This window comes from Mchenga conophoros, linkage group LG22 (genome assembly GCF_057382185.1).
Source record: "Mchenga conophoros isolate Kocher_MC1m ecotype Shallow Benthic linkage group LG22, M_conophoros_male_GT1.1, whole genome shotgun sequence".
NCBI classification, from domain to species: domain Eukaryota; kingdom Metazoa; phylum Chordata; class Actinopteri; order Cichliformes; family Cichlidae; genus Mchenga; species Mchenga conophoros.
The window spans coordinates 38,404,621-38,476,270 of record NC_140546.1 but is presented as its reverse complement, the minus strand read 5'-3'; the positions used below and the strand labels follow the sequence as shown (position 1 = coordinate 38,476,270).

Sequence of the window (71,650 nt, the reverse complement as noted above, 5' to 3'; positions counted from 1 at the left end):
CTTTATATTGAGTTTCATGGATGCTAATATGGAAGCTAACATTATGCTATGGCTAAAGCTAATGATGACAGTTCAAGGACACAACAGTGGTTGCCCTGGAGATCGATCAAGTGCATGATGGGAACCAGGAAGTCAGACCAGGCAGAGCACATGGAGCACAGGGAGCAGGTGGCAGACAGACCAGGGAGGAAACCTCATTCGAAGGACAAGGTGCAGGTATGTGAGAATACATGATAACAAATATAGGAAACGACTGAAGGAGAAGCATTTATGAGATGATATTAATACTCTAAACTTGCAGAAGCTAAAAGTCAATAATTATTAGTACTTTAAACCTGCAGAAGCTAAAAGCTAATAATTGTGAGTTGAGCAGGACATATGGATCATGCAATCAATCGGAGACCTCCGCGTCTCCGTGGCTGGGGTAGTCGCAGGCGGCCTTCGGGCACTGCCTTCGTCCCCCCAAGTGCAGACATGCAATCAATCGGAGACCTCCACGTCTCCGCGGCTGGGGCATTCGCAGGCGACCTTTGGACACTGCCTTCGTCCCCCCAAGCGCAGACCGCCCGGGGTGGCTCTTGAGTGAAATTCTCAAAGTCACGGACATACGTTAGATTGCCATGAACCCAAATAGGGCCTAATTAACTCTCTAAAAGGCGATTGAACCTGACAGGGCCCGATTGGCCTCTTGGAAACTTTAAAAATTAAAGCCCAGAAAGGCATTACTTAATTACTATTAGGAAACTTTAAAAATTAAAGCCCAGAAAGGCATTAATTAATGACTATTGTCTTATTTAATTGATGACACACTCCAAGGCGTGATCAACCTTGGCAGGGCCTTCCTTGGAGGAGGATGTCTAGTGATAATGGCCGAAACATCCAATGATTCCAGGGTCCACTACTGATGATGTGTCCTAAATATTACTTTAAAATCAAATTAATGAGACTATAAAAAGATAATACAATAAAAAGCCGTGGGGGACCTTGCCGCCTGGGACGGGAGCAGGCATGGCCAGTGCATTGGAGCCCGGCCCCCTTCGGGGACCGGACTCCCAACTTATTTCTCCCCTAACCCTAACCCCCTAACCCCTAACCCTAACCCTAACCCTAACCCTAACCCCCTAACCCCCTAACCCCTAACCCCTAACCCCCCTAACCCTAACCCTAACCCTAACCCTAATTTCCAATTTGACCCAACTCCGGATCCCAGTTCTTTGTCCAACCCTACTTGAAATGTGCCCTGGTCTGGTCCAAATTTCTATTATCCCATCCCCTTATCCCCAATCCGGATCCTTTTCCTAACCCTAACCACTCCCCCTCTTCCCCTTTACCTCCTATCCCCTCCCACTACCTTTCCCTAACCCCAACCCCTTCCCTTCCCCTAACCCTAACCCCACCCATGTTCCCTTTCCCTAACCCTAACCTTTCCCCTTCCCCTAATAACCCCAATTGGCTTTATGTCCAACCCTAATATCAGGTGGGAATATTTAAATATTTTAATCTTCTGAAAAGGGGTTGAATTAATGACAGTAAATTCATTATTGTACTGTCAAAGTATAAATATACAATTATACACTCAAATATTAAAAAGGCACTCACGCTAATAAATAAATAAATAAATAAGTTAATTTAAATAGTGTATAATTTCAATTCATGTTGTGTAATTCATTTTAGTGTAATGTCAAGCCCTAATTTTAAAAGGACACAGGGAAACTGGAAAAACATTTAAAACGAACGGTTTAAATCGTACAACAGACCAGAGGATATAAAAGGAGCGCAGGCAGGAGAGAGAGCTCATTCTGCTTTCGACGGCCAAACAGTGCACATCTCCAGCAGCCAGCCATTGTTTTGAGCGCTTGGATTTTTGTTGGTTTTATTTTCTTTCGTGCCTCACAGGCCTGAGGAAGACCTTTTAGGGTCGAAACGTTGCCTGAGGCACGTTTGATTTTTTTCAACCGGAACACACGGTTTTTTTGTTTTTAGGGATTTTCAAGCCCCGGTGCTCTCTTTTAGTTGTTTGCAGAATTTTTTATTTTTGTTTATACTAAACAACCGAATACACGGTTTTCTTTTAAGGGACTTTTAAGCCTTCGGGCTCTCTTTTCGTTGTTTGGGACCGAATTTACGGTATTTTAGTTTAAGGGATTTTTAAGCCTTTGGGCTCTCTTTTAGTTGTTTGGAACCGAATTTACGGTGTTTTATTTTAAGGGTTTTTGAAGCCTTTGGGCTTTCTTTTAGTTGTTTAAAAACAAGTTTGTTTTATTTCATTTATATTTACAATAGTAAATTAAGAAACAACTCGTCATGGCGGACGAGTGGCAAGTAGTCCGCTACGGAAGGCGACGCCAACGTCCCTTCCTTGAGAACCCAGACAGGGATCGGGGGTTCTCCCGTGGGATGGCCCGTGCACCTTCCTTCTACCCTCGTAGGAGGAATCAATTCCCCTACCCTAACCCTAACCCTAACCCTAACCCCTAACCCCTAACCCCTAACCCTAACCCCCTAACCCTTGGTGGCCTGTTTTCACCTAACCCCTAACTTTGCCCGTGCCTCGTGGGGGTGGGAGATGCCCCTGCCTGTCCCAAACCCTTACCCTAACCAGGGGGGGGTTTGAAATTCAACTTTGAACAAAAAACCTAAAAAGAGGGAAGAAAAAAACCTAAAAAAAGAAGGGAGAAGAAATAATAAAGTAAAAAAATACTTACCTGTCGCAGAACCTAAAAAAAGAAGAAAAAGTAAAGTTAAAATATACTTACCTGAAAAAACCTAAATAAAAGGAAGAGAAAGAACCTAAATAAAAAGAGTCATTATTACCGGGCCAGTCTGAAGAAGGCACAACTCAGCCGAAACGTCGCGACGGCCCCAAGACAGTTAACCCAAGATATGGGCAATTTTTGGAACACCCGGGCAGGGTCTCCACCTCCCGGCAAGAACCCTCGGCCCCCACGATGGTCAGTGCCTGCCAGGCCCTTGGTGGCCTGTTTTCACCTAACCCCTAACTTTGCCCGTGCCTCGTGGGGGTGGGAGATGCCCCTGCCTGTCCCAAACCCTTACCCTAACCAGGGGGGGGTTTGAAATTCAACTTTGAACAAAAAACCTAAAAAGAGGGAAGAAAAAAACCTAAAAAAAGAAGGGAGAAGAAATAATAAAGTAAAAAAATACTTACCTGTCGCAGAACCTAAAAAAAGAAGAAAAAGTAAAGTTAAAATATACTTACCTGAAAAAACCTAAATAAAAGGAAGAGAAAGAACCTAAATAAAAAGAGTCATTATTACCGGGCCAGTCTGAAGAAGGCACAACTCAGCCGAAACGTCGCGACGGCCCCAAGACAGTTAACCCAAGATATGGGCAATTTTTGGAACACCCGGGCAGGGTCTCCACCTCCCGGCAAGAACCCTCGGCCCCCACGATGGTCAGTGCCTGCCAGGCCCTTGGTGGCCTGTTTTCACCTAACCCCTAACTTTGCCCGTGCCTCGTGGGGGTGGGAGATGCCCCTGCCTGTCCCAAACCCTTACCCTAACCAGGGGGGGGTTTGAAATTCAACTTTGAACAAAAAACCTAAAAAGAGGGAAGAAAAAAACCTAAAAAAAGAAGGGAGAAGAAATAATAAAGTAAAAAAATACTTACCTGTCGCAGAACCTAAAAAAAGAAGAAAAAGTAAAGTTAAAATATACTTACCTGAAAAAACCTAAATAAAAGGAAGAGAAAGAACCTAAATAAAAAGAGTCATTATTACCGGGCCAGTCTGAAGAAGGCACAACTCAGCCGAAACGTCGCGACGGCCCCAAGACAGTTAACCCAAGATATGGGCAATTTTTGGAACACCCGGGCAGGGTCTCCACCTCCCGGCAAGAACCCTCGGCCCCCACGATGGTCAGTGCCTGCCAGGCCCTTGGTGGCCTGTTTTCACCTAACCCCTAACTTTGCCCGTGCCTCGTGGGGGTGGGAGATGCCCCTGCCTGTCCCAAACCCTTACCCTAACCAGGGGGGGGTTTGAAATTCAACTTTGAACAAAAAACCTAAAAAGAGGGAAGAAAAAAACCTAAAAAAAGAAGGGAGAAGAAATAATAAAGTAAAAAAATACTTACCTGTCGCAGAACCTAAAAAAAGAAGAAAAAGTAAAGTTAAAATATACTTACCTGAAAAAACCTAAATAAAAGGAAGAGAAAGAACCTAAATAAAAAGAGTCATTATTACCGGGCCAGTCTGAAGAAGGCACAACTCAGCCGAAACGTCGCGACGGCCCCAAGACAGTTAACCCAAGATATGGGCAATTTTTGGAACACCCGGGCAGGGTCTCCACCTCCCGGCAAGAACCCTCGGCCCCCACGATGGTCAGTGCCTGCCAGGCCCTTGGTGGCCTGTTTTCACCTAACCCCTAACTTTGCCCGTGCCTCGTGGGGGTGGGAGATGCCCCTGCCTGTCCCAAACCCTTACCCTAACCAGGGGGGGGTTTGAAATTCAACTTTGAACAAAAAACCTAAAAAGAGGGAAGAAAAAAACCTAAAAAAAGAAGGGAGAAGAAATAATAAAGTAAAAAAATACTTACCTGTCGCAGAACCTAAAAAAAGAAGAAAAAGTAAAGTTAAAATATACTTACCTGAAAAAACCTAAATAAAAGGAAGAGAAAGAACCTAAATAAAAAGAGTCATTATTACCGGGCCAGTCTGAAGAAGGCACAACTCAGCCGAAACGTCGCGACGGCCCCAAGACAGTTAACCCAAGATATGGGCAATTTTTGGAACACCCGGGCAGGGTCTCCACCTCCCGGCAAGAACCCTCGGCCCCCACGATGGTCAGTGCCTGCCAGGCCCTTGGTGGCCTGTTTTCACCTAACCCCTAACTTTGCCCGTGCCTCGTGGGGGTGGGAGATGCCCCTGCCTGTCCCAAACCCTTACCCTAACCAGGGGGGGGTTTGAAATTCAACTTTGAACAAAAAACCTAAAAAGAGGGAAGAAAAAAACCTAAAAAAAGAAGGGAGAAGAAATAATAAAGTAAAAAAATACTTACCTGTCGCAGAACCTAAAAAAAGAAGAAAAAGTAAAGTTAAAATATACTTACCTGAAAAAACCTAAATAAAAGGAAGAGAAAGAACCTAAATAAAAAGAGTCATTATTACCGGGCCAGTCTGAAGAAGGCACAACTCAGCCGAAACGTCGCGACGGCCCCAAGACAGTTAACCCAAGATATGGGCAATTTTTGGAACACCCGGGCAGGGTCTCCACCTCCCGGCAAGAACCCTCGGCCCCCACGATGGTCAGTGCCTGCCAGGCCCTTGGTGGCCTGTTTTCACCTAACCCCTAACTTTGCCCGTGCCTCGTGGGGGTGGGAGATGCCCCTGCCTGTCCCAAACCCTTACCCTAACCAGGGGGGGGTTTGAAATTCAACTTTGAACAAAAAACCTAAAAAGAGGGAAGAAAAAAACCTAAAAAAAGAAGGGAGAAGAAATAATAAAGTAAAAAAATACTTACCTGTCGCAGAACCTAAAAAAAGAAGAAAAAGTAAAGTTAAAATATACTTACCTGAAAAAACCTAAATAAAAGGAAGAGAAAGAACCTAAATAAAAAGAGTCATTATTACCGGGCCAGTCTGAAGAAGGCACAACTCAGCCGAAACGTCGCGACGGCCCCAAGACAGTTAACCCAAGATATGGGCAATTTTTGGAACACCCGGGCAGGGTCTCCACCTCCCGGCAAGAACCCTCGGCCCCCACGATGGTCAGTGCCTGCCAGGCCCTTGGTGGCCTGTTTTCACCTAACCCCTAACTTTGCCCGTGCCTCGTGGGGGTGGGAGATGCCCCTGCCTGTCCCAAACCCTTACCCTAACCAGGGGGGGGTTTGAAATTCAACTTTGAACAAAAAACCTAAAAAGAGGGAAGAAAAAAACCTAAAAAAAGAAGGGAGAAGAAATAATAAAGTAAAAAAATACTTACCTGTCGCAGAACCTAAAAAAAGAAGAAAAAGTAAAGTTAAAATATACTTACCTGAAAAAACCTAAATAAAAGGAAGAGAAAGAACCTAAATAAAAAGAGTCATTATTACCGGGCCAGTCTGAAGAAGGCACAACTCAGCCGAAACGTCGCGACGGCCCCAAGACAGTTAACCCAAGATATGGGCAATTTTTGGAACACCCGGGCAGGGTCTCCACCTCCCGGCAAGAACCCTCGGCCCCCACGATGGTCAGTGCCTGCCAGGCCCTTGGTGGCCTGTTTTCACCTAACCCCTAACTTTGCCCGTGCCTCGTGGGGGTGGGAGATGCCCCTGCCTGTCCCAAACCCTTACCCTAACCAGGGGGGGGTTTGAAATTCAACTTTGAACAAAAAACCTAAAAAGAGGGAAGAAAAAAACCTAAAAAAAGAAGGGAGAAGAAATAATAAAGTAAAAAAATACTTACCTGTCGCAGAACCTAAAAAAAGAAGAAAAAGTAAAGTTAAAATATACTTACCTGAAAAAACCTAAATAAAAGGAAGAGAAAGAACCTAAATAAAAAGAGTCATTATTACCGGGCCAGTCTGAAGAAGGCACAACTCAGCCGAAACGTCGCGACGGCCCCAAGACAGTTAACCCAAGATATGGGCAATTTTTGGAACACCCGGGCAGGGTCTCCACCTCCCGGCAAGAACCCTCGGCCCCCACGATGGTCAGTGCCTGCCAGGCCCTTGGTGGCCTGTTTTCACCTAACCCCTAACCCTAACCCTAACCCTAACCCTAACCCTAACCCTAACCCTAACCCTAACCCTAAAACCTAAAGAACAGGACAAATAAAACACAAATTCGGCAAAATTAAACATAATTTGGTACTTACCTGAACCTGAAAAAGAAAAGGACGGTACTTACCTCAATTCGGACCTGGGGACTGCCGGATACGGTAGATGGGGTGGCGACAACGTAACGGGTCTCGGGAAGGGTCATGGTGCGGAGCGTGCACCAACTCCTGCCCTCCTCGTGCAGGGAGGAGTTTCAATTTCCCCTAACCTTACCCGCCAGGTCCTACCATGGACCCGCTGGGTTTCCCAGATTGACTGGGGCCCGTTGCCGAAGCCATTTCCGTTCCTTATCTGGTTACCCCTCACCTCTATTTTGCATCTCGCTCAGGATGCCTAATTGAATTCCTCTGACCCCTAATTTGGACCCCAAATTTGATTCCCAATCCCAATGCCAATTCGGCCTGATCTATCCCCATCCCACATTCTTACCCTAACCTTAACCCTAGCCACATGACTAATGCCCTATCTCTAGTCCCATCCCCAGCCTAAGCCCTGACCTTAACCCCAACCCCAATGCTGACCCCTTTGTACAGGTACCCCAATTCCATCCCCAGTTGCGGATGATGATACCCCAAGAGAGGGAAAATTATAGATGGGCCACAAAGACAAAGAAATAAAGCCAAAGTAAAGACAAATAGAGGCCAGAAAACAGGGACTGTCAAAGGAAAGTCAATGGAGGGGAGAAGAGTAAGGAGGGACTTTAAGGCAAAAGGAAGGGATGCAGGGATTAGGAGACAAAAGGAAGAAGGCAAAGAAAAGGTAGGAAAGGAGAGAAGGAAAGAAGGGAAGCAAAGGATTAAGTAAAAGTAAGCAGCAAGAAAAAAGAAAAAGGAAAAACCAGAAAAAGAAAAAGAGAAAAACACAAAAAAAGAAAAAAAGCAAAGTGACGTACATCCGGTACTTTCAGCGGCTGCTGGAGGGAGGAGCCACAGCACATATAAAAGGAGGGGCAGAGAAGAGTCTCTTCATTTTGATTTGGCCAGCGACGCATGTGCACAGCCTGAAGAAGGCACAATCCAGCCGAAACGTAGCTACAGCCATGCGTCAGCACTAAAAAGTGGTTTTGTTTGTTGTTTTAGTTTGTTATTTTAGCTTGTTATTTTTGGGGGGGGATTTCTTTTGATGTTTTTTCATTTACATATTGATTTACTGGCCTAAAAAATTCAAAACCTAAAAAATTGACTATCATAAATCTACAACCTAAAAATTGGATAATTTATGGATAAAAACAGTTTAAAAGCCTAAAAATTGGAAACAAAAACGACACAGAGACTAAATTCATTGAGCACAGACAAATTTTATTAAAAAACAGTTAAAAAACCTAAAGAACAGGACAAATAAAACACAAATTCGGCAAAATTAAACATAATTTGGTACTTACCTGAACCTGAAAAAGAAAAGGACGGTACTTACCTCAATTCGGACCTGGGGACTGCCGGATACGGTAGATGGGGTGGCGACAACGTAACGGGTCTCGGGAAGGGTCATGGTGCGGAGCGTGCACCAACTCCTGCCCTCCTCGTGCAGGGAGGAGTTTCAATTTCCCCTAACCTAACCCCTAACCCCTAACCCTAACCCTGTTTCCTTACCCTAACCCTAACCACTTCCCACTCCTAGCCCTAACCCTAACCTATCGTCCTAACCCCTGTCCTATATCCTAACCCTAATCCCCTTCCCTATTCCTATTCCTATTCCTAACCCTAGTCCCATCCCCTTCCCCTTTCCCCCATCTCCCACTATTTTGTTAAATACTTGGTAGAACATCTGTACAACAATATGTAAAAAGTAAAAAACAAAAAAATAAAAAACAAAAAAATAAATAAATAAATAAATAAATACTTGTTATGGATGTGTAAATATTAAGTTTAAAACCTTTTCTGTAAATAGTAATTTTATTTTATGTATATACACACCATTTAGTTCATGTCAGTTCATATGGTGTAGTTTTAATTCATTTAAATGCTGTGGGTTAGGTTTAAAAACGTTTAAAATTCATTTGAGCTATGGGGTTTTCTTTTCCTTTTTCTTATTCTTTTTGTTGAAACTTTAGAAACCGTTGAGGCGGAGCCAGAGCTTATTTAAGGGGTGAGCCTGCAGGCCAGGCTCATTCTTTTGCTGCCCTTCGACGAAGACAGTCGCTTTTTCTGCAGCTGACTTATTTTAGTTTTGGGTGTGCCCAGGCCTGAAGAAGACCATGTTTGGTCGAAACGTCGCCACAGTGGCACACGCTTAGTTTTTTTTGAACCCTTTTCAGGGACCTTTTAGTTTTTTGAACCCTTTTCAGGGCATTTTTGGTTTTTAAGAGTTTTATTCTCTTTTTTGATTTTTCTAAAAAATAAAAAACTTCAAAAAATAATTAAAAAACACAAAAAACAACAAAAAAATATTGAAAAAACTTTACTTAGCCCTCTATCATGTCTGATGAAGGGTGGCAGCAGGTCCGCTATGGGAGGAGGGGTCGCTCCTGTATGTGGCCCGACACTTATCGACCCCAATCTCGTGACCAGGACTGGTTTTTTTGGGACCGGGGAGGGAGGGGCCCAGGAGGGAAGGACCGTGCATTCTTCGGTCCCCCCCAGGGGGGACGGAGCCATAACCAATGTCCTAACCAGCCTGTGCCTCCCTTCGAAAGGGTTCCTTCCTTCCCGTGTCGTCTTCCTCCCATGCCGCCAAGGGATTGGGTGCCACAACAAAGGTCCTATGCGGAGGTGGTTCGCCAAGCCAACCCCGGATGGGGGGGCAATGCCGGGGATGATGGTTTTGTCCGGCGACCTTGGTTTAGGCAGCAGGAGAGGTTTCCTCAGCCGATGAGACAGCAGAGAAACACGTCAGTGGACCCCAAATTTGGGGCATTGGTGCGACAATTGAAAAAGGTTATTAAGGTTGTGCACCATTTACGGAATGTCAATGGAGAGGGGTCTCCACCGCAAATGATCTCCCGAATGGTGGACATGTTGGCTGGTGTTATTAAGCCAGCAGCCCCAAACGCCAAGACGGCTGACATGATCCTTGGTAATGCCAAAAACTGGGGCGATGCCACCATATTGATTCTTCAGGATCATTATGAAACTGCCTTGCAGGAGGCGTTGGGGGGTTTGGTTTTGGATACAGATGTGGATTGGAAGGTGGCCTTTGACGTTGCAACACGGTGGACTCGGCGTAACTTGCCACGGTTGCCTCAGGACGTGGTGGAGCATGCTGAAGCCTTGGTGGCAGATGCCATGGGTCCGGATGGTAGCCCTCAAACGGGTGGGACAACTGGGTCAACCAATATAGAGCCACAACAGGGTGACGGACCCGTAGAGAGGAACGCACCCACACGGGGTATATTGACACGCAGGAACACACAGGAGGATCCTTCTCGGGTGGCCTTTGAGGAGGAGGTGATTGCAACACACCAACAATCCACTCGTACAGATGGGGAACAGGGGGAACAGAGGGCAATGCGGAGGCGGGAGGACAGTCTGACTGAAGCCAACTCTGGGGACCAGATGGTGACGGAGTCCTCACCGCTTGGAGGCGCCCCCCCTCGGCCACTGAGGGACCGGAGGGTCCGAGGGAGAGATCCGAGTGTGGATAAGTCGGGGGCCGTGGAACCGCCGGTCCGACTTCCTGCGGGAGTCGTCACGGTTGACGCTCAAGTCCACGGGGATCCGAAAGATGAGTCAGTTGACGCGGTTGGTCTGTTGGACTTGGATTTAGCTCAGGAGGAGCCGAGTGGGGTCTCTACCCCACAACTTCACGAGTTGGGACTGACGGGACATATCAAGTCGCCCCGGATAAGAATTAAAGAGGGCCCTTTGTCAGCCCGCTCCCGGCGGATGAGTCCCAGATTAGGGAAAGTGTTCGCGAAATGTGGACCATGGAAGAAACAAGGCACAGGCCGTGTCTGACCATTGGTCGGCGGAATTAAACTTATAATTTGATTTTTTGTACAAGATGTGAACTGGAAAAGTATGTCGGTGGGACAAAGAACACGATTGGGATGTGAATGTGGTAACATGAGTATAACATTTTACAAAAAACATACCCAGACTCCTTTGGTTAACCATTTTCTTTCACAAGGATTCAAGGCACTTCGGATTGCGGGAATTCAAAGTGATGTGAGTTGGTCACATAGGGAGCGGGAGGCCAAGGATGGACGGTGGATCTACTGGTTGGATGTGGTGGAACCACTTGGACTGACCCTTAAATGGCGGTGGGTTTAGTTTGAAGGCCAGGACCGGACTTGTCCGGCCGAGGGGTATGGCTTATGTTTGATTCTGCCCTAACCCCGTTCTATTTCCTTACCCCTGTCCCAATCCCTTCCCCATTCCTGTTCCTACCCCATTCCCTGTCCTAAACCTAATTCCTATCCTGACCCCGTTCCCTATTCCTATCCCCATCTCCTTCCCTTACCCTAATCCTAACCCCTTCCCTGTCCTAACCCCAACCCCAACCCATGTCCTAACCCCAATCCTTTTCCCTAACCCTAACCATTCCCTTGTTCCTTATCCTAACCCTATCCCCTATCCTGTTTCCTTACCCTAACCCTAACCACTTCCCACTCCTAGCCCTAACCCTAACCTATCGTCCTAACCCCTGTCCTATATCCTAACCCTAATCCCCTTCCCTATTCCTATTCCTATTCCTAACCCTAGTCCCATCCCCTTCCCCTTTCCCCCATCTCCCACTATTTTGTTAAATACTTGGTAGAACATCTGTACAACAATATGTAAAAAGTAAAAAACAAAAAAATAAAAAACAAAAAAATAAATAAATAAATAAATAAATACTTGTTATGGATGTGTAAATATTAAGTTTAAAACCTTTTCTGTAAATAGTAATTTTATTTTATGTATATACACACCATTTAGTTCATGTCAGTTCATATGGTGTAGTTTTAATTCATTTAAATGCTGTGGGTTAGGTTTAAAAACGTTTAAAATTCATTTGAGCTATGGGGTTTTCTTTTCCTTTTTCTTATTCTTTTTGTTGAAACTTTAGAAACCGTTGAGGCGGAGCCAGAGCTTATTTAAGGGGTGAGCCTGCAGGCCAGGCTCATTCTTTTGCTGCCCTTCGACGAAGACAGTCGCTTTTTCTGCAGCTGACTTATTTTAGTTTTGGGTGTGCCCAGGCCTGAAGAAGACCATGTTTGGTCGAAACGTCGCCACAGTGGCACACGCTTAGTTTTTTTTGAACCCTTTTCAGGGACCTTTTAGTTTTTTGAACCCTTTTCAGGGCATTTTTGGTTTTTAAGAGTTTTATTCTCTTTTTTGATTTTTCTAAAAAATAAAAAACTTCAAAAAATAATTAAAAAACACAAAAAACAACAAAAAAATATTGAAAAAACTTTACTTAGCCCTCTATCATGTCTGATGAAGGGTGGCAGCAGGTCCGCTATGGGAGGAGGGGTCGCTCCTGTATGTGGCCCGACACTTATCGACCCCAATCTCGTGACCAGGACTGGTTTTTTTGGGACCGGGGAGGGAGGGGCCCAGGAGGGAAGGACCGTGCATTCTTCGGTCCCCCCCAGGGGGGACGGAGCCATAACCAATGTCCTAACCCCTAACCCTAACCCCTAACCCTAACCCTAACCCTAACCCCCTACTTACCTGAAAAAACCTAAATAAAAGGAAGAGAAAGAACCTAAATAAAGAGTCATAATTACCGGGCCAGTCTGAAGAAGGCACAACTCAGCCGAAACGTCGCGACGGCCCCAAGACAGTTAACCCAAGATATGGGCAATTTTTGGAACACCCGGGCAGGGTCTCCACCTCCCGGCAAGAACCCTCGGCCCCCACGATGGACAGTGCCTGTCAGGCCCTTGGTGGCCTGTTTTCACCTAACCCCTAACTTTGCCCGCGCCTCGTGGGGGTGGGAGATGCCCCTGCCTGTCCCAAACCCTTACCCTAACCAGGGGGGGGTTTGAAATTCAACTTTGAACAAAAAACCTAAAAAGAGGGAAGAAAAAACCTAAAAAAAGAAGGGAGAATAAATAATAAAGTAAAAAAATACTTACCTGTCGCAGAACCTAAAAAAAGAAGAAAAAGTAAAGTTAAAATATACTTACCTGAAAAAACCTAAATAAAAGGAAGAGAAAGAACCTAAATAAAGAGTCATAATTACCGGGCCAGTCTGAAGAAGGCACAACTCAGCCGAAACGTCGCGACGGCCCCAAGACAGTTAACCCAAGATATGGGCAATTTTTGGAACACCCGGGCAGGGTCTCCACCTCCCGGCAAGAACCCTCGGCCCCCACGATGGACAGTGCCTGTCAGGCCCTTGGTGGCCTGTTTTCACCTAACCCCTAACTTTGCCCGCGCCTCGTGGGGGTGGGAGATGCCCCTGCCTGTCCCAAACCCTTACCCTAACCAGGGGGGGGTTTGAAATTCAACTTTGAACAAAAAACCTAAAAAGAGGGAAGAAAAAACCTAAAAAAAGAAGGGAGAATAAATAATAAAGTAAAAAAATACTTACCTGTCGCAGAACCTAAAAAAAGAAGAAAAAGTAAAGTTAAAATATACTTACCTGAAAAAACCTAAATAAAAGGAAGAGAAAGAACCTAAATAAAGAGTCATAATTACCGGGCCAGTCTGAAGAAGGCACAACTCAGCCGAAACGTCGCGACGGCCCCAAGACAGTTAACCCAAGATATGGGCAATTTTTGGAACACCCGGGCAGGGTCTCCACCTCCCGGCAAGAACCCTCGGCCCCCACGATGGACAGTGCCTGTCAGGCCCTTGGTGGCCTGTTTTCACCTAACCCCTAACTTTGCCCGCGCCTCGTGGGGGTGGGAGATGCCCCTGCCTGTCCCAAACCCTTACCCTAACCAGGGGGGGGTTTGAAATTCAACTTTGAACAAAAAACCTAAAAAGAGGGAAGAAAAAACCTAAAAAAAGAAGGGAGAATAAATAATAAAGTAAAAAAATACTTACCTGTCGCAGAACCTAAAAAAAGAAGAAAAAGTAAAGTTAAAATATACTTACCTGAAAAAACCTAAATAAAAGGAAGAGAAAGAACCTAAATAAAGAGTCATAATTACCGGGCCAGTCTGAAGAAGGCACAACTCAGCCGAAACGTCGCGACGGCCCCAAGACAGTTAACCCAAGATATGGGCAATTTTTGGAACACCCGGGCAGGGTCTCCACCTCCCGGCAAGAACCCTCGGCCCCCACGATGGACAGTGCCTGTCAGGCCCTTGGTGGCCTGTTTTCACCTAACCCCTAACTTTGCCCGCGCCTCGTGGGGGTGGGAGATGCCCCTGCCTGTCCCAAACCCTTACCCTAACCAGGGGGGGGTTTGAAATTCAACTTTGAACAAAAAACCTAAAAAGAGGGAAGAAAAAACCTAAAAAAAGAAGGGAGAATAAATAATAAAGTAAAAAAATACTTACCTGTCGCAGAACCTAAAAAAAGAAGAAAAAGTAAAGTTAAAATATACTTACCTGAAAAAACCTAAATAAAAGGAAGAGAAAGAACCTAAATAAAGAGTCATAATTACCGGGCCAGTCTGAAGAAGGCACAACTCAGCCGAAACGTCGCGACGGCCCCAAGACAGTTAACCCAAGATATGGGCAATTTTTGGAACACCCGGGCAGGGTCTCCACCTCCCGGCAAGAACCCTCGGCCCCCACGATGGACAGTGCCTGTCAGGCCCTTGGTGGCCTGTTTTCACCTAACCCCTAACTTTGCCCGCGCCTCGTGGGGGTGGGAGATGCCCCTGCCTGTCCCAAACCCTTACCCTAACCAGGGGGGGGTTTGAAATTCAACTTTGAACAAAAAACCTAAAAAGAGGGAAGAAAAAACCTAAAAAAAGAAGGGAGAATAAATAATAAAGTAAAAAAATACTTACCTGTCGCAGAACCTAAAAAAAGAAGAAAAAGTAAAGTTAAAATATACTTACCTGAAAAAACCTAAATAAAAGGAAGAGAAAGAACCTAAATAAAGAGTCATAATTACCGGGCCAGTCTGAAGAAGGCACAACTCAGCCGAAACGTCGCGACGGCCCCAAGACAGTTAACCCAAGATATGGGCAATTTTTGGAACACCCGGGCAGGGTCTCCACCTCCCGGCAAGAACCCTCGGCCCCCACGATGGACAGTGCCTGTCAGGCCCTTGGTGGCCTGTTTTCACCTAACCCCTAACTTTGCCCGCGCCTCGTGGGGGTGGGAGATGCCCCTGCCTGTCCCAAACCCTTACCCTAACCAGGGGGGGGTTTGAAATTCAACTTTGAACAAAAAACCTAAAAAGAGGGAAGAAAAAACCTAAAAAAAGAAGGGAGAATAAATAATAAAGTAAAAAAATACTTACCTGTCGCAGAACCTAAAAAAAGAAGAAAAAGTAAAGTTAAAATATACTTACCTGAAAAAACCTAAATAAAAGGAAGAGAAAGAACCTAAATAAAGAGTCATAATTACCGGGCCAGTCTGAAGAAGGCACAACTCAGCCGAAACGTCGCGACGGCCCCAAGACAGTTAACCCAAGATATGGGCAATTTTTGGAACACCCGGGCAGGGTCTCCACCTCCCGGCAAGAACCCTCGGCCCCCACGATGGACAGTGCCTGTCAGGCCCTTGGTGGCCTGTTTTCACCTAACCCCTAACTTTGCCCGCGCCTCGTGGGGGTGGGAGATGCCCCTGCCTGTCCCAAACCCTTACCCTAACCAGGGGGGGGTTTGAAATTCAACTTTGAACAAAAAACCTAAAAAGAGGGAAGAAAAAACCTAAAAAAAGAAGGGAGAATAAATAATAAAGTAAAAAAATACTTACCTGTCGCAGAACCTAAAAAAAGAAGAAAAAGTAAAGTTAAAATATACTTACCTGAAAAAACCTAAATAAAAGGAAGAGAAAGAACCTAAATAAAGAGTCATAATTACCGGGCCAGTCTGAAGAAGGCACAACTCAGCCGAAACGTCGCGACGGCCCCAAGACAGTTAACCCAAGATATGGGCAATTTTTGGAACACCCGGGCAGGGTCTCCACCTCCCGGCAAGAACCCTCGGCCCCCACGATGGACAGTGCCTGTCAGGCCCTTGGTGGCCTGTTTTCACCTAACCCCTAACCCTAACCCTTCCCTTCCCCTAACCCTAACCCCACCCATGTTCCCTTTCCCTAACCCTAACCTTTCCCCTTCCCCTAATAACCCCAATTGGCTTTATGTCCAACCCTAATATCAGGTGGGAATATTTAAATATTTTACTCTTCTGAGAAGGGGTTGGATTAATGACAGTAAATTCATTATTGTACTGTCAAAGTATAAATATACAATTATGCACTCAAATATTAAAAAGGCACTCATGCTAATAAATAAATAAATAAATAAGTTAATTTAAATAGTGTATAATTTCAATTCATGTTGTGTAATTCATTTTAGTGTAATGTCAAGCCCTAATTTTAAAAGGACACAGGGAAACTGGAAAAACATTTAAAACAAACGGTTTAAATCGCACAACAGACCAGAGGATATAAAAGGAGCGCAGGCAGGAGAGAGAGCTCATTCTGCTTTCGACGGCCAAACAGTGCACATCTCCAGCAGCCAGCCATTGTTTTGAGCGCTTGGATTTTTGTTGGTTTTATTTTCTTTCGTGCCTCACAGGCCTGAGGAAGACCTTTTAGGGTCGAAACGTTGCCTGAGGCACGTTTGATTTTTTTCAACCGGAAATCACGGTTTTTTTGTTTTTAGGGATTTTCAAGCCCCGGTGCTCTCTTTTAGTTGTTTGCAGAATTTTTTATTTTTGTTTATACTAAACAACCGAATACACGGTTTTCTTTTAAGGGAATTTTAAGCCTTTGGGCTCTCTTTTAGTTGTTTGGGACCGAATTTACGGTGTTTTATTTTAAGGGTTTTTGAAGCCTTTGGGCTCTCTTTTAGTTGTTTAAAAACAAGTTTGTTTTATTTCATTTATATTTACAATAGTAAATTACGAAACAACTCGTCATGGCGGACGAGTGGCAAGTAGTCCGCTACGGAAGGCGACGCCGACGTCCCTTCCTTGAGAACCCAGACAGGGATCGGGGGTTCTCCCGTGGGATGGCCCGTGCACCTTCCTTCTACCCTCGTAGGAGGAATCAATTCCCCTACCCTAACCCTAACCCCCCTAACCCCCCTAACCCTTTTGTGTGCCAAGCGCCTGAGGAAGACCCTTACAGGGTCGAAACGTTGCGCGTACGGCACACTGTTTTTTGTAATTAATTGAATAAAACTTTTGTTTTAATTTTTCTTTTTTTTCTTTTTTTCTTTTTATTTTGACATTTGTATCTCGCCACATAAAAGCTCAAATAAGAGTTATAATTATTTAGATAACAAAGGCGAACCCACATTACAAGGACTACAATAATACACAAAATAGAAAACACAACAACACAAACACAACACTTTGCCAAAGACTGAGGACCGGATGGCCTCAGCAGGTTGGACCACCGTCCGATACGGGAAAAGGCGGAGGCTTTCCCGCAATCGTGACAACCAGCAGGGTGGGTTTCCTTCGGGAGGGATGGCCCGTGCGTTTCCTGCCTCACAGAGGTGGCAGGCTCAGTCCCCTTCCCCTAACCTTAATCTGGCCCCAACCCTATTCCTTACTTTAGCCCCAACCCACGTGGCAAACCCTAATCCTAACCACTTGATGTTCTGGCCTTAACCCTAATTAATTGGGTTCATAATTCATAATTAAATATTTTTTGATTTGGCCCTAACCCTAATTATTGAATAAAAATTACTTACACTTAATTAAAAACACTCAATTCATGAATTACAAAAAAATACTACATACACAATAATAAAAAAATACAGTTCACATGGTTAACGGTGGTTAAAAAATTGTTTCTACGATTATAAATAATTTACATGGTTAACAAATTAAAATCTTTCTAAAAACATGTTTTTGCCAGTGGGGAGTGATTAAAAACTACATTTGTAAAAATTCTATTCGAAAAATTAAAAGCGAAAAGGTAAAAACACTAATTTGGCTTTCTAAAACTAAATTCGAACTGAAAAAAAGTGGGAGGGTATAAATAGAAGGGGAAGGCACTCGCTGCTCATTTCATTCCAAGCCATCGGACAGAGCAGACCTCTGAGAGCAAGCCTGTTTTTCATTTGTTTTTCTGTGTGCCTGGCCTGAAGAAGACCTTCACAGGTCGAAACGTTGCCACATAGGCACACAAATTCATTTATTTGGCCTATTACAATTTGATTTCTTTTTTCTTTAATAACTAAAAGGTTTTTTTCAAAACCAATTCATTTTTTTATTTTATTTCTTTAAAAATTTGAGTTAAAAATTACATATTTAAGTTAAAGCTTTAAAAATTTACTTTAAAAATTTAATTTAAACTTTGGTAGAAAAACCAATTAAAAAAAACACTCGCCTCCATCCAACTCACCATGGTTGGATGGACTTCTGACTGGACCCTGGTGCGCCATGGCGGACGCCGTGGACAATCCAAGGTCCAGGCCCCTTACCGAGGGATGGCCCGTGCACCGCCCGCCTCCAATTGGAGGAGGGGCCCAAACACTCATCCTAACCCTAACCCCTAACCCTAACCCCTAACCCTAACCCCTAACCCTAACCTAACCTCACTGTAAGCCCTATGTCAGTCTAACCCCAGTCTTTTGTCTTATCCTAACCCTAACCCCAGCCCTGTATGTTAGCCCTAACCCTAACCACTTTATCCCCATCTCCTGACCCTCGGTATATATTATTTAATAATAATAAAGGGGGAATTAAATTAGTGAGAAATTGGAAAATTGGCTTAAAAATTCTAAAAACCAGGGTTCATAAATTTATCAGCACAATTCATAGGGTTTGCAAGACTATTTACAGTTAAAAATGGATTAAAAAACAAATTGGGAATAAAAACAGTGATTAAATTAATTTGGCTTTAAAATTCATTAACAGTAATTTCATGGAGTGCAAATATGTTATTTTTGGCTAAAAAACAGTTAAATTGTAATGGAGATTAAAAAGTAAAGACCAAATTCATTTTTACCGAACCAAAGTTAAAAAAGACGAATGGGATTTTACACAGCCGAGGGGAGAATATAAAAGGCGGAGCTCACACAGGAGCTCATTTTCCACTCGGCACTCGATGAGAGCACATCTCTGCCAGTCCAACTGTTGCCAGCTAACCTAGCTTACAGTTTTCTGTGTGCCACACCTGAAGAAGACCGTGTACGGTCGAAACGTTGTGTTTTTTGTGTTTATTTTTGAATAAACAGTTTTTTTTGGCACACCTTCTTTTGTTGTTTACTGTTTTTACGTGGTTTTTTCCTTTCCACATTTTGGAAAGCGTTTTTTGTTCACATTAAGATTAAATAAATATTTTTTGAAGCACATTTAATTTTTTTTGGAAAAAAGAAAAAAGACAAAACAATTCTGGACGCCATGGACGATGGCTGGACGGTGGTGCGCTATGGCCGCCGCCGCCAACGTAACCGCCAAGTCTTCTGGGACGGGTACGGAGGGCCGCAGGGGGGGATGGACCGTGCACGCTCCTTTTCCTTTCGGAGAAGGGATTATTTTCCTCATCCTAACCCCCTAACCCTAACCCCTAACCCCTAACCCTAACCCTAACCCTGCCATAACAGAAAAATACAGAACACAGGACGGGATGTCTAAAAGGAAGGGGGTGCCATTTAAAGAAATAAGAATAAAGAAAAGAACATCAGAAAAATAAAGAGAAAGAATAAAGAGCAAGAAAAAGAATAAAGAACAAGAGAAAAACTAAAGAACAACAGAAATACAAAGAGAAAGATAAAGAAAAACAAAGAATAAAGAACAAAAGAAAGAATAAAGCACAAACAGAAATACAAAGAGAAAGATAAAGAAAAACAGAAAGAATAAAGAACAAAAGAAAGAATAAAGCACAAACAGAAATACAAAGAGAAAGATAAAGAAAAACAGAAAGAATAAAGAACAAAAGAAAGAATAAAGCACAAACAGAAATACAAAGAGAAAGATAAAGAAAAACAGAAAGAACAAAGAACAGAAAAAGTTTGAAAAAGGGAGAGCTAAAGCAGAAAAAACTGAGAGTAAAGAAAAAACTAAGAAACAGAAAAAGTTAAGAAAAACAGAAAGGAAAAAGAAAAGTATAAAAGGCCAAGAGTGGCGAAACAGAACACAAAAGCGGGTGGGCCAGCCTGAGGAAGGCTCAAGAGAAGCCGAAACGTCGCGAATGGCCCACCACAGTGCACTACACCCGCTTAGGGTAATTTTTTGATCAGGGGGCACCAATACCAGTCCCATGGATGGACCGTGCACCTAGGTTCCGGCATAGCCGGGCCTATTCTTTCCCCACACCCTAACCCTAACCCCCTAACCCTACCCCCTAACCCTAAAAAGACAAAGTACAAAAGGAAAGGATTTACAGGAAGGGGGTGCCATAACAGAAAAATACAGAACAGGACGGGATGTCTAAAGAGAAGGGGGTGCCATTTAAAGAAGTAAGAATAAATAAAGAGCAAGAAAGAGAATAAAGAACAAGAGAAAAACTAAGGAAAAACAGAAATACAAAGAGAAAGATAAAGAAAAACAGAAAGAATAAAGAACAAAAAGAATAAAGAACAAACAGAAATACAAAGAGAAAGATAAAGAAAAACAGAAAGAATAAAGAACAAAAAGAATAAAGAACAAACAGAAATACAAAGAGAAAGATAAAGAAAAACAGAAAGAACAAAGAACAGAAAAAGTTTGAAAAAGGGAGAGCTAAAGCAGAAAAAACTGAGAATAAAGAAAAAACTAAGAAACAGAAGAAGTTAAGAAAAACAGAAAGGAAAAAGAAAAGTATAAAAGGCCCAGAGTGGCGAAACAGAACACAAAAGCGGGTGGGCCAGCCTGAAGAAGGCTCAGAGAAGCCGAAACGTCGCGAATGGCCCACCACAGTGCACTACACCCGCTTAGGGTAATTTTTTGATCAGGGGGCACCAATACCAGTCCCATGGATGGACCGTGCACCTAGGTTCCGGCATAGCCGGGCCTATTCTTTCCCCCCACCCCCTAACCCTAACCCTAGCCTGGAGAAATAGTTTGCTGCTTTATAAGAAAGCCCTCCGCAAAGCCACAACATCTTACTATTCATCACTGATTGAAGAAAATAAGAACAACCCCAGGTTTCTCTTCAGCACTGTAGCCAGGCTGACAAACAGTCAGGGCTCTGTTGAGCCAACAATCCCTTTAACGTTAACTAGTAATGACTTCATGAACTTCTTCACAAATAAAATTTTTATCATTAGAGAAAAAATTACCAATAATCATCCCACAGATGTAATATTATCTACAGCTACTCTTAGTACCATTGATGTTAAGTTAGACTCTTTTTCTCCAATTGATCTTTCTGAGTTAACTTCAATAATTACTTCCTCCAAACCATCAACGTGTCTTTTAGACCCCATTCCTACAAAACTGCTCAAAGAAGTCCTGCCATTAATTAATTCTTCGATCTTAAATATGATCAACCTATCTCTAATAATCTGCTATGTACCACAGGCCTTCAAGCTGGCTGTAGTTAAACCTTTACTCAAAAAGCATCTCTAGACCCAGCAGTCTTAGCTAATTATAGGCCAATCTCCAACCTTCCTTTCATATCAAACATCCTTGAAAGAGTAGCTGTCAAACAGCTAACAGATCATCTGCAGAGGAATGGCTTATTTGAAGAGTTTCAGTCAGGTTTCAGAGCTCATCACAGCACAGAAACAGCTTTAGTGAAGGTTACAAATGATCTTCTTATGGCCTCTGACAGTGGACTCATCTCTGTGCTTGTCCTGCTAGACCTCAGTGCAGCGTTCGATACTGTCGACCATAATATCCTATTAGAGCGATTAGAACATGCTGTAGGTATTACAGGTACTGCACTGCAGTGGTTTGTATCATATCTATCTAATAGACTCCAGTTTGTGCATGTAAATGGAGAGTCCTCTTCACACACTGAGGTTAATTATGGAGTTCCACAGGGTTCAGTGCTAGGACCAATTCTGTTTACATTATACATGCTTCCCTTAGGCAGCATCATTAGAAGACATAGCATACATTTACAGTGCTATGCAGATTTACACCCAGCTCTATCTGTCCATGAAGCCAGATAACACACACAAATGAGTTAAACTGCAGGAATGTCTTAAAGACATAAAGACCTGGATGGCTGCTAACTTTCTGCTTCTTAATTCAGATAAAACTGAGGTTATTGTATTATTATGTTATTTTCTCTGTACCTATGAAGCGCCTTGAGGTGACTTTTGTTGTGATTTGGCGCTATATAAATAAAATTGAATTAAATAAAATTGAATTGAACGGGTAAGTAACTCAAATTTGCTGTTAGCAAGTTAGCAGAGCGATGCTAATGTGAACTGTTGAGCTACTACTTATTCTTTCCCAGTTAAATTTACCCTTCATTCTGATTTGTGTTGTACAGTTATTTCATTTTTAACCTTAATTTTTTATATTTTATTCCTTCCTAGTTAAATTTACACTTTAATTTTTCATATTTATTTCCTATCTTATTCATAGCCCTTTCATTTTTTTTTTCTTTTTTTTTCTCTCTCTCTCTTTATGTCACGAGCAGTTGTCTAAGCATTTCACTGCATATCGTACTGTGTATGACTGTGTACGTGACAAATAAGAATTTGAATTTACTGTCTATATGTGAGCTTTCTACTCAGGGTTTTTTCTTCCAGTCCAGAGCAGAAATGTTTTTGTTCAGAAACTAGCTGTTTTTTTCCACAATTTGTATTATAAGCTAGATATATTTCTACTAATTAAATTAGTTTGCTAACAGTAACAGGGATGAGTCAGTGAATGAGTTAGCTGGGCTTGTGAATCATGATTTAGAAGTCCGTAAAGTGATTTTCGAGTACTGAACGATTCATTCATGACTCGCACATCACTAGTGTCCAGTGATGGGAATAACGGCATTACAAGTAACGGCGTTACTTTTTTCAGTAACGAGTAATCTAACTAGTTACTATTCCTATCGTTACAACGCCGTTACAGTAACTAACAAGAAAATGCGGTCCGTTACTATTTTCAATAAACAGACGGTTGACGCTGTGTTCAGTTTACCGCATCTTATATCAGTTGCATGGAAGTAGCTGACTACGTAAGTAATCTGGACTCTACAGCTTTAAGCAGCTGCGCGCTCCTGCGGACGGTAATCACGATCACTGTCTAGCACAACACCTGGAGCTAAGGGGGCAAAGCAATCGTCATGGTAAGCCAATCACATGACCACTTAAAGACAAAGCAACAAGGTGATATATACCAGTTTTGAAATTGTGTTGATAGGCCACCTAAAACCAGAGTCATGATAAACAATATATACGCAGCGTTTTTTTTCCTCAATAGTTTTGTCACGTTTACTGTCTAAGGACAGCGCTAGCAAGCACTCTCTGCTTATGAGCAAAAGAAAACAAAACAAAAAAAAAACAGGGGACGTTTTAGGAGTGATGGAGAGAGAGAGAAAAAGAGAGTTTTGAGATTTGAGATGTTTAGCGTGTTTGAAGTGTGTAGCTAATGTGTTGTCTTGTGTAGTTAGTGTGTTGTGTTGTGGATAGTTTTGTGTTGTGTGTCAGAACAATGAGGCGACTGCCTTCTCCAGGTAGAAACAGGAGTGATACATCTGCTGCTGTCAGACCTGCAGGTATCAGGCTGTGATGTTCTCCTTTATAGTGGACAGAAATTATTTTTCGGAGTGGCACAAATAATTTGTGTGGCATCTTATTGAATGCAGAACAGCTGATTGCTCTGTAAATAGTTTGAAATGGTTATAAAAAAAAGGGGGTAAAAGGTAAATGGATGCAAATAACTTTGTTGTTTGCAAAACTTGTGCATAGGATTTTAAAATTGACAATTTATATTTGCATTTAAAGTTATGAAATATGATTCATTAACCATGTTTGTGGTTGTTACAGTAAAAAATATAACTTTTTCTACTCTGATTTTATGTTTTTTGTCTGATTTTAGATCAGTTGTGTTAATACAGTATGTCAAAATGAAAAACATAACTGTAAATTCAGACACGTGAGGTTGGGCTGAAAAGGATGATACCAAACAAGGCAAATAAACTATTTTTAAAGGTGAAATGTGGAGGGAAAATCAAAAGTAGTTAAAAATGGCCAATTATACCCTGGAACCCAGAGGGTTAAACATTTTTTTTAAAGTAACTCAATAGTTACTTTTCAAGTAATTAATTGCTTTTAGAATATTGTAACTCAGTTACTAACTCAGTTACTTTTTTGAAGAAGTAACTAGTAACTATAACTAATTACTTTTTCAAAGTAACTTGCCCAACACTGCTAGTGTCTAGTACAATCTCGCTGAGCTCCGTTTTATTTTATATGACTGAGCTCTATCCTGCACCACTCAGTTTATGTGTTTGGATCATATTTAGCTTCATTAATCATGTTTCACAATAAAACAGCTGCTGATTCTTCAGCAGTTTTACTTTTTCAGCAGGTTTCTGCTGCTTTCATTTTGAGTCCATGAACATATTCAGTTTTGATCTTCTGATGTTTCCTACGTCTGACTTTTTCAAACTGATCTCAGAAGGTCAGAGGTTACTGTGTCCCAGTGATAAGTGCTTTAGACCATCAGACCCCAGACCCACTTTGAGTCTGTTTTCAATGTGTCAGTCCTGATGTGATCAGCAGGGGGCAGCACAGAGCTGTTCTCATGTTTGAGTGTTCAAATACAGAAGCTGATCAGTCCGCATCCTGGACTAACAGCTTTATTTTTGTTGGTTTGACTCTGAACATGTTAAAACACTGACTTTTATTTTGGAGGAGACACAGGAAGGAAAACTTTCTCTGTAAAGTCAGCTTTATTGTTATCAACAACATATGTGTGTCGTAACCAAAGTTCTGCATGGGTAAAAAAAATCCAGACACATAAAAACATGAAACATCCATCTATTCTCTTCCACTTATCCTTTTCAGGATCACGGGGGTCCGGAGCCTAAAGCTGTTTTAAGTTGAGAGGTAGTGCACAACCTGGACAGGTCACGAATCTGTCGCAGGGCTAACACAGAGACACAGACAACCATTCACCCTCACATTCACACCTACGGGCAATTTAGGCTACGTCCACACTAGCCCGGAGAGATGTGAAAATGGCATTTTCTTCTGAAAACGCTCCGCGTCCACTCTAGCGTTTTCAGTCGTTTTCACAGAGCTGTGCATCCACATTGAAACAGCCAAAAACTTTTACATTCCAGTCCTGTGCATGTGTGAAACACAAGACAATTTGGCCTGCCTCATTTCTGTCTGCTGCTTATTTACTTTCCGGCTCTTTGAAACGTTGCGGCAAAATGTCGAGGAAAAGCACAGAGTTTTTTAAATTGACTAACAATGAGGTGAAGTTGTTGCTGCGAGTAACAGAAAAGTACAAAGTAAAATGCGTCATCGTTTTCAAAAGTCTCTGTTTTTGCTGTCCACACTGCGACGCAAACGCACTGTCTTCAAATGTATTCGTTTTCGATAGCGTTTTCAAAATGCTGCATTTTCCTTTGGGGGAAATGCCATCTCAGTGTGGACGGGAGGCCAACACAGAGAGAAAACGATGCGTTTTAAAATAAAAACACATTAGTGTGGACGTAGCCTTAGTGTTACCAGTTAACCTAACCCCACTAAGTGCATGTCTCTGGACTGTGGGAGGAAACCAAAGTACCAGAGAGAACCCACACAGACATGGTAGAACATGCAAACTCCACACAGAAAGACCTGATGGTGGAGTCGAACTCAGGACCTCCTTCTGTGAAGCAACAGTCCTAACCACAGTGCTGCCTTAAAAACCTGAGACAAGATGAGAGATTTCAAGAAAGGAAAAAACAGGAGAGAATCTGAGTTAGAAATAACACACATAAAAGTAGTCAGAGGTCATTGTGGTTTAAATCCAGGGAGTAGTTTAAACAGGTCTCTGATGTTGGGGAGGTCTTGTTGTGGAGGGGCAGTCACAGTAAAGACCCCGCCTCTTCTGTGCTTTAATCTGGAGCTCAGCAAAGTGACGAGCATTTGGTTCTTCTATTTTTCATCGTCCCTCAACACATCACTATGGTTGACCATTCAGCAGATGAATTTCTTCAGCATTCTCCTCTCTGTGTAGACAGACAGACGCAGACTGAGCTCTAGACTCTACAGCTTAACCATGAGTCTAAACTAAACCTGCAGGTCCTCTGGTGTCCAAAAGAGGCAGCAGTGAGTCAGAAAAGTCTCAGCTTTAGCACAGTCGTATATATATCTACAGCAGTGTTTATCAGAGACACTGGACTTCGTGTTTTGCATCCATGAAACACAACAAGCTGACAGACGGTTTCATCTTCATCCTCCAGCTCCTCCTCCAGTTTCAACTACATAAACATCAGACTCACCCATCTAAGTTCTCCAACATCACAGGAGCATTTTCACCTTCCAACTCATTTCTGTGAAGACAGAAGACAGACAGTCACAGGTGGATCCAGACTGAGGATCTCTGCAGTGTTTGGACCTGAGCTGGACAAACTCAGCTTAAACCTGCAGTTCCCCTGACATCCAGCAGAGGCATCAGTGAGTCAGGATGAAGTCTCAGCTTTGGCATAGTCGTATATCCGGTCTTTAAGCGATGACCTGATGAACCATGCTTCCACGCCCAAACTACTCTGCGTTTATTAAGGCTGTTGTGTTTTTAACATTTTTTAAGGTTTTGTATTTTGTTTTATGGTACTGTTCACTGTCGGCCTTTCTCGGTTTTCATCATCACTATTCATTTTAAACCACAGTTTTTAAAACCTTACGATGTAACTACAACCCAGCCCATGCAGCAGTATATTAATGACTAACATCGTATTGTGGATGGATTATCTCAGTTGTTCTCCTGACTGAAGTTTGGTCCGTTTACAGCATCCAGCCATGCGATTGCATTTGTCTCTAACCATCGGGAACCCTCACGTTAACTTTTAATCGTGTGGAAAAAAGTTAGCATTCATCCTCCAGCTTGACTGTCCTAATCATGCTAAACATAGCTGTGTAGCTAGACACAACATAACACATCATTATATACCACCTAGCCTAACTTCCGTAACCCTACAAATGTCATTGCTGTTTAGTTTTCTGTCTTCATTTATGTCTGAAGTGATAGCAGAGCTGTACGTTTTAATTTTACAGAAATCCCTCAGTCAAAACATGCTATATTATGTTTAAATGGAAACTAGCAAGTTAATTTCCTGTTGACTTCTAACTCTGTTAAATTTAATAGATCTTGTTTTCATGGATGCCTGGATGTTAAACTTAATTGTTACACCTGGTAAAGCAGGCACACTGAGGGCCCGGAAATGGCTAATGACGTCAGACTTAAAGACAGGACAGCTGTGTTTATCAGAGACACTGAACTTCCTGTTTTACAACCACGAAACACGAGAAGCTGAACAGATTGTCTCTTCACTCAAAATCTTCCACTTTAAACAACATACACATCAGACTCACCCATACGTGTTCTCCACCATCTTAGTTAATGCGTTACTTAGCCTCCACATGCTGTTGAGACAAAAGACAGACAGTCACAGTTGGATCTAGACTGAGGATCTCTGCAGTGTTTGAATCTGAGTCGGATAAACCCATTCTAAACCTGCAGTTCTTCTGGTGTCCAGCAGTGAGTCAGTCCTAATAGACCAAATAAACATGTTTACAGTACTGAACTAAGGGGTGTGGCCTCTTTGACTGACAGGTAGATGGACAGGATACAGGTTCATTCCTCTACTGCTACTAACCAAACCTAAAAGGTTGATTCTGTGATTGTTCATGATTCAACCTCATGTCTGAGCTCTGATTGGTCCACTAAGAAGGAAGTTCCTTAGTCTGCTCTATTGAAAAAAATTAAAGTCTCTTATTTCCTTTGGACAGACGGCTTACACCACACACACCCACTGCACTCCTCCATATCAGCACACAAAAGTATTACTACATACCGTACTTTTCGGACTATAAGTCACACGTAAAATCCTTTAATGTTTTCAAAAATCTGTCAAAATGTTTTAGTACAACTTTGGTAAGCTACGAAGTCACACCACTTGATGGATTGTCGGAGCATTACGGCTACCATAGTCAGGAGTCTTACGGAGTAATATGTACCGTGCTTATCTGACTGTTGTTGTTTCACTTAATACACCTTATAGTCAGAAAATCAAGTACATAGATTAATAAAATGTTATATAGATTATTTAAAGTAAATAAATTAAACATACATTCATGCCCCCCCCCCAGGACAAGTCAGCAGTGATTATGTTCAAAACTTGGTCGAAGCTGGTTTTATTCTTGCTCTCAAACCGTCTTGGACTCTGTGGCTCCTTTAAAAACCAGGCAGCCCAAGGCTAAACCTGAGCCTTGGTTTAATGAGAGCACTCGTGCTGTTAAGAGGGAATGTCATCGAGCAGAACAGAGGTGGAAAAAGGGTAAACTGCAGGTGTCATTTCAAATTCTCAAAGACTGCTGGCATCGCTACCAGAACACTGTTAAATATTATTTACTAATTAATACTTAATACTAATAATTAATAATAATAATTATTATTAATTATAATAATACTCCACCAAATGTCTATTTGGAAGTTTCTCCTGATATTTGCAGTAATTTTCTGAACTTTTTATTTTTTATATTTTATAGGTCTTCACCAGCAGGGCTATTATCACAGCTCCTGACTCTGACCCCTCTGTCTCTGTCCCTCGCAGTGCTGTTTTTACTCAGTTTGATCTTGTGACACTCTCCTCTTTAGAGGATGTGGTTCGCCATATTTGTCACGGTCGCAGTGGCAGACCGTGTGGAGAGTGTGTTGAGGACCCAGGTGCGAACACAAGTGAGGATACGGGAGTGCACTTAAACAAAAGCGAGCCTTTTATTGTGGCTGATGATCACGAAAGAAACAAACAAGAATGAGGGCAGCACAAGAGCAGGAACTAAACAAACCTAAACTGGGAACAATCTATGCTATGGCTGGGGATACAAAAGACTGGGCATGGAAACACGGAGGGTGGGAACACAGACGACGCGACACAGACTACATGAAACACAGAGACTAAATACACAAGAGGGATGATCAGGGGAAGTGGCCACCCATGGGAGCACAGCTGACACAGATAAACATAACAAGACATGGCAGGAGTAAACAACACTGACGGGAGACTGTCAAAGTAAAACAGGAAGTACACAGAGGTGCAGACCGGAGGAGAGAGAGAGCACGGGCATAGTGGGCTGGGGAAACATGGAATGAAACACAAGGAGGGGAGACGGGGGCTCTCAGATACATAGAGGGGCACACAGGGGATAAAAGTCACAAGAGGAAATCAAATAAGGAACAATACACAAAAAGACATGAATACTAAGACTGCTGGGCCAACATGGCCCAGGATCATGACAATATTAAGCCCGCAGGTTCCCCTCAGGATCCTTTTCCTCCACAATTTTTAAAATAATTTTTCCTAGTATAGAGCAGTATGTCCTTGACATTATTAACAGCAGTCTGACTTCTGGTGTGGTTCCTGCAAATTTCAAAACCTGGCCTTGATCACACAGTTTTAGCTAATTATAGGCTTGTTTCCAAGCTGCCTTTACTTTCCAAGGTTTTAGAGAAATTGTTTTTAGTCAACTGAAAGATTTTCTAGATGATAATGGCATCTTTGAGGTTTTTCAGTCAGGTTTTAAAACCCTTCATAGCGCAGAATCTGCATTATTAAGGGTTTGTGGGGTGGCTGTAGCTCAGGCGGTAGAGCAGGTCATCTACTGATTGGAAGGTTGGTGATTCAATTCCTGGCTTCTTCTAGTCTGCATGCCAAATATCCTTGGGCAAGATACTAACCCCAAATTGCAGCATCCCACAGGGCTCAATTTTAGGGCCACTGCTCTATTTACTGTATTTATTGCCTCTGGGTTCCATCTTTAGAAGGCATGGGATCTCATTTCATTGTTATGCCAAATTTATTTGCCACTCAAGCAGATGGATGGCATCTCTGTAAAACCTCTCATGACATTCCTAGATGACATTAAAACTTGGTTGGCTCTGAACATTTTTAAATTTTAATGACAAGAAAACAGAAGTGATGGTGTTTGGACCCAGTGGTCCCTGTGAGTCGTCCTCTGTGATTTGGGACGCCTGGAAGTCTATTTTAAACCTGTTGTTTGGTTTTACCACCATTCACCAGTGTGTGAATGGGTGGATGACTGGATGTGTAAAGCGCTTTGGGGTCCTTAGGGACTAGTAAAGTGCTATACAAATACAGGCCATTTACCATTTGCCATTTAAGTTGGACAGTTATTTTAAATTGGACGACCAAATTTGCTTTGCTTAGGCTGCTTCCCCCGCGACCCAGCCTCGGATAAAGCGGATGAAGATGGATGGATGGATGGACAACCAAATTAGAGCAGTGGTGAAGTCTAGTTTTTATTATTTAAGGCAACTGGCAGCAGTAAAATCTTTTCTTTCTAGGAAGCACTTTGAAACAGTGATCCATGCTTTTATTTCTTCCCGCCTGGACGACTGTAACTCACTCTATGTGGGGGTCAGTCAGTTGTTGCTCTCGGGTCTGCAGCAGGTTCAAAATGCGGCTGCACGACTCCTAACAGGAACTTGTAAAAGAGAGCATATAAGCCCTGTCTTAGCCTCACTGCACTGGCTGCCTGTGTCTTTTAGAGTTCATTTTAAAATTCTCATGTTTGTTTTTAAATGCTTTTACAATCTTGCCCCGCCTTACCTCTCTGAGCTTCTTCATCCCCACATACCCTGTCGGTCTCTCAGGTCAGCTGACCAGCTGCTCCTGGAGGTACCGAGATCCAGGAGGAAGCTCAGAGGGGACAGGGCCTTCTCTATCGTGGTTTCAAAATTATGGAATAATTTGCCCTGCACGTTAGAGAAGCCTCTTAACTGTCCACTTTTAAATCACGTCTTAAAACCACTTTTATTCTTTGGCTTTTAAACTCAGTGAGACTTAGTTTCTCTAATGAATTATTTTACTTTGTATTTTATTTGGCTTTTATTTATATCTTATGTCATTTTGTTATTTAGTTCCAATGTACAGAACTTTGTGTCAGCTGTGATTGTTTCAAAGTGTTTTTTAAGTAAATATGATGATGATGATGTGAACATGTGTCCACAGAGGGGAAGGAGTCAAACATCATGACTGTGAGAATCATTCATGACAAACCTTCAGATAAACTCACTGAACACTTACTTTTCTTCAGTGTCGAGGGTTCTCCTCTCAGACAAGCCTGTGATGATTTTCCACCAGGTCTCTGCAGAGGACAAACACAGCAGTGACATCATCAACATGAGAGTGATGAAGAACAGCTGAGGTCAGATCCATAATCTCAGGTGGAAACACACACTTCGGCTGTGTCCCAATTCAGGGTCTGCAGCCTTAAAGGCCACATTTTAAGGCCGATTACATCAGAAACGCGACGAAGGCTGTCCCAATTCAAAGGCTGCTCGAAATGCGTCCTTCATTGCCCTGAATTTTAAGGATGGGTCTGTGTATCCTTCGTTGCCCACCATAGCCCAGACTTCATAGCGCGGCGGTGGGTGTGGATAATTTTGCCGGAAAAAAAACGTGCATGGCTGAAGCAGGGCGGCCGAAGAGTAAACTTTCAAAAGTAAGTACTGAATATTATGTCACTTATTTATGTGCAAATGTTTAATAATGAAGAACATTAAAACATTGCTGTTGGCCACATGTCGGCAAAGTTATGTGACATTAGTGATGTTTGTGGGGCGACCGTAGCTCAGGGGGTTGGGAAGCGTATCTGTAACCGGAAGGTCGCCGGTTCGATCCCCGGGCTCTCTGTCCTGGTCGTTGTGTCCTTGGGCAAGACACTTTACCCTACCGCCTACTGGTGCTGGCCAGAGGGGCCGATGGCGCAATATGGCAGCCTCGCTTCTGTCAGTCTGCCCCAGGGCAGCTGTGGCTACAACCGTAGCTGCCTCCACCAGTGTGTGAATGCGAGAGTGAATGAATAGTGGCTTTGGGTGCCTTGAAAAGCGCTATATAAATCCAATCCATTATTTGTACTAACTTGGTTTTAAAGCCTTTACTTTAAAATATACGCCGTTCAATAGTCGACCTTAATCTTACAGAGAATGTGATGATTTTGTGGATAATTAAAGTCATATATCCACAAACACATCAAGCTGAAAGTGTGGAGCCTGTGGAGACGGCTTATGGTTGAGAAATGAACATTCAATGCACGGGCGACAGATCTGGTTGACATTCCTGCTGTCAGCATGCCAATTGCACGCTCCCTCATTGCTTGTGGCATCTGTGGCATTTTGCTGTGAGACAAAACTGCACATTCCAGGGTGGCCTTTTGTTGTGGGCAGTCTGAGGTACACCTGTGCACTACTCATGATGTCAGATCAGCATCCTGATGTGGCACACCTGTGAGGTGGGATGGATTATCTCAATATAGCAGATGTGCCCACTACCACACATTTGGACTGATTTGTGACCACTGTTTGGGAGGGATGGTTATATTGTGTATCTGGAATGAATTTTAGGTCTCTACGTCCATCCCATGGGGAATGGGAGCAGTAACAAAGGTGCTGCGTTTATATTTTTGTTGAGTGTATATTATAATAATCTGACAATAACTATAATATTGGCCAAATTATATTTACATTACCAAAGTGAAATGACTTTAGTCTCATGAACAACATTAACTAATTGTTATTTACTAGCTTAAACTGACTGTTCAGTACAGAAATGAAGCCCAACTATCATGTTTTACAGTCCCGTGGTCTCAGCCACAGATATTCAACTGATCAAAGTGATGTCATTAAAAAAATGAATGAACAAAAAATATTTTTTCTCCTTCATTTCTTTCAAACAATGCTGTATGAAACGTTTCTCGTGGTTAGTATCATGGTTGCTAGGCAACCTGAGCAGCATGATGAAGGCCAGACCGTCCCATTTCACAAGCCTCTCACTTCCGGCTTTAGCGGTCTTTGAGTACGTGGCCCTTGTGACCCGTTAGGGCTGCGTACTCTAAGGCTGCAGACCCTGAATTGGGACACAGCCGTCCTCCTTCATCTTACCCAGCATCCTTCACTCACTCACTCTGATCCGTTTTCTGTGTACCTCTCCACTTCCTGTGTTTCCTTCACAATAAATGCAGCAACCAAACAGATTCTAAAGTGTTTCTGTGAATGTCAGTGACTGATCAGAGTCATAATATTAATAATAGTAATAATATCACAGGTGCGTGCAGGTTAATGTGGATGAGCAGTGTTATGACGGTGACTGTGTGTGACTGCAGTGACACTTCATTTTCTGTTTGTCTCAGCTCAGTCTACCTCACAGTCTGTCATACTGACCTTTGACCCACAGCACCACTACTGTCACTTTAATGGGTTTTCCATCCTGGCCGTAGACGACAAACAAGTAAACACCTCCATCATCACAGCGAGGCTTCATCAGAGTCAGGGTGAAGTCTCCTTCAGTCAGCTGATCCATCTGTACACGACCTTTATAAACAGGACCAGACTCGAGCTTCCACTGACCCGTCTGATCCTTCACACACTCACAGATCTCTCCATGTTCGGGTTGTTCACGTGTCCACTTCACTCTGACAGCAGCAGGCGGAACTTCACTCTTATTCCAGAGCAGTTTGATATACTCCGCCCCCTCTGTCACCTTCTCTGCTTTCAGCATGGAGACTGAGAGAAGAGAGCAGAGCTGTGACACTGAACATGAGCTCACTTGTTACAGTACCTGTGTGAGCCTGAAACAATGAGCTGATACATTCACCTCCATCATGTAAAAAGGCTGTTACCATGACAACACCTCAGCTGTCTCTATGGATTACACACTGACAGCTGCCATCCATCAGCGTAACAGTCTGTGACTAAAGGTCACACAGACTACATATTTTAACAGAAAGTTCACATTTAGTTTAAAATGAGCTCTTATTTTGTTATTTTTCTTTGTGTTCTGTGTTTTTTTATTTTATTTTGAAAGTTTCCTGTGTTCTTCCACACACCTCTGCGCTTAACATAGTTCAGAGGTGTGTGGACAGCTGATGGAACATCCTCAGCATCATCAGTTATTAGTTTCAGGGATGTTTGGGACCTGCTGCTGTTTGTGGCTGATTCCAGATCAGCAGTTTAAGGACGTGTGAGGTAAAAGGTTGCAGACATCAGCATTAACATACTGGAGGTGAAGGTCAGTGAAGTTACTGTGTCACACACTAACCTGCTCTGTTCTTTACTTTATTATTTGCATGGTACACGAGGGCACCAAAGATAACAGCCAGGAGGAGCACAGGAACCACGAATGCCACAACTATGGGCCAGCGGGGAGGAGGTTCTGTAACACAAACACAAGATCATCCAACATGTTCAATGACATGATTACATGAATCTGTTATTAATATTTTACCTGTGTTACTCAGAGCATCATCAGGTTACTCTGTGGTAAGAACTGAACCACAGGCCGCAGGGTTCAGACACTGTAAAACTCTCTGAGTTTAAACTCTGAGGTTTCGGCCTCACAGAGTGATGTTAGTTTAAAGTTAATGAGGTTCAGTCTGAGCACAAACACACATAAAAGACTAAAGGTCTGTGAAACCAGATGACCTCAGAGCACACACCTTATTATTAGAGCAGATAGGAACCTCTGTGACAGAAACACTCACATCTCACTTTACTTTAACTGAACATGTTCATGCATGAAGTCTGTGTGGACCTCAGGACCTCTGCAGTTGACCTCTGACCTTTGTCCACTCACCTGAGACCTTCAGCTGCACATGGATCTCCTTCAGATTGTCTCCAGTCTTGCGGGCGGTGCAGGTATAGGTTCCACTGTCAGAGACTGTGGGGTTCCTCAGAGTGAGGCTGAGGTCTCCAGTCTGCAGAGCGGTGGCTCTCATTGATGTTCGACCGAGGTAACGAAGGTTTTGGTTTGTAAGATCGTCACTGCTCTGCACACGCTTGTGGACCATTGGGATCGTGAACTCATCACGGTTCCACACCACAGCTGTGGAGTCACTGGAAACATCAGCTGGTACCTGACAGGGCAGCAGGACAAACTCCGCCCCCTCATACACCTGCACCCTAGATGCATGCTGGGAAACTGAGGAGAGAAAGAAACAGCTTTCAGCAGTTATGTGAGCTTTGTGTTGGACATGAACACAGAACCAGCAGAGTGGCCTTTTTAACCTGTTTGGACTCAAACCTGAACACTCAGTCAAACAACACTCAGACCACGTTACATGAAACACACTGATGATGATGATGTTCCTTGAAGCAGAATCTGTGAGCTCCATTAAGCCCACACATTTTAGTCATATGATGCAGTCATGTGACCAATTAAACTAAGATAGTGGAGGGCATTATACAGCAGTTGTTTTGTTTGACAGCCCTGTTAAAGATTAATATTAGTCTGTACGTGCTCCAGAGAGCTTTTCTTCAAATTCTTTAATTCTCACTCACTTTTGCAACTTTGTACTTTTGTGTTACTTGCAGAAACAACTCCACCTCATTGTTAGTCCATTTAAAAAACTCGGTGCTTTTCAAAGAGACTTTTCAACAGTCGCAAAGTAAATAAACGGCAGACAGAAATGAGGCAGGCCTAATCTTCTTGCGTTTCACGCATGCGCAGTACTGGAACATAAGCGCTTTCAATGTGGACGCGCAACTCTGTGAAAACGACTGAAAACGCTAGTGTGGATGCAGAGCGTTTTCAGACGAAAACGCTGTTTTCAAATCTATCCGGGCTAGTGTGGACGTAGCCTTAGTCTAAGGAGCGTGGAAAGAAAAGTGGCTGGACTTCTTTACGTTTCTTGTGACCGACATCTGTTTGACCTCGGCTTGTTTGATTAGGTAGAGGATCATTAGGGGGTCCATGTCCCTCTTGGGGGGACACTCCCCTAGGGCTTAAATCTGGGACCCTCGACCAATTGATCGTAGAACTGAAGAAGCTTCTTGGATGACAGGTGAAAAGTCTTCAAGCAACTTAAAGAAGTCCAGTCTCTCCCAAGCTCCTTAGATTCAGTGGGCTGGTTTCAGTCATTATGCCAATCCACTGTTTATAAGGTTGGGGAAATCTGCAGTCAGCTGAGACCGAAGACGTCACCTGGATCAGTGATGAAATGTTTCTCCCACTGAAAAGATCCAGATGAACAGAATCAACCTTTTGGGATTTACCTACATGGATCATTGAGAATAAGAACAAGACAAATTTGTTATTAATAATTACTGACTGATTTAAAATGTCCTTAAATTATTTTCCAGTATATTTCTAAACCCTGAACAATCCATTCATTCAGCTAACCTGCATTCATATTTAAACTAATTTGGTTCTGTACTTCAGATTTATAGTAACTATTTAAAACAACCATAACTTCACTAAACCATAAATGCAGTAAACCACTGTAAAAACTAAAATTTGAGATTCTCCAAACTTGTTTCTGTTTCTTGTCAGTGTGGCTCAGCTTACAGTCCTGTTACCAAACAAGTTTTATTGACAGTCCTGATCTGTGGATTCTTGTCACGCATCACTGACAGACAGACACGCGGAAGCATCCTGCCCTCAGCATGCGCACTAACTTTGTCAAAAACTGCATCAATCTTAGTAATAATATGATCTATTTTACGGCAAAATACGGAAGTTTGTTCAAATTTAATGTTTACGGCACAGCAGAGTCTCAGCTGCTCGTTATTCGAGGTTTGTGTGTCGAGTGTCAGCGCGATTACGTTCAGACACGTCAAAATGAAAGTAAACTTAAGATGACTCCATTGAATCCATTTCCCTGTCTCACCTTTACCTGTGTGCCTACATTTACTCTACACTGTCACGCTGACTTTCAAAGACACTGCAGTAAAGTACACAGTGTAAAACTCCCCACATCTCTCCCCGCAACCAGCAGGTTTATTCACATAGGTACGCGCAGCTTACCTGTACAGTCCAGATGTCGCAACAAACAGAAGAGAAACACAGAGAACGGTGATTTTAACATCCTCTCCTTCTCTTCTGCGACACTTTAACTGTTTTAGTTTCCTGGTCAAACTTTCTTTGCTGATAAAGGACATCAGCAGCTATTTAGAGCTGGTACGTTCACCTCAGAGTTTTCTTAGTGGCACTCCCTCCACCTGTAAAAGGTGCTGTGCAGAAGTCGTTGCAGGAAAACCTTTTGCAGCGGATGAACTCGCTCTACCTGTCAGTTTAGTTTAACCGGATTTCTGTGATTGTTCAGAATGTGTGTTGGGTTACACCTAAATAATAACACAGATTGTCTTATATATATATATTTATATGAGACAGTGATTCAGAACATCATTGTACTGGTAACCAGCTGTTTTTAACAGTCATGGTATTAGATTATTAGATTATTGTTAGATAATCATTAGAGAATCACACGTGATCAGCTTATCACGACCAAAGTAACTGACTTTAAATGTTAGTATTATAAAAGCTGTCGGCATTAAAAATAGACATAACAGTGATATTGTGAATAGCAGCGTATCAACAGCAGTATATCAGCGTATCTTTTATTTTGATAACTAAATATAATCATAAAAAAGTTTATGATGTGTTTAAATGTTCAAAAATGCACAATAATGGTTCAAATACAGAGAGAAACTATTTAAAATGTGTTCACATATTCGAAGTTGTATTGTTTACGCTTTAAGTGGAAGAGGTTGTATTCATACAAATGCGTGTAATGCACAGCTGGAGTGGCCAACGGACATAATGGGCATTTGCGTGGTGGGCTGGTGTTTTGTTTTTTTTAATGGTATAAACGATGCTGGATTGGCCAATTGGTCCCAATCGACTCTGGGCTGGACCCATTACAGCCGAGGAGGTGTTCCACCTTTGGGCAACAGCTTTGAAAGCAATCTTATCGCAGACAAACAGAAGAAAGGGAATCGTCCTGCATTCAGAGAAAATATTACACATTTCGTATTGAGCTGAAAAGAAATACAGTTTGTCCCGTCCTTCAGCTAGAATGGAAAAAGACACAAAGGTGGAGTTATTCTGGTTCTTTACGCTGCGGCTGCCTCTCCTTCTCTCCCCTTCCCTCTCCTGTTGCTACTTCAATCATGAAACTGATCAATGATCAGCTGATCGGCTTTTCTCTCTTGTTTGTTTATCGCCCACTTTGCGCCAGAAAGAGGAAACCAGCGGATGGCCAGGATTACTGAAATTGGAGACTCGGCTTCGCACCCTTCATTCACCCGTAGCTAGCCAGGCCCCTGTAGCTGGTGCAGCCAAAGATAGCGTAGGCCCCGCTAGCTGTTCCCCGGCAGACCCCAAGCAGCTGGGGAAAGAGGGCGGCTAGGGGGACGGTGAGGAGGAAGCATAGTCCTAAACAGAAGCCCCACCAACCTGTTCATGTGTCTAACCGTTTTTCACCAATCGGTGACACACCCGCCGGGGGTCAAACTCTGGTAATTGGTGATTCTGTTCTCAGACATGTGAAACTAGAGACATAGTCAATTGTCTTCCAGGGGCCAGAGCAGGCGACATTGAAGGAAATTTAAAACTGCTGGCTAAGGGTAAACGTAAATACAGTAAAATCATAATTCACGTCGGCAGTAATGACACCCGGTTACGCCAATCGGAGGTCACTAAAATCAATATTGAATCGGTGTGCAACTTTGCCAAAACAATGTCGGACTCTGTAGTTTTCTCTGGTCCCCTCCCCAATCAGACCAGGAGTGACATGTTTAGCTGCATGTTCTCCTTAAATTGCTGGCTGTCTGAGTGGTGTCCCAGAAACGATGTGGGCTTCATAGATAATTGGCAAACCTTCTGATGGAAACCTGGTCTTGTTAGGAGAGACGGCATCCATCACACTTTGGATGGAGCAGCTCTCATTTCTAGAAATATGGACAAATTTATTAAACCCCCAAAATATGACTATCCAGAGTTGGGACCAGGAAGCAGAGTTGCAGTCTTACACGCCTCTCTGCAGCTTCTCTCCTCCTGCTACCCCCCCCAAAACCCATCTCCATAGAGACTGTGTCAGCTTCCAAACAGACAAAAAACAAACTAAAAACCAACAAAAACAACTTAAACATTAAAAAATCACAAAGAAAGAACAATACAGTATCCACATCTGAACCAAAGAGTAAAACAGTGAAATGTGGATTATTAAATATTAGGTCTCTCTCCTCCAAGTCTGTTAGTACATGACTGAATAATTGATCAACAAATCGATTTACTCTGCCGTACAGAAACCTGGTTGCAGCAGGATGATTATGTTAGTTTAAATGAATCAACACCCCTGAGTCAGTCTTAGTTTGACATTGTTGCACATTCTTGTCTCATATACGCTGAGTGAACTGTGGAGCACAACACTAACTAATAGTGCTGTCAATTCTGTCAATAAAAGCGTTGTTTTCCATGCATACTCTTCACCCCTGTGTGCTGTCTCCATCTGAGTCCATACGTCTTAGCCGTGACAGTGATGTGTGTGGTTTAGACTCACAGCCTTCTTATTGATATTTTGAAGTGCCCTTCATTATTTTCTTTAATTGGCATGTACTAAAGCTCTGGTGGCTCCAGCCATAGTTTTATGCCTCTATCCTGCATGTTTACCTTTAGGAGTTTGTTTTATTGGAGCTCTCAAAGCAATAGTTGATGATTTTACCTCAGCGTTTGTCCACAATCAGCCAACCTAGTTGATAGGATAACTAATCTCTTTATTTTTGTGAGACCGTTAGATTTCCAGAGACATAAGAGTTTGTTAGCACCGTTAGTTTCCATCCTTCTATTTACTTCACCAGAGACACTGGTTTAGGTTTTCAGATCGAGAGCGTTTATCCCAAATGTGATGTTTCTGTATTGTATGTACGGTCGGCAAGGTCAGTCTCTTAATTGCCCCTTGGGGATAAATAAAGTCTTCTGAATCTGAATTGCTATACCGTCTCTTTTTTATTCTTTGTTTAGCCTGTTTTAATGTGCATGGGGTAATCCTGGATCACCACTGCGCCTAGTCCCTGACTAGCCTCTCAATCGAACAAGGTCCTGCACCCACAAAATGGAGAGAAAGATCTGACACCGTTACTTGTTATGCTGTTATTAACACATTGACTATGTGTTAATAGACCTCTCTGCACTGTACGAACAACCTGCCACTGAACATAACAGAGACACTGATGATGCTTCAAACACTCCAACACACATGCACATCTGTACAAAATCAGTCGTAGAGACTTTGTGTTATAAATCAGACACAGACACACAGTTTCTGTGTGCCTGTGTCTGCCTTTTATGTTGATATTAACAGAATATCTTGTGTATGACAGCCAGCTTTCAGGTTAGAAGCTGTAAAACGACATAATCCAGCTACTTTTTGTTCAGCAGCTTTACCAAAGAGATTTCTGATGAAGATACACTCATGCTAGCAAAGGTGAGCTCAGCTAATGACTCTACAAGAAGCTGAAGGCAGAAAAACCCTTTAAGATGTTTGATTGCTCATACACAGCCCAGCAGAGGTTGGAGTCATTTAAAGAATTCACCTTCAGCAGCTACACATCAAAGTTATGAACACATGAATCCAGGAACACTCAAGAACATCCACCATGAAAGCAAACACAACTTCATCGTAAAACAGCCTCTGCAGCTCAGAAGGCATGCTCAGTGGTGATAATAGCAGTAACATCATCACACTTTTCATCCAATTGCTGCAAACGTTGACCTCCATCACGCTGGGTCATCTCCATGGAAACAGGTTGTTTGTTCCGTGTCTTCCTGCTACAGCAGATGGACAGCAGCAGACCAGTGGAGATGCAGTACAGACAGAAGACCACTAGATGGCAGAAGAGTCTAAGCACAGACTCAGAAAAAAGAAGTGGAGGACCTAAAGGAGAAAGACATAGAGGAAGAGTCAAGAGACTCAAAGCCTTGACTTATGTTTCTAATGTCAAATTAATTTACAAAATTCATTACTTTTTCAAGAAATGTGTACATCTGGGATGTGTTACAGATTGTTTATCTGAATCTATCCATCCATCACCGATTCTGTTCATAATTTTCTAAGGACAGGATTTCTAGGTGCAGCCAAGTGGCGGAGGGATTTCAGTTACGTGGCCTCAGAATCTCATCTCTGCCCCAAGTGGAGGAGTTTAAGCATCTCGGAGTCTTGTTCACGAGTGATGGGAGAAGGGAGCCGGAGATCGACAGACGGATTGGTGCTGCGGCCGCAGTGATGCAGACACTGCACAGGTCCGTCGTGGTGAAGAGAGAGCTGAGCGAAAAAGCAAAGCTCTCAATTTACTGGTCAATCTACGTCTCTACCCTCACCTATGGCCACGAGCTGTGGGTAGTGACCAAAAGAACGAGATCGCGGATACAAGCGGCAGAAATGAGCTTCCTCCGAAGGGTGGCTGGCCTCTCCCTTAGAGATAGGGTGAGAAGTTCAGCCATCCGGGAGGGGCTCAGAGTAGAGCCGCTGCTCCTCCACATCGAAAGGAGCCAGCTGAGGTGGTTCGGGCATCTGACAAGCATGCCTCCTGGGCGCCACCTGGGTGAGGTGTTCTGGGCATGTCCCACCAGGAGGAGGCCCGAGGCAGACCCAGGACACGCTGGAGAGATTATATCTCTCGGCTGGCCTGGGAACGCCTTGGTGAAGATGGAACTTCTTTTCTTTCCAAGCTCCTTACACCACAATGAACTGGATGACTGAGAACCGTCACAGACACATAACCAGAAAAATAATTGAATGTTTTTACTGTCACTCACCTATAGAAAAAATTAAAAAAAACCTGACCAGCAGCACACACACACCTGAAACAGAAGGACACGGGTCACTAAAGGTGAGAGATCACTAAAGTTCACCAAAGGTCAGAGGTCATGATGAGGACAGACAGGTGTAGGAATATCAGCTCACCTGCAGCAGTCAGCAGAAACAGGCCTGAAAACGAAGAACATACTGATCAGAGATCAAATTTTCACATGACCAAAGAGAACCATTCATACTGCAGTGATTGGTTACTGTTCCCACACATCAATAATCCACAGCGCCCTCCAGTGGTGGAAACACAGATGATACGTGAAGAAACATGAACGAGACTCACAGAAGAGGGAGACGCTCCGTCTCAAACAGCCGTCACCACCACACCTCCACAGGTCTTCTCCCCGAGCTCCTACATTACACAGAGTCTCATCAGCACAGGAGGAGTTCCTAATAAATTAACTAATAATTTATGGCAAAAGGGTGGGATTAAATAGGTGTCTACTTCTTCCCACTCCCGTTCAACATGTAAATGAATCAGAACGGTAGCAATATTGAAATGTATTGACTTTTGTATAGAATTTTTTCACCCTCTTATTTTCTTTACTAAATGTACCTGAATATTTTTTTTACATGTTTGAAATAAATTAACAAACAAACAAACAATCATCATCTTCATCAGCACAGGAGGAGCTCTCCACTGACGTTAATTAAACCACCGCAAAAGCACCAAAGGAGGAAACAACTCACTGAGGATTATTAAACATTAGGTCTCTCTCCTCCAAGTCTCTGTTAGTACATGATTTTATAAATGATCAACAAATCGATTTACTCTGCCTTACAGAAACCTGGTCACAGCAGGATGATTATGTTAGTTTAAATGAAGCAGCTGAGTCATTCTAACTACCAGAAACCTCGATTTCTCAAAATGTAAAAGAACCATGTTAATGACAGACCAACTCTTGTTCTTACATATATCATAAAAACTGAGCAGTATTCCCTAAAAAGCCTCTTTTTTCTTATCATTATCTGGCCTTATTTTCATACACTAAATTATATAAAGGTGCTGTGTTCCGTTGGAGGTTTCTTCCTGGGAGTTTTTCCTCCCACTGGGAGTCAAATGATTGTTGGGATTTCACTGTATGTATTATTGTAGGGTCTACCTTACAATATAAAGCACCTTCAGGAGACAGTTGTTGGGATTTGATGCTGTGGAAATAAAACTGAATTGAATCAAATTGTTTAATTCAAATATACAGTTCATTCTAAATTAATTTTTTAAAGTGACAGGACTTTTACTTCTGTCCAGGTTTATCACCTTTTATTTCCCTGCAGAAGAACAGAACTCCACCCACAACTAGAACCAGGAGAACCACAGAGACGAGACTTGCTACAACTGTGACCAGGAGAGACGGAGGAAGGGAGGGGGAGGCTGGGTGGTGAATGGAAAGAGTAAAAAAAAGAGGAGAGTTTACAGGAGGAGAGGAGGGAGATGGTGTTTGAGGAAGATGAGGATCTGCAGGAGAGATGATGAAGATGATTCAGTCACTTTATTATCAGCTCAGCAGATTAATTCATGGCTTTAAACAGGAAGTGATGTCAGTGATCTGACCTCTGACCCTCAGAAAGCTCTGAGGAGACTTTCCACCGTCATCAGTAGAGCACCAGTAGAGGCCTTCATCAGACTGCTGGATGTTAGTGATGCTGTGCTCTCGTTTAGGACCAACAGAACTTCCTTTGATGGAGAAATAACCCTGAACTGTGCCACCATTCCTTTGTCTGCAGCGCAGTGTGACATCACTTCCTGTCCTCACAGGAAGTGCAGGAACCTCAAGGATAAGATGTTTTTCTGACCAATGGAGACAAACAGAGTTAATGAGAGTAGAGTCATATCCAGATGCTGTACCAGCAGATGGAGCAGTGAGTTTGTGTACCAGTTACAGTGATGTTGATCTGATCACTCCTCTGTCCAGAACTGGTTTCACACCAGTAACTTGCAGAGTCTGGCTCGGACATGTCTGAGAGGATGCAGGTGTAACTTTTAAACTCCCCAAAGCCTGCAGCTGCTCCACAGTCCTCAGTAAGTCCTCCTCTGGTCCTCTTCACTGTCCATCCATCAACTATCTGTCCATCATCAACACAAGTCAGATACACTGAAGAAGGTCCACTGAAGAACTGCTGAAGGTTTGGGCTGACAGACAGAGACACTGGAGGACACACACACACACACACACACACAGAATAAATGTATTTGTGTTCTTGTTGGAGTCTCACTGAATGTTTTCACTTCCACCAACTCACCTGCAGAAACAGTCAGTGCAGACTGCAGCAGCACACACACACCTGTAACAGGAGGACAGAGGTCACTGAGGGTCAGAGGTCACTAACAGGCAGACCACAGTTGGGACCCAGAACCTGTTACACAAGGGTCCAAAGACAAAACTAAACCAGATTTTTAAACGTGCATTCAACTAATGTGACTAACGTGGACCTGAAGACGCACCTGCAACCATTGTTTACACACAGAGAGAGACTTTAAGATCTGTGACACAAACATTATATTAGTACATGACTTAATAATTGATCAACAAATTGATTCACTCTGCCTTACAGAAACCTGGTTGCAGCAGGATGATTATGTTAGTTTAAATGAATCAACACCCCCGAGTCATTCTAACTACCAGAAATCTCGAAGCACAGGCCGAGGGGGAGGTGTGGCAGCAATTTTTCCACACCATCCTATTAATTAACGAAAGACCAAGACAGACTTTCATTTGAAAGCCTGATGCTTAGCCTCGTCCACCCCAGCTGTAAAACTCAGAAACCAGTCTTACTTGTTATCATCTATCATCCACCTGGGCCTTACACTGAGTTTCTCTCTGATTTCTCTGACTTTTTATCTGATTTAGTGCTCAGCTCAGATAAAATAATTATTGTGGGTGATTTTAACATCAATGTAGATGCTAAAAATGACAGCCTCAACATGGCATTTAATCTGTTATTAGACTCAACTGGCTTCTCTCAAAATGTAAAAGAACCCACCCACCACTTTAATCACACTCTAGATCTTGCAGGACTGCAGGAATGTCTTAAAGACATAAAGACCTGGATGGCCTCTAACTTTCTGCTTCTTAATTCAGATCAAACTGAGGTTATTGTACTCGGCCCTGAAAATCTTAGAAATATGGTATCTAACCAGATTCTTACTCTGGATGGCATTACCTTGGCCTCCAGTAACGCTATGAGGAACCTTGGAGTCATTTTTGACCAGGACATGTCCTTCAACGCACATATTAAACTAATATGTAAGACTGCTTTCTTCCATTTGTGCAACATCTCTAAAGTTAGAAATATCCTGTCTCAGAGTGACGCTGAAAAACTAGTTCATGCATTTATTACTTCCAGGCTGGACGACTGTAATTCATTATTATCAGGATGTCCTAAAAACTCCCTGAAAAGCCTTCAGCTAATCCAAAATGCTGCAGCAAGAGTCCTGACAGGGACTAGAAAGAGAGAGCAGATTTCTCCTGTTTTGGCTTCCCTTGACTGGCTTCCTGTTAAATCCAGAATTCAAAATCCTGCTTCTCATATACAAGGTCTTAAATAATCAGGCCCCATCTTATCTTAATGACCTTGTAGTACCATATCACCCTATTAGAGCACTTCACTCTTGCACTGCAGGCTTACTTTTTGAGATTTGCTTGTTATTGCATATAACCTTAAAAATATTCAGCAGTAGATCAGAGGTATGATCTGCAGTAGAGGAAAGCATTTTGCAATTTGGCATAATTTGTGAAAGTTTAAATTTCTTCAGTATTGAACAGCAGAAATTTGGCGAAGTTATTTTTGAAAGAAAAACAGGCAACAACACTGTACACAACGGTAGACTGGTGCATAAGAAGCAGAAAATAATGCAGAAAACAGAGATATGGGTACACTGGGAGAGAGAAGGGCAATAGAGCTGTGGAGGAGTTAAAAACTAAAGTAGGAGGCAATCCATGACGATGTTTTTCAAATCTGAAGCGTAGTTTTGATCTTTGTTTGCTACTGATTCGGTGAATTTTGGTCAGACTGATGAAACCTGCAGCTTCAGAATCTGTGAGATGTCGTCTTTCAGCACCCACCAGTATGTCCGCATATGTGGCGCAAAAGTGAATGGGGGGATCCGTGCTTTGTGTTTACGTCTTTGTGTGAAATCAATTACCTGCTCTTATTTGCTGTTTTACCTGTTTGGTGGTTGTTGAAATAGTTTGTGAGCTTTAACCTGAGATTCTAGCAAAATATATCTATATTTAAAAATCGATTCGGGATTTAATGGATCTATATCACGTTATTCAACCTAAAATTAATTTGCATTGGAGAGAGTTTTTAAACAAACCCCTACTATGCCGTGTCAAGTGAAAATCTTGTCTGAATTTTGCTATGTTCCTTTGGTGATAAAAGGCAGTCCTTGTTGTCTTTATGGAGAGCTTTCTTAAAACACGCCATTTCCTCTCCAGCTTACGAGTCATCTGCTTTAGGGTACGTGTTTGAGAATTATACCACAGAGGCAGGTACTTGAGGCCTTAGATTTCACTGGAGCTACAGTATCCAGAGTCGTACATAGTGAGGAGGTAAAATTATTAACAAGATAATCGGCCTCTGTTGGAGTAGCATTCAGATAGCTGCTCTGCTCTATGTTGGTACAGGGCATTGAAGATGATAACAGTGGGTGGATTATATTCTTAAACTTAGTTACAGCGCTTTCAGAAAGACATCTACTGTGATAAAGTCTACTCTCCACTGCTGTGTAATCAATTATTATAAATGTAAATGTTATCAGGAAATGATCAGACAGGAGAGGGTTTTCAGGAAACACTGTTAAATGTTCAGTTTCTATGCCATATGTTAAAACGATGGGGGAACAATGGATTTAAACTAACATAATCATCCTGCTGCAACCAGGTTTCTGTAAGACAGAGTAAATCGATTTGTTGACCAATTATTAAGTCATGTACTAACAGAGACTTGGAGGAGAGATACCTAATATTTAACAATCCACATTTCACTGTTTTACTCTTTGGTTCAGATGTGGATCCTGTATTGTTCTTTCTTTGTGTTTTTTTGTTTAAGTCATTTTTGACTGGTGCAGATGTGGATACTCCATAGAAGCAAGATGGTCTAGGGAGATACATGGTCATAATAGATGGGGGAACGTGGAATGGCACACACAAGGGGAAGACATGGGCAAAGAGGAGGGAAATAAGGCACAAGGACTAACACACATAAACATAGACACACAGCAGGGGACACAGAGGGAAAAGACACAACAGGAATTCTTAAAATTCAAGAATCTAAACAGGAAATGAAAGAATAACTAATACCATAAATGAATTTGAACATAAGCAATAATACAAAATATTACTATAACACAAGAAACTTAAAATGCTGGGTCAAAAGGACACAGAACCATGACAATTTCTAGAAATGAGAGCTGCTCCATCCAAAGTGGGATGGATGCCGTCTCTCCTAACAAGACCAGGTTTCCTCCAGAAGGTTTGCCAATTATCTATGAAGCCCACATCGTTTCTGGGACACCACTCAGACAGCCAGCAATTTAAGGAGAACATGCGGCTAAACACGTCACTCCTGTGAATTTAATTAGCGAGTACACACAGTGTCCTTTGGGTGAATCACGTGAAGTTGTGACACCCAAAGGGACCGGGAAATAACAAAGGTTTGCAGTTTAGAGGACAATATCAGCAATATAAATTTAATCTGTGTAATATACTGTGATATTGATAATTGAGCTATTTTGATATATTCCGTAACTTTGCCATATATTGTATTATTTAATTAATTTTAGTCAGTTACTTTTCTTGTCGACTTGAGCAACTATTACCACATAATTTCCTCAGGGATTAATAAAGTATTCTAATTAGGTCAGCTTTGCTGTGTTTCAGACTGAGCTGCTGTGAACATCTATCCTGGAAACAAATGAGGGACTCACCGAGGAGGACGCGCAGAGGGGCCCACTTCATGGTGTCTGGATGTCGACTGGGCATGTGTGGTCTGAGCAGCAGACAGAGACCTCGGGCTATGATTTCATCACTTCCTGTTGTCATGTCTCTACATCAGCATGCTGCTGTGTGTCCGGCTCACAGAGGTTCTTCGTAAAGTCCATCACAGCTCCATGAAGCTCAGAGAGGAGAGGCTGACTCTGCTCATTATGGAGTTACAGCAGAGGACAAGCTGCTGTCACAGCCATCCACACAGAGCTCATCCACTCTTTCAGCTCATCCAGCTCTGGTTAACTCTGTCATTGGAGCTGAAGGAGCTCCAGAGTCACAGACTGGCCTCACTGACTGATTTACTGATGCTCTCAGGCTGTTTACACATAACTGCAGCCTTGAACGTGAGTTTAATGAGACAATACAAATGTTCATGTTGTTTAGTGGAGATATTCAAACAGTAGTCCACAGTCTGTGTGAGAGTAAAGCAACTTATAGTTCCTGTACAGACAACACGTCTCACTGTTTCCTGCTATGTGCAACTTCACACCTTTTCCAGACTGGGTAATGGGGGGTTTGGGTGCTGCATGGGATGCACACTCTATGCATCTCACGATGCACTGATTGTTTCTTCTTCACTCCCTACATTTTTATACACATCTCTGCATTTAAGTTTAAGTTATTATTATTAATCTCTCTTCCACAGCGTGTCTTTGTCCCGTCTTCCTCTCCTCACCCAAACTGCTCTCTCGGATGGCCATCCATTTATACTCAAATTCACAACTATAGACAATATATAAAACAATATATAAAAGACAATATATAAAACGAGCTGGCCCCAGTGTTTTCTGGAATTTTCAACTCCTCACTGCAGGCATGTCATGTGCCTGCCTGCTTCAAGTCCTCTACCATAATCCCTGTCCCCAAGAAACCTAGGATCACTGGACTAAATGACTACAGACCCGTGGCTCTGACATCTGTGGTCATGAAGTCATTTGAGCGCCTAGTTCTCTCCCATCTCAAGACCCTCACGGCCCCCCTCCTGGACCCCCTGCAGTTTGCATATAGAGCCAACAGGTCTGTAGACGACGCCATCAACATGGCCCTACACTTCATCCTGCAGCATCTGGACTCCCCAGGAACCTACGCCAGGATCCTGTTTGTGGACTTCAGCTCTGCCTTCAACACCATCCTTCCAGACCATCTCCGAGGCAAGCTTTCCCAGATGAATGTGCCTGATCCCACCTGCCGGTGGATCACTGACTTCCTGACGGACAGGAAGCAGCATGTGAGGCTGGGAAAGAATGTCCCGTACTCCCGGACCATCAGCACCGGCTCCCCTCAGGGCTGTGTTCTTTCTCCTCTGCTCTTCTCCCTGTACACCAACTGCTGCACCTCCACCCACCAGTCTGTCAAGCTAATCAAGTTTGCAGATGACACCACCGTTATTGGGCTCATCTCGGACGGGGATGAGTCTGCCTACAGGAGGGAGGTTGAACGTCTGGTGTCCTGGTGCAGCCACAACAACCTGGTGCTGAATGCCCAGAAGACAGTGGAGATTATTGTGGACTTCAGGAAGCACACAGCCCCACTCCCCCCCATCATCCTGACTGACACCCCCATCACCTCTGTGGACTCATTCCGCTTCCTGGGTACCACCATCACCCAGGACCTGAAGTGGGAGCCCACCATCACCTCCGTCATCAAGAAAGCCCAGCAGAGGATGTACTTCCTGAGGCAGCTGAAGAAATTCAACCTGCCAACACGGACGATGATGCAGTTCTACACTGCAATCATCGAGTCCATCCTCACCTCCTCCATCACCGTGTGGTACGCTGGAGCCACTATCAGGGACAAACAGAGACTGCAGCGTGTTGTGCGCTCTGCTGAGAAGGTGATTGGCTGCAGACTCCCATCTCTGCAGGACCTGTACACCTCCAGGACATTGCGGCGTGCAGCTCGGATCTCAGCTGACCCTTCTCACCCTGGACACAGTCTGTTTGACCTGCTCCCCTCAGGCAGGAGGCTCCGGTCCATTCGCACCAGAACCTCTCGCCATAAGAACAGTTTCTTCCCCTCTGCTGTTGGACACATGAACAATAACCATATGACTGTTCCCGCCACTAACACATGACCCTACGCTGTGTCACTGCATCATTCCATGTTTGGCACTGATCACCACCTGCACTCATGTATATATCTTTCTACGTAGCACTCTTAATTCTTATTCTCATGTATATATCTCATGTATATCTCATGCACATATCTTTCTACGTAGCACTTTTAATTCTTATCCTTACTTTTATTTTTTCATGTCTATTTAAGCGCAATTTATGACACTATGTTTGCACTGAAGCACCGCAGCAATTTCCTAATGTTGTAAACCTGCTCAACATTTGGCAATAAACCCCTTTCTGATTCTGATTCTGATTCTGATTCTGAAAAAATTTAGAATAACCAATTACCTTAACTCTGCTAATGTTTTTCTGCATGCGCAATCATCCAGGTTAGTAAATCCCCAAAAAGTTGATTCTGTTCATGCAACTGATTCTGGATGCAGCATTGTAAAGCAGATAACTTGTAAGCTAGAGAGATAATGGAGTATAAGAAATTCAGAAGATCATCATTTAGCCTGGAGAAATTGTTTACTGCTTTATCAGAAAGCCCTCCGTAATACTTCTGGTATGATTCAATGCTGTGGTTTGTAATTACATGCTGCCTGTTTTGATGTGTGGCTCTTCCCATTGGGATGTTTGGCCCTGTCTCAATATGCATACTTGTGTGTACTTGTGGTAGTGCAGACTCGTGATACGTCATCAGTTGGAGACCAAGTACTGTTCCAATTCAAAGCAGCAAGCTGAGAACACAAAACATTCCTGGATGTGTTCTCACTCCGCCCGTTTTATCAAGCATGCATTGATGGTGACTTATGTGGACTTGGAACAGCTAAATATCCCAGAATGCATTTCGTCCAAAACTCAAATGCGGCAATAGCGGAGAAACATGGCTAAAAAGTTTGAAATATTACTCTTTCTGGGTCACAAAATAAACTTTTAAGATATTTTCAGGCGATGCATGTAGCTGTGTAAGCTTCAAATATCTGCTCGATTTATCAAGACATCGCATGTTTACAAAAGTGCTCAGACATTTTCGGAAATGCCTGTTACCCACCAGCTCGATAGCTGACGACGACGGCGAAAAGAGCCGACTCCCGGCACATTGTTTTCAGACCGCCCGCAGTCTTTTGCTACTCAGGTTAAACATGATATACAAGTCAGTTGGATAACTTCTAAATTATTTCAGTGTTTGATATTTTCCTGAGTAAATTGGTTTGGCTGAGATTAAAGTTAAGGTGGATAGTTTTATTTAATACTAAGCTGTCAGTATATTTTGCATCTTCACCCATCATATCGCCCCTGATGTAAAATGTTCTGTTATTATTTAAAAAGGTGACTCCAAATTAAATCTAGCATTAAAATATTTAAATTCAGGAATAAGAAGAACAGAGAAGAAACAGCATATTTAATTGATCTCCAAAAGTTGATTCTGTTCATCTGGACGCAGCGTTTTCTGGGAGAAACGTTTCGTCACTCATCCAAGTGACTTCTTCAGTCACTGAAGAAGTCACTTGGATGAGTTATTTTCCTGGATGATTGAGAATGCATCAAGACATATTTAATTGAGGAGGAAACAAAAACAGCATGTTAATACCTGGAGATCCTGAAGGCAGAAATGATCAGATTATGTTTTAAATATTTGTTCTCTTCTCCTCCAAACTCCAGCAGCTATCTGTTGTCAGTTTTAAGTATAAAATATAAATATAAAATATAAAATAAAAGCAAAAGACCCTTATGAAAAGGATATCGAGGGAACAGTTTACCCTGCCCGGGATAGGGTTACCGGGGCCCCGCCCTGGAGCCAGGCCCGGGGAGGGTGCCCGAGGGCGAGCGCGGCCCGAAGAGGAGACATGGGCCCATCCTCCCGCAGGCCCACCACCCGCAGGAGGCGCCATAGGGGTCGGGTGCATTGTGTGCCGGGTGGCGGCCAGGAGCGGAGGCCCTAGTGGACTGACCCCCGGCTGCCAAGACTGGCAATAGGGACATGGAATGTCACCTCTCTGGTGGGGAAGGAGCCTGAGTTAGTGCGTGAGGTTGAGAGGTACCGGCTAGATATAGTCGGGCTCACCTCTACGCATGGCTTGGGCTCTGGAACCAGTCTCCTGGAGAGGGGCTGGACTCTGTCTCAGTCTGGAGTTGCCCCTGGTGAGAGACGGCGGGCTGGGGTGGGTATTCTAATATCCCCTCGGCTTGCTGCCGGTACGTTGGGGTTTTTCCCGGTGGACGAGAGGGTTTGTTCCCTGCGCCTTAGGGTCGGGGAACGGGTCCTGACTGTCATCTGCGCTTATGCACCGAGTGGCAGTTCAGAGTACCCAGCCTTCTTAGAGTCCCTGGGGGGGGGGGTGTGAGGGTGTCCTGGGAACCTCTAGCAGAGTCCCAGTCCGCGAGATCTTCAACGCACACCTCCGGCAGAGCTTCAACAGCATTCCGAGGGAGACTGGGGACATTGAGTCCGAATGGACCATGTTCAGCGTCTCCATTGCCGAAGCTGCTGCATTGAGCTGCGGCCGCAAGGTGGTTGGTGCCTGCCGCGGTGGTAATCCCCGAACCAAATGGTGGACACCAGAGGTGAAGGGAGCCACCAGGCTGAAGAAGGAGTCCTGTCGGGCTTGGTTAGCCTGTGGGACTCCGGAGGCAGCCGACAGGTATCGACAGGCCAAGCAAAAACTCGGGTGTGGGAGGAGTTCGGAGAGGCCATGGAAAAAGACTTTCGGACTGCCTCGAAGAGATTCTGGCAAACCGTCAGGCGTCTCAGGAGGGGAAAGCGGTGCTCTACCTGCACTGTGTATAGTGCTGGCGGAGCGCTGCTGACGTCGACTGAGAAAATTGTCAGGCGGTGGAAGGAATACTTCGAGGACCTCCTTAATCCCACTGACACGTCTTCCGAGGAGGAAGCAGAGTCTGGGGATGAGGGGAATGACCCGCCAATTTCCGGGGGCGAGGTCACTGAGGCAGTTAAACAATTCCTTGGTGGCAGAGCCCCTGGTGTTGATGAGGTCCGCCCCGAGTTCCTGAAGGCTCTGGACGTTGTAGGGCTGTCCTGGTTGACACGCCTCTGCAATGTTGCGTGGAGATCAGGGGCAGTACCTGTGGACTGGCAGACCGGGGTGGTGGTCCCCATCTTTAAGAAGGGGGACCGGAGGGTGTGTTCCAACTACAGGGGGATCACACTCCTCAACCTCCCGGGGAAAGTCTATGCCAGGGTGCTGGAAAGGAGAGTTCGTCCGCTAGTCGAACCTCGGATACAGAAGGAACAATGCGGTTTTCGTCCTGGTCGCGGAACACTGGACCAGCTCTTTATCCTCTCGAGGATACTTGAGGGTGCATGGGAGTTTGCCCAACCAGTCTACATGTGTTTTGTGGACTTGGAGAAGGCATTCGACCGTGTCCCTCGGGGTGTCCTGTGGGAGGTGTTGCGGGAGTATGGGGTGTCTGGCCCATTGCTACGGGCCATTTGATCCCTATACAACCGTTGCAAGAGCTTGGTTCGCATTGCCGGCAATAAGTCGGACTCGTTCCCGGTGGGTGATGGGCTCCGCCAGGGCTGCCCTTTGTCTCCGGTTCTGTTCATAATTTTTATGGACAGGATTTCTAGACGCAGCCAAGTGGCGGAGGGCTTTCGCTTTGGTGGCCTCAGAATCTCATCTCTGATTTTTGCGGATGATGTGGTTCTGTTGGCTTCATCGGGTGAGGGCCTCCAGCTTGCACTGGAACGGTTCGCAGCCGAGTGTGAAGCAGCGGGAATGAGGATCAGCACCTCCAAATCTGAGGCCATGGTTCTCAGCCGGAAAAGGGTGGAGTGCCCACTCCGGGTCGGGGATGAGTTCCTGCCCCAAGTGGAGGAGTTCAAGTATCTCGGGGTCTTGTTCGCGAGTGATGAGAGAAGGGAGCCGGAGATCGACAGACGGATTGGGGCTGCAGCTGCAGTAATGCGGACGCTGCACCGGTCCGTCGTGGTGAAGAGGGAGCTGAGTGTAAAAGCGAAGCTCTCAATTTACCGGTCGATCTACGTCCCTACCCTCACCTATGGCCACGAGCTGTGGGTAGTGACCGAAAGAACGAGATCGCGGATACAAGCGGCAGAAATGAGCTTCCTCCGAAGGGTGGCTGGCCTCTCCCTTAGAGATAGGGTGAGAAGTTCAGCCATCCGGGAGGGGCTCAGAGTAGAGCAGCTGCTCCTCCACATCGAAAGGAGCCAGCTGAGGTGGTTCGGGCATCTGACAAGGATGCCCCCTGGGCGCCTCCTGGGTGAGGTGTTCCAGGCATGTCCCACCGGGAGGAGGCCCCGGGGCAGACCCAGGACACGCTGGAGAGATTATATCTCTCGGCTGGCCTGGGAACGCCTTGGTATTCCCCCGGATATGCTGGAGGAGGTGGCTGGGGAGGGGGAGGTCTGGGCCTCTTTGCTTAGGCTGCTGCCCCCGCGACCCGGCCTCGGATAAAGCGGATGAAGATGGATGGATGGATGGAAAATAAAAGCATTCTAGCATTTCGCCTGCTTGTTTTTATTCAGGCATACATGTATAATAAATAAACATAAATTAAGAGGGGATGGCAGTAAAACCTCCGGGAAGGTAATATCATCAAGTATGCTGCTGTTCCAATTGTACAAATCACAAGTACAGACTCGCGTACTTGAAAAAGGGCTTGAATCTCCTCCCTCCAGGCTGGGTGTGTGCTTGTCTCAGTGATTGGCAGACTCAAACAGGCTCCTGAGGTTGGGATTGGATGATTGACTGGACAGCAGACTCTTAACCTCCAGCTGACAGCCACCTCTCCTCTCTCCTTGTCTCCTCTGCAACCAACAGAGTGCCAGCTGGTTGTTCGTAGTTTTGATCTTTTGTGTGGAAAAACCCTGAGCTGTAGTGTTTTTGTAATGTGTGAGCTGTCAGTAATTGAGAAATGTTGTGTGAGCCGAGAGCACCTCTGTAATTGGTTGTTTTAAACATTTCTTGTAATTTTGCATTCATTGTATTTACTGAGCACCGCAGCATGTTAAATAGGAGTGAGAAGCCCCCTTTTTTGTTTTGCCCTTTTTCTCAACTGTCTTTTCTTTGGTTTTGTTTTAAAGGAAAGCTTAGGGAAAATTAGAAACCTTGCTGTTTGTTATATTGGGCACTGCTCACGTCACGTCTCAAATCAAATCAAATCACTTTTATTGTCACATCACATGTGCAGGTACACTGGTACAGTACATGTGAGTGAAATTCTTGTGTGCGAGCTTCAAAGCAACAGAGGCGTGTAAAAATACAATAACATAAGAACAAGCAAAATATAAGAAGGGGTAAATCTGAGAATTATATGAATAAATATATGTACAATATAAGAGTGTATGCATATTACTGAATGTGTATACTAAATATGTATATCTACGTGTGTGTATATGTGTGTGTGTGTGTTTGTGTGTGTGTGTTTGTGTGTGTGTGTGTGTGTGTGTGTGTGTGTACATATTTTACAAATTAAATAGACTAAACAATAAAATAAAATATATAAAATATACAGAGGTTGGTAGTTGGATATTGTGCAAAACAAGTGGCATTAATGTACAGTATGGAGTGCATAATGTTGAAGTTCCAGTAGTAAGGGTGAGGTATCTATGAAGTGTTCAGCAGTCTGATGGCCTGATGGAAGAAGCTGTCTCTCAGTCTGCTGGTTCGGAACCGGATACTGCAGAACCTCCTTCCTGATGGAAGTAGTCTGAACAGTTTATGGCTGGGGTGACTGGAGTCCTTGATGATCCTCCCCGCTTTCCTCAGGCACCGCTTCCTGTAGATGTCCTGGAGGGAGGGAAGCTCACCTCTAATTATCCGTTCAGAACACCGCACTCTCTGGAGAGCTTTGCGGTTGTAGGTAAATCAGTAGGTAAATTGTTGCTAGCACCTTCAGTTGCCTTTTTGCCAGCCTTTCTTGGGAGTGGTTGGAGTGGGGAGTAGCACATTCATGTTGAGTCCCAGTTACCCCTAGGTCGGGACGTAATACTACATAATATAATTAGACTTTATTACTGTAGTTGCATGTGTGGTAATTTAGATATGATTTATTCTGCAGAGACTGAGCCAGCTGTAATCAGCAGTGAGAATGAAAATGTTATTAAAAAATGTTATTTAATTTTTTATTTTTTTGCCCATCCCGTTTGGTTCGTTTGCCATCAGAATTATTGTCTAAAGGCAAAGAAAGATGCCCAACGGATTTACTTTACCAAATGGACCATCTCAGCCTTGCCGTAATGGTCTATTTGATTCATCTTTTATTGTTTATTTTTATTTTTTATTTTCCCTTGCTAGGAGAAAGAAAGAGGGAAAGAAAAACAGCGGAGAAGAGGGACGGGGGATAAAGGGCAAAAAACAAAAACCAACAAAATAAGCAGACAAAAAAAACATATATCAATCACCTGGATCACCTGGCATTATAAGCCAGGCACGTATAAGCTTAAAAACACTACAAAAGACCAAGGATAGAGGAGGATTAGAACTACCTAACTTTCAGCACTACTTCTTAGCCAACAGGCTTCAGTTTATCTCAGGATGGCTAAAACATACCCTCTTAGATGAACCTTGGCTAGATGTAGAACAAGCACTTTGCAATAATCTAGAGATTTCAGACCTACCAATTATCAGCTCAAACATCCAACGACATGAATGCTTTAAAAGCATCAACATCAGCTCTTCTCTGACAGCATGGTGGGAGTTTCTAAAATTGACGGCGTCTTCATTAATCCCATGCAAACGTACACTTATCTGGAACAACCCTGACATATTACAAAACAATAATATGATAAACTTTTCAGATTGGAGTGGTAAAGGAATCAAATATTTAGAACATATACTAGAAGGAACAGAATTTATTTCATTTGACGGACTAGTTACACAATATGGGATCAACAAGAAAAGATTTTTAGAATATCAACAAATTAAATCCATAGTAAAAAAGAAATTTAAACCGGGTCAAGTTGAACTACAAACACCACCAAGTGTGGTTCAATTTCTTACTCTTAAAACCCCCAAATTACTATCCAAAATATACAGAATGCTTTCTAAAACAGATGAATCAATATCACTTTCTATTGCAAAATGGGAAGTGGATTTATCAGTTAACTTAGACCTAAACTTCTGGTCTCAGATTTGCTTAAAAACCTTTCATCTAATTAGAAATCCCAGTCTTCAATTAATTCAATACAAAATACTACAGAGAGTGCACTGTACAGGTCATCGGATGTTCAAGATGGGCTTTACGTCTACCAACAACTGCTCACACTGCCAAACCAATTCACCGGACAATTATATCCACGCTCTTTGGTTCTGTCCACCAGTGCAAAAGTTTTGGTGCGAGATATGTGAAGACTTATCAAAGTGTCTGAAATGTAACATTCCAACTTCCCCCTTAGTGTGTTTGTTGGGCAGCTTAGATAATGTCACTACAAAAAAGAATATAGCCCATATGGTTTTCACTGCCCTATGCATAGCCAAGAGAACAGTCCTCATGAACTGGAAAAATAAAAATAATCTTAATTCTAACCAATATAGAAATTATCTATTAGATTACATTAGTCTTGATACAGCCTCTGCCACCACATCAGATCAATTGCTCTGGGCTCCTTTGATCAGCTCCATCACCTAGTGGGGGTGGGGGGGTCATAGTTTGGTCCCGCCTTCACCGTTGTGATTGGTGTGGGGGTAGGGACAGGCTTAGGGCGTCGGGGGGTTCCCCGGAGGCATCTTCCTTGGGGGGCTCAACCCGGGGTAGCGGTCATGTCCGGTTAGGGGCTCTGTTGGCTCTCAGGTGACTGTTTCCTCGTGGCTGCGTGCAGCGGGGCTAGGGGAGGGTCTGTGCTGACGGACGTGGGTTACTGACCTGGTAGCCTGGCTGCGCCTGGGTGGGTCCGGGATGGGCGTGAGGTTCTGGGGGCGCTCCGTCTCTGGGCTGGGGCCCTGGCCGGGCCTCGGGGGCTTGGGTCCTGGTTGGTGTGTTGCTGGGGTTGTGGGCGGGTGGGTGCATGGGGGCCCAGCCCTGGCGCAGGGTGCCGCCGGTGCGTCGAGCCACCTGGGGGGCACTTCAACTGGTGGGGGAGATTGTCACATCTTGCAGGAGCTTTCCTCTCTTCAGGAACTCTCTCTGCAGGAGAGGGAGATACAGGAGAGGTGGAGGAAGATCTCAGCCTGGGCATCTATTGTCTTATGTAGTCTGGAAGATGAGTGGATGGTGGGGTGGGTGCAGTTTTCTCTGTGGTGGGGTTGGGTGGACTGTCCCGGGCTCTGTGGGGCCGGGAGGCACTGCTGTACTGGGCCCCGGTCTGGATGGGCCGGGGCCCCTTTCCCTGGCGGGTCGCGGAGTATGGGGTGCCTACTGGGGTCAGCGGGGGAGCTGGCCCCAGGGAGGGGTCACTTGCCCCTCCCTTCCTTCCCTCCCCATCTCCAGCTGCCTCCCTCTTCCCGCTCCACCACAACCACCCACACATGCAGGGCCTTGGAGTAGGGGTATGTCACCAGGGTGCAGGGGAGGCTACCCCCCCTCTGTGCCCTTCTAGCTGCCTCTGCCTCAATTTTATCCCACAACTTAGACATTCACATTACTCACACTCTCATTACACATACATATAGGATCTTGGGGGTGGGCACGATACACGGAATCCAAATTACCATCAGGGTGTACACCTCACCCCTGGCGTCGTTGCCCACCTCTCAATTTTAAATACACGTAGACATGGAGGGCTAGCAGGAGGGACTATGCGCTTACCTGCTGCTCTCTGGCAGGTAGCTCCATGCCCTCCTGGGTTTTAAATGCACCTTAGAACACACATGCATCAACACTACAATGAGTGGGTGGAGGGAGGTTTGGAGTCTTCTCTCACCCCCATTCTCTGCGGCCTGCTGGAGCGGGGGGGCTAGGAGGAGGAGTTGGCCGTCCGACTGCGGTCTGGAGTGTGGGGCCTCCCTGCTGCTGCGGAGTCGGGGCGGTCTGCCTCTCCCCACCGCAGGGAAAAGGGTAACACCACCTGGGTCTGGGTGCAGTTCCCCCCTCCAGGGGCAAGGGTACCTAGACCCGGTTCGTAGAGTACGCTTGGGGAGTGTGATCGTGTGTACAGTGTCTCTTTATGTCTGTCTCCACGTTGGTTGAGTGTGGAGTAAGTGCATATGAGAGCATGAGGGTGGGAATGGATGTTTGTATCTGTGTGTGTGCCTGTATGTCTGGGTCTATATGTCAGGTTGGGTATCAGACGCCACCTCTCTGGGGACATTTCAGGCCCTCCAAGGTTTGGAGGCCTATCTCCCCCCACCACCACTTCCCCTGCCAGTGGCGGACTCCCTCAGACATCGGTGCGTTGGTGGTTCTTTGTGTCTGGGGATGGGCGTCCAGGTACACACCGGCTCACTCCTTGGCGGCCGCTTATCGGGGCCTGAAGCCTGGGGCTCGCTCGGGCCACTTCGGAGGTGGGGTGCCCCCGGCCTCTCGGCCTGGGGCTCGGTCACTCAGGCACGGCTGGCTGCCGGCGGAGCTCACGGGCGCGTCACTGCAACTCCCCCTGGCTTCTGCTCCGCGGCTGCTGAGTGAGCCCTCATCTGGGACTCTCCTCAGCTCTTTCTGGGACAGTGGCGCGGCTGCCCCTCTGTTGGTCTTCCTTGGTCTCTTGTGTTCTGGGGGCCTCTGGATGTCTGGAGTTTTGATCTCCTCCATACCTGCTTCATGCCCTGGAGGACGGGGCTGTGGCCCCCCCACACCCTCTAGCAGATCATTACATGAAGGAACCTTTTAAAAAACAAAAAACAAGCGCGTCCATGCTCACAGGTGTACACACGGGTGCTCACACACACAAACTACACCCTTTTTGGCTCCTACCTCAAAGCACACTGTGTTCTGTTGATCTTATGTGCTGCACAATAATGTTTAATATTTAGTATTTATTGTCGTATTCCCATATATCATTGTGATGTTGTTTATTCTATTACTCTTGTTCTCTTCTGCTTGTTTTCTTTTTTCTTTCTCAACAGGTGATCCAGGTGATCGATATATGCATTTTTTTTCTTTTTTTTTTCTGCCCATTCTGTTGGTTTTTGTTTTTTGCCCTTCTCCCCCGTCCCTCTTCTCAGCTGTTTCTCTTTCCCTCTTTCTTTCTCCCTTTCTTTCCCCCAGTCAAGTCTGTCCCATATTCAGCAAGTGAAAATAAAATAAACAATAAAAGGTGAATCAAATGGACCATTATGGCAAGGCTGGGATGGTCAATTTGGTAAAGTAAATCCATTGGGCATCTTTCTTTGCCTTTAGACAATAATTCTGATGGCAAAAGAGCCAAACGGGACAGGCAAAAAAAAGAACAAAAAAAGAACAAAAAAAAAAAAAAACAATGAGAAGAGGGATGGGGATAAAGGGCAAAAAACAAAAACCAACAAAATAAGCAGACAAAAAATACATATATCAATCACCTGGATCACCTGTTGAGAATGAAAAAAGAAAACAAGCAGAAGAAAACGAGAGAAATAGAATAAACAACATCACGATGATATATGGGAATATAACAGTAAATACTAAATATTAAACATTATTGTGCAGCACATAAGATCGTCAGCGCACAGTGTGCTTTGAGATAGGAGCCAAAAAGGGTGTAGTTTGTGGTTGTGAGGGTGTGTGAAGACTCCAAACCTCCCTCCGATCGCTCATATGTAGTGTTGATGCATGTGTGTTCTAAGGTGCCTTTAAAACCCAGGAGGGCATGGAGCTACCTGCCAGAGAGCAGCAGGTAAGCACATAGCACCTCCTGTTAGCCCTCAGTGTCTACATGTATTTAAAATTGAGAGGTGGGCAACGACGCCAGGGGTGAGGTTGTACACCCTGATGGTCTTTTGGATTCCGTGTAGTGTGCCCACCCCCAAGATCCTATATGTATGTGTAATGAGAGTGTGAGTAATGTGAATGTCTAAGTTGTGAGATAAAATTGAGGCACAGGCAGCCAGAAGGGGACAGAGGGGGGGATGCCTCCCCTGCACCCTGGTGACACACCCTTACCCCAAGGCCCTGCATGTGTGGGTGATTGTGGTGGAGCGGGAAGAGGGAGGCAGCTGGAGATGGGGAGGGAAGGAAGGGAGGGGCAAGTGACCCTTCCCTGGGGCCAGCTCCCCCGCTGACCTCAGTAGGCACCCCCATACTCTGCAACCTGCCAGGGAAAGGGGGCCCCGGCCCTTCCGGACCAGGGCCCAGTACAGCAGTGCCGCCCGGCTCCACAGAGCCCGGGACAGTCCACCCGACCCCACCACAGAGAAAACTGCACCCACCCCGTCATCCAATCATCTTCCAGACTACACAAGACAATAGATGCCCAGGCTGAGATCTTCCCCCACCTCTGCTATATCTCCCCCTCCTGCAGAGTGAGTTCCTGAAGAGAGGAGAGCTCCTGCAAGATGTAACAACCTCCCGCACCAGTTGAAGAGCCCCTCAGGTGGCTCGATGCACTGGCAGCACCCTGCGCCAGGACTGGGCCCCCATACACCCACCCGCCCACAACCCCGGCAACACACCAACCAGGAAAGCGGTCTGGACCTGGAGCCTTATTATTGGGCATACTTATCAGGGCTTCCTGGAGTTCACCTGATGTCAGTGGTGAATCCAGTGCCACTGTTTGAGTGTCTAATAATTTTGGAAGAGTTATGTTGTCTAAAAACTGATCAATTTCCTTTTTAGATGGGTTTATTTGTGGTGAATACAACGTTTTATAGAAATCCCTGAAGATGTTGTTTATTTGTATCGGTTCATATATTGTGTTCCCAGATGAATCTTGAACAGCACATATAGTTGTTTTTTCTTTATTTATTTTTAGCTGGTTTGCTAGAAATTGACCGGATTTATTACCATGTTCATAATTTTGTAAGCGTAGTCTTTGTACTAAGAATTTTGTTTTTTTTTATCAACTATCTCATTTAATTCTAGTTTTGTTTTGCGTATTTTGTTCAATGTTTCCTGATCTTGGTGGCACGCGTAGGCTTCTTCTAGTTATTTGATGGTTTTTTCTAGTTCCTGAATATTTTTGTTTTCTTCTTTCTTTTTATGTGATGAAAAAGAAATTATTTTACCTCTCATCACAGCTTTCCCTGCTTCCCATAGAACAGATGCTGAAGTTCCAGGAGTGTCATTATAGTCTAAATATGAAGTCCACTCTTTTTTAAAATATTTAATAAAGTCTTCATCTTTAAGCAGTGATGTTTTAAATCTCCAGTTTTTACTTGGCGTCGTATTATTCTTGTGTATTAGTGTTAAAGATACAGGAGCATGATCGCTGACAGCTATAGGGTGAATCTCAGTGTCTGAAATGTCACTCAGCAGTGAGCTGCTGACCAGAAAATAATCCAGACGAGAGTAGGAGTGATGGACATGTGAGAAAAAAGTATATTCCTTACTGGTGGGGTGAAGGGAGCACCATGCATCGCAAAGACCAAAGTCGCTCATGTCATTTATAGACAAATAGCCGTCAGATCAAAGAGGGCCACAGAACATCAGAACATCAGAAAGTTCTGTGGTTATACCAAGTATGGACAGTTTTGGTGAGATACCAAATCTCCTTTTTAAAACACTGAAAATTACCTCCATTATATTTTCCCACCAATCCCGAAGTGCCGAAATGCTCCATAAGATATGTAAAATCGAAGCATTTTGACCATCACATCTCCAACATTCGTCCGTAGAGGCCAGGTTCCATTTATACAATTGTTGCGGTGTTTGATGCCACCTATGGATTATCTTAAGTTGAATAAATCTGCCTGTTTCTTTATACATACACTCAACAAAAATATAAACGCAACACCTTTGTTACTGCTCCCATTCCCCATGGGATGGACGTAGAGACCTAAAATTCATTCCAGATACACAATATAACCATCCCTCCCAAACAGTGGTCACAAATCAGTCCAAATGTGTGGTAGTGGGCACATCTGCTATATTGAGATAATCCATCCCACCTCACAGGTGTGCCACATCAGGATGCTGATCTGACATCATGAGTAGTGCACAGGTGTACCTCAGACTGCCCACAACAAAAGGCCACCCTGGAATGTGCAGTTTTTTTGCGCTATTGGGGGTCTGGGGACCCAGAACCGGTCAGTATCTGGTGTGACCACCATTTGCCTCATGCAGTGCAACACATCGTCGCATGGAGTCTATCAGATTGTCAATTGTGGCCTGTGGAATGTTGGTCCACTCCACTTCAATGGCTGTGCGAGGTTGTTGGATATTCGTGGGAACTGGTACACGCTGTCGTATACGCCGGTCAAGCACATCCCGAACATGCTCAATGGGTGACATGTCCGGTGAGTATGCTGGCCATGCAAGAACTGGGACATTCTCAGCTGCCATCTGCCCTGAACAATGTGAACCATGATTCATCCGTGAAGCGCACACCTCTCCAACGTGCCAGACGCCATCGAATGTGAGCATTTGCCCACACAAGTCTGTTACGGCGACGAGCTGGAGTCAGGTCAAGACCCCGATGAGGACGACGGGCATGCAGTTGAGCGTCCCTGAGACGGTTTCTGACAGTTTGTGCAGAAATTGTTTGGTTGTGCAAACCAATTGTTCCAGCAGCTGTCTGGGTGGCTGGTCTCAGACGATCTTGGAGGTGAACCTGCTGGATGTGGAGGTCCTGGGCTGGTGTGGTTACACGAGGTCTGCGGTTGTGAGGCCGGTTGGATGTGCTGCCATATTCTCTGAAACGCCTGTGGAGACGGCTTATGGTTGAGAAATGAACATTCAATGCACGGGCGACAGATCTGGTTGACATTCCTGCTGTCAGCATGCCAATTGCACGCTCCCTCATTGCTTGTGGCATCTGTGGCATTTTGCTGTGAGACAAAACTGCACATTCCAGGGTGGCCTTTTGTTGTGGGCAGTCTGAGGTACACCTGTGCACTACTCATGATGTCAGATCAGCATCCTGATGTGGCACACCTGTGAGGTGGGATGGATTATCTCAATATAGCAGATGCGCCCACTACCACACATTTGGACTGATTTGTGACCACTGTTTGGGAGGGATGGTTATATTGTGTATCTGGAATGAATTTTAGGTCTCTACGTCCATCCCATGGGGAATGGGAGCAGTAACAAAGGTGTTGCGTTTATATTTTTGTTGAGTGTAGTATATACATAGCCCAGTAGCCCTTAACTTTAAGGAGAGGGTCAGCTGACCATTCTTGCAATAAGTGATCAATCTTAGAGGTAATGCCTTTACCCAAGGGTGATCTTGAGAGCAGGACTTCCACAGGGCTGCCCACAGGACAACTCAAGGGGGTTCCCAGTCACTTCAATAATTAACTATGTATTTGGACATATCTCCAGAATTGATTATGCTTCAACTTATATAACTCCACAATTTTATCAAAGCTTAAAAAACATTTAGTCCCACAGTCAAATAAATCTGATACATTAAGGATGCCTGCTTTACGCCACTGTAACCAGTCAACCGATGTAAAATTGATTTAACCCTTTAAGACCTACCATAGAACCAAGTCCGCCAGAGCTTACTTTATATTTTTACATGTTATAGTGCCATTTTTGTGAGCATTTCAAGTTGATATACATCAATACAACTGTTACAGCCCATATTTTAATAATATGTATGCATTAAGTTTTTACATATATTTCTACTTGGAGAAATTTAAGAGGCTTATCCCTAAAAAACTTTAGATACAAAAAAGTTGCAAAAAATAGTTTACAACAACAGGAAATTTATTTTGAGTGTCTTCATAGTTTTACTTTTGAGATATACCAATTTTTATATACTGCAGGAAAAACGAAAAACAATCCTACGATACAAATTTGCAAAGAAAACAGCATGTACATCAAAATAAACTTTCCAGCAGTGCAAATCGAGTTCTAAGCATCCCAGAAACTATTCAGAAAAGCATAAAGTCAAACATGACTTATAAAAACTCCAGTATAGGCTTTTAAGGCCTACAAGCAAAAAAACTACATTTTCCGCAAAAATGACATCACTTCCGGTTTCGGGCAGGAAATGGCGGACATGCGATCGTTCGTGCTGATGTCTGCTTCAATGTGTGAAGTGTTACGAACAGCTGATCAGATCGGCAAAGCGTTGTGACCAGGAGATATTTTATTTTGTATTCTTATGATCACAGTTATAATCAGAAGTATCAATCATTAATCATTTACCATTGTTGAACCAGTTGACAGAATAATCTTTGAACCATACCTAGGTTAACATTAATCTACACAGATTATCAGTACTCTAATCAGTCTATTGTTGTTCTGTACTATTCATGTTATTTGCTTAAAGCTGTTTCACAGTTCTGTAATCACTCAGAAGCCTGTGGGGCCTGCTGGACCCTGCCTTGGTTCTATGTTCAGTTCTGCACGTACACAGGCCTTGAAAGTACATGCACGCTCTTATACAACACATGAATGTGTACACACACCCTTAGTAAGAATAGGAGGGTTGTCTGAGGACAGTTTTCTGATAGATATACTTTCACAATAGACACGAATAGATATACACACAACACACACTGGTTTTCTCTGAGTGCTGGGCTGAGTGGAAACATCTGGAGGCCTTATAAGGAGAACTTGTGGAGTGAGGGGAACTTCCTGAGTTCTGAGAACTGACTGATACTTATCATGTGACTTGACGTCATCATTGTAATAAAAGCTTTGTGAGATGCTTGCTCGGGGGAGATCGGCTCTAAAAGGCTTGTGATGCTCATCTTCCCCATATGTACATATGTATAATAAAAATCACTATTCTGACATCTTCTGAGACCATGCAGTCGTTTGTCTCTTCCTCAAATTCGAACCTTAACAATCTGGTGCCGAAACACCGGTTTGAGGAGGGATATTTTAAGGAGCCTGGCTGACGGTCTAGTGGTGTCAGACGGACGGCCAGGAGCTACACTGAGTGATGGGCCCTGAAATATGAGAGGTAAGCACCGCCTGTTGATGGATCTCCAAAGGTGCCGAATTGGAAATTGAGCGCTAAATTAAAGGTTCACTCAGTGGGGCTTCTGTTCTGTCCGGGGTGATTTTGGGGTAATTAGTGTTAAAGGCAGGGAATAGTGAACTGAGTAAATTTATTGCTGTTTATTTTGGGGGTGAATTTTGAGTTAAGAAGTTATGTGTTTGAGTTAATACGGTTTAAGGTGTGTGGAAATAAATAGATACGGTTTAAGAGGTTTATCTGTGGGTTGACTGGGATGCCAGCCAGTCAATCGGTAGTGTAGGGATAATTTGGTTTTGATTGAGTAGCAAAAACGCGGTTTTGGGTCTCAGGTAATTAAACTGGAGGGCAGGGTACCCACAGTGAGGCTTTTAAAATAAGTAAATTTAATTTAGGACTGGGGCGTGGCCCCTAAGGGCGTAGTTCAGCTCAGCGCTGTGGCGGCGACACCTGACAGTGGACGCACCGTTAGGCTATTTGCTTGGTTGGTTGCCAGGGGGATTCGGGCGCCCCGAATAAACCGAAACGGTCGAAGGGAGACCGTTTCTTTTACTGCGCCAGATTGACAGATAGAGTCGCGGACCGGCCGCTTCCCATAAAAACGTCAGCTGCCTGTCAACTTTAAGTATAGCCAAAAGCGTGAGCCAGGATTTCATTGCCTTTCACGCAGCTGGTGGAGTTCCAGGTGTCCGGCGGGGTGTGGTTTTAAATTATCTAGCGTTAGTAATGAGGCCGTTGTCAAGGCGGCGTACTTGAGACGGGTAATTGATCAGCAAGAGCGAGGCTCTGGGCTGAAAGATGCTTTTAAATTAGTCAAAAATTTAGCAACACCAGCAGAGAAATAGAGAAGTGAGATAAAGTTGTTCTGGCATATGGTGTTTTCTTAGGAATTCGAGCGCTATCGGGAGGGCGTTCCCGAGGCGTGTATTGACCAGCAAGGCGAGGCCTGGGCTATAGGGGCTTTTAAATTAGTCAAAAAAGTTAGGTGTAACCTCTTCTGGTATGACGTCTATGCGGGCCCGTGTGTATATAGATTATAAATTACCGGTGTGTGTAAATAAGTTGTATAAATCTGTTAGATCTGAAACTCCTGCTAAAAAACTTCCTCTCTACAACTCTTTTCTCTTCTCTCCCTCTTTCTCTCAGTTGGGATTCTGTGTGTGTATGTGTGCTGGAGAAATAAAAAAAGGAAAAGGGTCTCTCTCTCTGTCTCTGTGAGGGAAAAAAGGTGGGGGCCGAGTGAGCCCGCGGGGCCGAGCGGGTCCGCGGGAGCGAGCGTGTATGCTGTATGAGGAAGAAGGGAGTGAGAGGGAGCGAGTGAAAAGAGTAACCGAGTATTTGGTGATTTTTTATTATTTCAGAGGCACTGGGTAAGAGTTTTGACTTTAGCTGTGAGAGTTGTGAAAAGAGCAGGTTTTTCTTTTGTTGTAGACTGTGAGTAATCGGTGTTTTTCTGCCTATTGTGCTGCGTGGAAGACACAGAAGTGTAGAAATGTTTGTGGTTTATCTTTGTTTCACGTTTTATATAGAGTTGGTTGATTCAGGGTGATTTCTCCCGTTTAAGGGAGGAGTTGCATTGTGGTTATGTTAAAGCTTTGCTGTAGGGGTATGTGTGTGATTTTGTGCTGGCTTCGCATGATTAAATGGATGCACAGAAGTTTGTGAGTGAGAAATTGTTATGGTGGGGTTTAAAGTTAGTAAAGAGTCAAACAACGCCCACTGTTTTAAAAAGGCCCAAAACGTCATGAAAGACACCTCACATCCTGGCCACTCCCTGTTCGAACTGTTGCCCTAAGACAGACGGTACAGGGCAATCAGAGCAAGGACTAATAGACTCAAACACAGCTGTTACCCAACTGCAATAACACATCTGAATACTACAAAAATGTCCACCATGCCACTCTTGTGTTAATCTATGCACGGTCTGGAGCATGACTGTGGGAATACTTAGTATGTTAAGTATTCTATCTATTTTATTTATTGAATTTTATTGTTTTGTTTATTTTTTTTTTGATATTGCTAGGGATGATGCACTGATCGGGGACCATTCTTAATTTCGTTGGTCTCATGACAATGACAATAAAGTTTTTGATTTTGATTCTGATTCTGACATCCACCCTCCTCAAGAGTTCAATAATTTAGGCAGTTATGTTTGCACAAATACTAAATGTATGTTTAGTGTCTTCATACAGGTGTTTTTTCTTAACCTGGAAACCTGAGTACGGCAGCAGAAGACAGGCCAAGCTTTGGCTAAAATTCACGGCTGGACACCAGAGTTGTCCTCACCCCTCCCGGAAAAACAAAAAAGAGAGAATGTAGTTTGAGGCAGGTTTTTCTCGCTGAACTGCTCTGGGTGCTGTGTCCCTGAATCTCACCAGTGTTAACCTCTGGCGGAAGACATGGGGAAAAGGAAGAGATGTTCCTGGTAAATCACTGAAACAAATAGTACCACACACAACCAGAGAAAGGTATGAGAAGGGTGAGGAACAGACACATGTGCGTGTTAGAGAAATGCCTCGTTTGAGAAAAAGTTAAATTAACCCATATACAGACGCACCCATACATGCAATGAAGAAACAGCTTACATACATGTGCACGTACATGCAAGGTTAAAGTAGCGACACTTAACATACACCTGTTTTTAAATGATATAGTATATACACTACTGACAAATACACTCTTTGGGTTGCAGGACAACAACGTAACGTCAAAAGACAAAGACACTGGTCTGATGATTAAGTGAGGACACGACAAATTTAGTGGTTAAAAGGGTCGACTTGGGACATGTTTTTGTTGATTGTTTAAGACAAATGACTACTGAATGATAGGAAATTCCTTTTTTAGGTTTCTAAACAGGATTTTAAGAATTTTAACACGTACCTGTGTTGTCCTGTCAACTTGAGGGTTTATGAGTTGATTATATGGTGAGAGAAAACAAAAAAAACAAAAAAGGGGGGAGACGAGATCTCGTTGTTTCTCCCCTCTCTGGATAACACAGCCAACACAGCACAGCCAACACAACATCATTTTCCTGTTCGCCTGTTTTGTTTTGTTTTTGTTTTTTCTGAAAGCCGAAGCTGACCTGGACTCCTACCCTCCCCTCTACCATCGTTGCCCTCTCCGCGACCATCTTTGACCCTTTGACCCCTGAAGGCCACAGCAGCTGGACTCACAACAACAACTTGAGGATGTCAACAGTGCTGCAAAAGAGCGATCTCATGCAGCAGAGACGGAGAGCACTAAACCTAAAGCCCGTTTCACTACACGGGGGAAATTCCCAGGCTGCGTCAGCTGACAGAGCTGTGACGAGACGCGCATTAAGCCCGGAGGAAAAGGGAGGGTGAGCAAAAGAATGCTGACCTCTGAGAAGAGCCGAACAGCAGAGCTGCAGAAGGCCGTGGAGCAGAGTAAGGACAACATAAACAGACTCCAATCTGACGTGGAAGGAAAAGACTCTGAGGTGTTTGCCCTCAGTAAGAGCTCAAGGCATCAGAACAGAAATTGAGCATGGCTCCGGAGGAGCTGGCTGCTAATTGAACTCATCAGTCAGACTTGGAGTTTCACGTACAGGACTTGTAATCAGGCGGAAGCTTGCTGGAGCAGGAGGTCGTCAGACTTGACGCAAAGCTCCAACAGCAGGAGTAAACCCTGAAAGACCATACAGAAGCAAAAGGGTCAAGGTACAAGGAGAAGATGCAGGCAGCTGCAACAACGGATGAAAACAGACCCAAAGAGGAGGGGAGGACCCTAGGGCATGCTTCAGGCCGCTGGTTTACCTAAACTACAGAACAGGAAGGTGATGAACACAAACATACACCAACACACGAATACACACTTCTGCATGCGCCGACTTAGAATGAAGAGAAACACACACATGAACACTTATGCACTCGCTAAGGGAGTAAAAACTGATACATACCCATGCACTAAAATCAAAATGTTGATTTAATTTACTAAGAAGTGACACACAATGCCCCAGCTGCTGCAATGAAGAATGCTTTACTGACAAAGGCTCAATGCTGCACACAACAAAGTCAAATATAGAATATGCTATAATAATAAGCCCAGAGGGCATTTGTGTGGTCTGGGGAGCAGAGTCCGGAGAGGTTTGGTTATGAAAACGATGCCTGTGCGAGATATCTGGGGCTTAAGGCCTCGACTCAATTGTTCACTGTACACTAAAAAGAAAAGAAAACACTCTGAGCAGTGGTGCAGAGTGAAAACGAGGAATTAACAGTGTGAGTCTTATTTCAGAGCGCCACGTCATTGTGATGGAGATTTAATAAAGGAGGAACACACGGACAAAGAAGAAGAGAAAGGGGGGGGCAGCCCTTGAGCACGATTGCCTGAGGCATTAAAGTTCTGTACTAAATTCTGGTTTCCAGTGTGAGAAAAGTCACGCAGTGCCAGTAGTAGAGCTAGGTTGAGTGATGATTCTAAATTACTGTAAGTAAATCATCGTACACCGTTCAAGTTTCATGATAACGGGGATCTAGACTTTGTTGAACCCTAGGCAATTTGAACAGGTAAAATTCGAGTGACCAAGTAGCAGTTGAATAAAAGTCATTGAATAAGTGTGGAAATAAACTGGCAGAATTAAGAGAATTAAAACATTTCAAGAGCTCAAATTACTTAATGGTTCAATTTTGTTTCACGAACGCAAAACATATAGGTTTAGGAATATGAAAAGGTTGAGGTGGTGTTGATTTGACTCTGTGTAGGTTTAGGTTGGTATTTTTATTGATGGGAAGAATATTCAGTGACAAGTCCTAAGACCCGGGCGTCTGCATTTTGTTTTGGTTATTTTTCATTTTATTTTGTTTTATATTTTGAACAGTGCACTGATTTTTGTTTCTGAATCTTTTCTTTAAGCAGATCTGCACATCGGAAATTACAAGCATTACACGTCGGCGAGAAAATTGTTGTAAGTGAGTTTCTCCGCATTGAAATGGGTTCTGGAGGAAACACTTGTGGGGACAATTAGAAACGAGAGTCCCTGTCTAAAAAAAGGATTCAGCGAGGTAATCCAAACTCAAGTTCTTGTTTTCTTTTTGAGATGACGTCATTTTGCTGAGTGTGGAAACTAAATGCGACGACAGGTTTCACTATCAGCAAAGAATGGATAAATGGATGAAAGACTGGGAATAAAAACAAACGGACTGACTGGTAAAAGATGACAAGACTTGACCATGACTCAAGGTTAACCACCTCCACCTAGATAGGATAAAAGGGTGGATGAATTTATGTGTGTTTCTTTTTACAGGAGTAGAAGGATGACAAAATATTCAAGGATGAGTGAACCTGTAAATGCCACTTTTGTGTCTTGTGTTGCTTACAGAGGTAACTGCGCAGCGTTACCATTTACATTTTCTTCCCTACAGGGTTACAGTTTTAATGTTTTTCTATTACAGGATTTCTGGGCGGATGTGTGAAGAAACGGTGTTTATGGGGTAGGAGTTGGGGATGCTATTACACTGTATTCTGGTGAGAGTGTTGGGGGAGACACACCTTGTCTTGAAAACTGTGATTCTTTTACAGGAAATGTTTTATAGCACCTATGGGATGTGGATGCCTGACTACGGTCAATGTGCTGCTGATGTTTGCTTTGCTTTGGTGAGAAGGGTGCAGTAGAAAACAGACAAGTGACATGAAAACAAGTAATAATAACAAATAACAAATTTGGGGACAGTTTGACCTAGAGCCCACTAACTGGCCATTAGGGGCTCTCTCTCTCTTGGAATAACATTGCCCAAAGGGTGAATAAAGCAAATTGTGGCAATAATAGTGATTTAATGATTGGAGAAACCTGAACATGATACTTGTCTGTTGTGCTGAATCGTTTATTACTCTTATGATTTGCAGGTGGGACCATGAAGATTTTTTGGTACAGATTGCAGGTTGTTGCTCATTATTGAAGTGTGCTCATAAAGGTAAAAGCTATATAGGGGGTTTATTATTTGGTCTGTGTTTTAATAATTTAGGTGTGGCAAAATTAAAGGTTTCTAGACAATTTAGGGAACGAGTGAGAAGCATAATTAGATGATCAGAAGCTGAGTACTACACTCAAGTTAGAATTAAGAATGCCCAATTTGTTTGAGGTCTGTTGTTCATTTTTATACACACATTGCAAATGTGCTTATAAGGAGCTGGCACTTAGTCTGTGAAGGTCAAAAGCTTCATCCGACAACGGATCGGATTGA

General features: G+C 43.8%; 2 protein-coding genes across 3 annotated transcripts; both read right to left on the bottom strand.

Moving 5' to 3' along the window:
- Positions 1–24,538: 24,538 nt before the first annotated feature.
- LOC146549914 (uncharacterized) lies at positions 24,539–36,820 on the bottom strand. 2 transcript variants are annotated; one of them, XM_085262225.1, is made up of 8 exons: positions 36,633–36,820; positions 34,464–34,808; positions 33,930–34,043; positions 33,053–33,394; positions 30,918–30,978; positions 27,184–27,234; positions 26,094–26,144; positions 24,539–25,820 (listed from the first exon to the last, which is right to left on the bottom strand). In XM_085262225.1, the coding sequence occupies exons 1-8, from the start codon at positions 36,691–36,693 to the stop codon at positions 25,775–25,777; spliced, it is 1,071 nt and encodes a 356-aa protein (XP_085118351.1). In that variant the 5' UTR covers positions 36,694–36,820; the 3' UTR covers positions 24,539–25,774. The 2 variants fall into 2 exon arrangements, with proteins under 2 accessions (XP_085118351.1, XP_085118350.1); XM_085262224.1 differs by lacking the exon at positions 36,633–36,820 and having other exon boundaries at positions 34,464–35,976.
- A 3,128-nt stretch (positions 36,821–39,948) lies between these two features.
- On the bottom strand, positions 39,949–48,447 carry LOC146549913 (uncharacterized). Its single transcript, XM_085263218.1, has 9 exons — positions 47,405–48,447; positions 43,717–43,758; positions 43,350–43,622; positions 43,028–43,264; positions 42,734–42,931; positions 41,759–41,827; positions 41,572–41,595; positions 41,424–41,468; positions 39,949–40,542 (listed from the first exon to the last, which is right to left on the bottom strand). The coding sequence occupies exons 1-9, from the start codon at positions 47,517–47,519 to the stop codon at positions 40,307–40,309; spliced, it is 1,239 nt and encodes a 412-aa protein (XP_085119344.1). The 5' UTR covers positions 47,520–48,447; the 3' UTR covers positions 39,949–40,306.
- Between the last annotated feature and the right edge of the window lie 23,203 nt (positions 48,448–71,650).

What these genes read in the sequence shown, in the direction of transcription:
- LOC146549914 (XM_085262224.1), bottom strand. Translation starts at nt 35,001, where the DNA reads ATGGAGCTCACAGATTCTGCTTCAAGGAACATCATCATCATCAGTGTG. An exon ending in TGTGCAGCTGAAGGTCTCAG is followed by an intron (nt 34,044 to 34,463) that starts GTGAGTGGACAA and finishes TTTGTGTTACAG; the next exon opens with AACCTCCTCCCCGCTGGCCC. An exon ending in ATGGTGGAGAACACGTATGG is followed by an intron (nt 26,145 to 27,183) that starts GTGAGTCTGATG and finishes CTGTCTTCACAG; the next exon opens with AAATGAGTTGGAAGGTGAAA.
- LOC146549913 (XM_085263218.1), bottom strand. Translation starts at nt 47,519, where the DNA reads ATGACAACAGGAAGTGATGAAATCATAGCCCGAGGTCTCTGTCTGCTG. An exon ending in TGCACTGACTGTTTCTGCAG is followed by an intron (nt 43,623 to 43,716) that starts GTGAGTTGGTGG and finishes TGTGTCCTCCAG; the next exon opens with TGTCTCTGTCTGTCAGCCCA. An exon ending in ACGGAGCGTCTCCCTCTTCT is followed by an intron (nt 41,596 to 41,758) that starts GTGAGTCTCGTT and finishes CTTCGTTTTCAG; the next exon opens with GCCTGTTTCTGCTGACTGCT.